This window comes from Saccopteryx bilineata, chromosome 5, assembly GCF_036850765.1.
Source record: "Saccopteryx bilineata isolate mSacBil1 chromosome 5, mSacBil1_pri_phased_curated, whole genome shotgun sequence".
In the NCBI taxonomy this organism is placed as follows: domain Eukaryota; kingdom Metazoa; phylum Chordata; class Mammalia; order Chiroptera; family Emballonuridae; genus Saccopteryx; species Saccopteryx bilineata.
In genome coordinates this window covers 46,506,904-46,578,992 of record NC_089494.1, presented here as the reverse complement: position 1 = coordinate 46,578,992, position 72,089 = coordinate 46,506,904, and the positions used below count along the sequence as shown (strand labels likewise).

Here is a 72,089-nt window from a genome sequence, read left to right as displayed (position 1 = left end):
ATATTGTTAGACTTTATTCTAAGAGCTAAATTCAAAGAACAGAGGGCATCAGAAAAGATGGTTAATATTATTTCTGAAAATGGAGATAACTTGGCTTGGGGATAGTTTTTTTGTATAACCTGAGAGGACTTCTCCCTAACATCGTGTCACCTTTGCCACTATTGGCCTTCCTCATTAAATCTCCTTGGCAACCATGTCTAGCTCTCTGTTCTTTATTTTTATTCTGCCTTATTCTTATTCTTTACCATTTTCAGTGTATCCCACTTCTCTTTCCAGCTACTAAATGTAGAGTTGCTGTGCAAATTCTACTCCAATACTGTCCTCTTAAATTGCTCTATCCTTGTGACTGTTTACTCCTTGGCTCTCATAGTCACTTTTAGCCACCTGATTTCTCTACCTTGCTACAGACTCATGTTTCCAGTTGTTTGCACCTAAAACTCAGTGTAAAGCCAGGAGGCAGGGCCAGGGCCACTATCACAGCAGCCTTCTGGTCCATGCAGGTTCGCATTGGATTCGGACAGTCGGCAAAGAAACAGCGGAGCCAAAAACTGGTGGGCCATAGTCTTTAATTCTAGCTTTGCACCCGGCGGGCAAGTAAAAATACACACTGGGCTCCAAAACCCAGTCACATTCAGTGCTCACAAAGCTACTGACTTATCCGAGTTTCCTAGAATCAAAGGTTTCTAGCTCACCAGACTTATTCACCTCTGTTCCCCATCTCCTTTCCTTATCCCAGATACAAACTCTACACAAACTGGCATCTCACTCAGCACTCCGCCATCTTGGCTGCTTCTCCTGGCCTCCTCCACGTGGCCTTTCTCTGCTCTCCTCTGCTCTCTCTTCTAATGATAATCTCAGGAACCAAGAGCCAAACTCTCATTCCGTCCCCATTTTATAGTGTAGAAATCCAAACCCTTAATCCAATATACAAAACAGGGAAGTCTCTAATACAAAGTCACTTCTCTGAGGCATGATTGGATTGTACCACCCCACATCAAAAAGGGTGGGAAAGGCTTAATCCCAAAACCAAGCCCCAGGCTACAAGGATTCTCAACACACATTAATATCACCTGGGCAATGGCCTCTTTAACAAAGTGAGCATAATACATTTTATCTGCCCAACACTCAGTAAAGCTAAAATGGGAAGCATCTTATCATCTTCCTCCCTGAGTCATCTTCTATTGTATTGTTTCTGTTAATTTATTTCTGTTTCATTCAACCAGGCTTTAGATCATCATACATGTCTTGTTTGTTCTCTATATCCAGTCTTCCTAGAAATCCTGTTGTTATCTATCCCTCTGATATGTAAATGACCTTTCTCTGATTTGTACTGGTCCAAAGTCCTCATTATTTTTTACCCCAGTGGTTTAAATTGCTTCCTGTTATTTCAACCTATTTCTAATCTGTTCCAAATTATACCCTGCTTCTTCCACTTCCAAAAGGTCATATGAGAAACATAATCAATTATCCCATTCTCTTTAAATTTTAAACCAAGACATAAATAATAAACTGGTATTTGTGACTTCCATGCTATGGACGTACTTTTCCGGTTTCCTGTCACTCTAGTTCTTTGGCCAAACTAGACTACTTACTTTCTTAAAAAATGATTTTGACAGAAATGGATTCTGTCAAAAATGATTTGACAGAAATGGATTCTTCCAAACCATGAATTCTCTATGACCAAAGACTTATTTATTTCATGTTCTCCACGAAGTCATTTTCTGATACACCAACAAAATCTCTAATGCTTAGCATTTTATTTGAAATCTCTATTGTTCCAAGTCCTAATGGAGTGATGGGCTCACAGTACAGGCTCAACAAATGTCTTAACTGACTGCTTTTCCCAGTATGCCTTGCACTGGAGTTATCAGCATGCTTGCCTTAGCCTTGTCTACTAGATTTCAAGTTCCTATAAAGAGAGGATTCTATTTTATGCCCCTCTCTCTGTGACATATACCCTACCAATGGTTTGTTCTGACCTTGAAAGACAAACAATTTGAGCCCATTTTTTAAACTAAAAATGATACTAGAAAATCAACTTGCCACACCAAGAAACTGTATTATACACTTCCCAGCCAAGACAGGAGCAGAAGGTTGAAATTACTATTTGTCCTAAATATCTACTTTTTAAAATTTACAACAATAACTAGATTATGTAGCTTTAACTTTGAAACATCATAGCAACTCTCTTTTGACTGTTCCATGGGCTACTATTGGCTGAGGACCTGGAGTAAAGGGATTGTGAATAGTAGAAGGACACTTAATGCATTCATAAATCCTGTTGAAAGTGAGATGGAAGAAAGAACCTCAATCTTAATCTTAAGAATGTTCCAATTTCAACATTTTTATAAGTAGCCAGCCATTCTTATTGCTCATTAGCACAAGATTTCCTGTAAGAGCCAAAGGCCTGGTTTTATCTCTAAAATACTTAAATTGAACATTCAATAATAGTAAGTTATTCTTTCTCATATGTCCTCACAAACTAACAGTAAAACCCAAGTCTATATTTTAGTTATTTTGGAGGCTGAGCTCATATACAGAGGAATACAATTATGTTTTCTCCTCTAACATGATAACCTTAGTTTTTTTTCCCCTGAGCTAGTAAGATACACATTCATAGATTAATTGTGGTGCAGTTTCTAAAAATGCAGAGAAACTTGACACCATGGCAGTTTTCAGAGTACCTTGCTTGAAACAAATATGGGTTTACATATGGAAAATATTCACCACTTTTGTTTATTTATATAAGAGGCATAGGTATCCCTTTCATAGCAAGCTATTCTAGCCCTGGGTATCTGAGAGGCTTTTTTTTTTTTTTTTTTTTTTTTGAGAGAGAGAGATAGAGACAGACAGACAGGAAGGGAGAGAGATGAGAAGCATTAACTCATAGTTGTGGCACTTTAGTTGTTTATTGATTGCTTTCTCATATGTGCCTTGACCCTAAGGGAGGGGTACAGATGAGCCAGTGACCCCTTCCTCAAGCCAGCAACCTTTGGGCTCAAGCCAGTGACCCTGGGGTCTTGTCTATGATCCCACACTGCCCATGCTCAAGCCAGCAACCTTGCGGTTTTGAACCTGGGTCCTCAGCATCCCAGGTTGATACTCTCTCCACTGTACCACCACCTGGTCAGGCTGAGAGACATTTTTTTCCTCATAAAATGTCTATTACATTAAGTAAAGATCATTGAAATTTATTATATGTACACAAATGTTTTATATATCCTATTGCAAAAAAATAAAAAATCAAGCCACAAGCAGAACTAGTTAGATAAAAGAAATTGTTTAGATCTTCTGGAAATGATACTAACTAGTATTCAGGATAATTACCGTTTACAGCAAGGGGCAGTTCATCAAGCCAGCCCTAGGTGCTTGGATTAACTCAGTGTTTCAGAACTGAGCTCTGGAGACAGACACCTAGGCTCAAATAGCAACTTCATCTCTACTAACTGCATAGCTTTAACCAAGGTATTTAACGTGCTTGAGCACAAATGCTCATGTTTGAAATAGAATGTTAATAGTGTTTCCTGCCTCATAAGTTTGTTGTGAACATTAAATGAGACTTAAATTGCCCACTCCAAAGAAGATAGTCCAGTGACTTTAGCTATTACTATTTATGGTAGTCAGTTATTTGGTCCAATTAAGGTAACTAATATCCTTTTTTTGTCTTATTGTCTTTTTGGCAGTCAATTACCTAGATTTGTATAGCTTTTTAAGAACAGCTTTATTGAAACAGAATTTACATACCATATATTTCACCTATTTAAAGTGTATAATAATATGGTTTTTAGTATACCCATAGAATTGTGCAACCATCATCACAATTCAACTTTAGAATATTTTTTATCTATGGTTTTGCATAACAAATTAGTTAACTTAAAAAGTTATTGTACTCTATATGGTTTTTACAGTTCTACAATTCCTGTTGGCTGTGCTGAATAGTGGAAGAAACCACTTTATTTCAGAACTTCCAGTATTTTTTAAGTTGGAGAGGTGTACAAATTTTAATTGTGAGGACAATACTGGATGAACCCTTCCCGGCTGTCTCATAGGAGGTCAAAGATTAATTATGCTGGTAATACAGAGAAAAGTAATTGCCTAATTATTGTTTTTTTTAAAATAACTGGGTTGTAAGTTGGCATGTTGGTCGGACCCATGCCCTTGACTCATGCCCTTATCCAAATATGCATGATATTTTTGAAGGGCTTGCTAAAGGGGGAGAATACAACCCAATTTTCCTAGGTGATGTAGAGACTAATAATAAATGTCACGTGATGAGCAATCATAAATCTTTTTGAAATTCTGAGATCTGATGGACAACTCTGGATAAAAAGTGCTTTGAGGTACATTCTGTAGGAGGAAATAAACATATTGTTGTTTATTTCTTCACTTGGCTAGGCACAGATTGACCAAAACCAGCTGGTTATGACTAGACATTTGAGGGAGAGGGTTCTGTTTGCTGTTAGCCTGAACAGCACACAGAATGTGAGTACCTGGGCAAGAAATGGAACCCTAGAGATGGTATTCCAGGGTCATGGTTCTGAAGTTGAGGTGGGATGGGTTGAAAATAAGATCGAATGACAAATGAAGGAAAACTGCCACCACTTCACACACCTGCCTAGGTCCTGCTCTCTTCAAAACACCCATCAACAGACATCGATCCATATTCAAAATCCTTGATTCATACAAGCATATTGGACTTTGATATTTCTTAAACAAGTCAGTAGTTTAAAAAAAGCTGAACATGTATATTGCTGCCAGTCCACAGAAGTTTGTTGAACTAGTTCAGGCAACAGCTGCATAAATATTTCTTAACATTGGCTGTCTGCCCCATTCCACTTCTTTGCAGGAAAGATCACATTTTTTTTTTTGCCCAGTTCAGTTTACTGCTTGTACCTCCTGTGTCTTAACTGAAGAACATGATTTCTAGGAGTGTTCTGAGAATAACTATGACTTCTGGCAGCTAAGAAGACATTACCAAACATTTTTTCTCCTTCTTTGTTTGGCTCACTCCTGTTTATCCTTTAAGATTTAGCTCAGAATATTCAGTGTCAAAAATGAGAAGGACCTGTGTGAATAAAACCATAATCCTTTATTAAGTAACACAAAGAAATACTGCAATGGGAGCGCATACCTATTTAATGAAAAGGAAATTAAAAATTATGAAGAAATCAATTTTTTCTTAGAAAATAAAAAAATAACCCTAAAACTTATCTAGAAAAAGAAAAATACTAGAAGATTTAGCAAAAAAATTGAAAAGTATAAGAGAATCTGTCCACATATGATATAAAGCTAGAATTAGTACTGGTCTATAAATTTCTAGTCATCACTGAGTGTAACAAAATAGTCTAGAAATAATATCACATAAAATGTGAATTTGATATCCATAATATCTACTATTTAGTGAGCTCTTACTATATACCATTCATTTTACTAAGCCCTTTACAAATACTAACATATGTAGTTCTACCAACTCCAAGAGATAGGTCCTATTATTATCCCTTTTATATAGAATAAATCAGGTTCACCCAGTAAGCAAGCAATGGAGCCAGAATTTGGATTGAAGCAGCCTAATTTCAAGGCCTACTCTCTTCATCACTATTTTATTATGCAGTATTTTATCAACATAGATGACTAACAGAAACTTTATCTGACATTTTAAATCACAGCTGATTCTAGATGACTTATACTATTGAACTATAAAAACAAAACTCTAGAAGTAATAGAAGAAAATATGGGTTTTTATAAATCTTGATGTGGAGAGGCCTTTTGACAGCCCCATACAAAGTCAAAATCAAAATAGAAAAGACCGTCTGACTAGGTAGTCATGTAGTGGATAGAGTGGTGTGAGATGCTGAGGACCCAGGTATGAAACTCTGAGGTCACTAGCTAGAGTGTGGGATCATAAACATGACCCCATGGTCACTGGCTTGAGCCCAAGATCACTGGCTTGAATCCCAAAGTTGCTGGCTTGAGCAAGGGGTCACTGGCTCAGTTGGAGCCCCCTGGTCAAGGCATGTATGGAAAAGCAATCAATGAACAACTAAGGTGCTGTAACTATGAGTTGATGCTTCTCATCTTTCTCCCTTCCTGTTTGTCCCTCTCTCCCTATCTCTCTCTAAAAAAGAAGAAGAAAAGAAAGTGACTGATAGACCTGACTCAAATATTTTCAAGCCATAATTAAAGCCAAACAAAAAAGTGAAATAATTATAATATGTATGATAGACAAACATTGACATCCCTAGCACAGAAATGTTTTTTACGAATCAATCAAATGGTGATAAACATGCCAATAAAAAACATATACATGTAATTCACAAAAACAAGCTAAACAGGCAAAAAAAATGTAAAAAGATATTTAAACTTACTAATGATTAATTAAATGCACATTCAAATAAGACCACTTTTTGTTTATCAGCTTGGCAAGGACATAATATTTAGTGTTGACAAAGGTGTAAGAAACTATGAAATTTGCATTGGTAAACTTTTCTGCAGAGCAGTTTGGCATTTGTAAATCAAAATTTCAAATGTGTGGGACAAGACCTAGCAATTCTTTCAGAGAAGTATCTGTGAAAATAATTCCCAAGTATCAAAAGATATAGGTGGATATAAAATGATATTAAATTACCATTACTCAAAATACAAAAAAAATTAAACAATTGTACTTTAATAAAGGACTAACTAAACAAATTGAGGCACAAAATATAATAGAATACTATATAGCTATAAAAAAGTGATGTAATTCTAAATTCATTCATCTGGAAAGATGTCTAGGACATATTGTTGAATAAAAAACAAATCAACAAACTAATACATGAAATATGGTCATATATACATATATTGATATAAAATTGTCACACACACACATAAAAATACCCAGAAGGGTACCTACAAAAATGTCAATTGTGATTATCTCAGAGTCAAGATATTTGGGGTGAGTTTTACTTTATTTATATTTTTATGTATTATTCAGAAGTTTTAAATGAGTAAGTAAATACCACTAGACAAAGAAACAGAAGAGACATAAATGAAATATTGCCTTTTCCAGGAAGGCTTTCCCGTAACTCCAGGTTGCTGTAAGTGTTGCCCCTGATCTCCCAAAGCACACCTCAACCACAACAAATCTATATTACAGTGCAAGATATTTATTAGTATATGCTTCTTTTTCCCACTAAATCACCAGTTTTCAAATATCCCTGATATCTTTCCCCCACTACTTGCCAAACTCAGAAGCTGGCACATAGCAAGCACCCAATGACTGAAAGTATTTGGTAACTCAAACAAACATCCTGTAGCCTGACTGGTGGTGGAGCAGTGGATTGAGTGTCAGCCTGAGATGCTGAGGACCCTGGTTAGAAACTCAAGGTCTCTGGCTGGAGCACGGGCTCATGGGTTTGAGTGTGGGGTTGCCAGCTTGAGCAAGAGATCATTGACATAATCCCAAGGTCTTTGGCTTGAGCCCAAAGGTTGCTGGCTTGAAGCCCAAGGTGACTGGCTCAGCCCAAGGTTGCTGGCTTGAGCAAGGGTTCACTAGCTTGACTTGAGCCATGCCCCAACCCCACTTCCCTACAGCCCGTCAAGGTACATATGAGAAGCAATAAAAAACAACTAAAATGAAGCAACTATGAGTTGATGCTTCTCATGTCTCTCCTCCTTCATCCCCTAGTTCCTGTGGTTTTCTTAAAAAAAAAAAAATATATATATATATGGGTCCTGTAAAGAGATATATTGTATGGGACAGTAGGTGTCAGTTTTATGAGATGAAGATAGTTATTTTCAATGCTTTTAATGAGATAAGTTGTATAGAAATGCAAAATAATGGCCTGCTTTTTTATTTTTATTTATTTATTTTAACAGAGACAGAGAGAGGGACAAATAAAGACAGACATACAGGAAGGGAAAGAGATGAAAAGCATCAATTCTTCTTTGCGGCACCTCAGTTCTTCATTGATTGCTTTCTCATATGTGCCTTGACTGGGGAGCTACAGCAGAGTGGGTGACCCCTGCTCAAGTTAGCGACCTATGGGGTCATGTCTATGATCCCACACTCAAGCCAGAGACCCCACACTTAAGCTGGTCTATGAGCCTGCACTCAAGCCAAATGAGCCTGTGCTCAAGCTGGCAACCTCGGGGTTTCGAAACGGGATCCCCTGTGTCCCAGTCAGTCCAATGCTCTATCCACTGCACCCTCACCTGGTTAGGCTGACCTGCTTTTTTTTTTGCTTTTTTTTTTTTTTACAAGGACAGAGAGAGAGTCAGAGAGAGGAATAGACAGGGACAGACAGACAGGAAGAGAGAGAGATGAGAAGCAATCAGTCATCAGTTTTTCATTGAGACACCTTAGTTGTTCATTGATTGCTTTCTCATAGGTGCCTTGACCGCGGGGCTTCAGCCAATCCAGCAACCCCTTGCTCGAACCAGCAACCTTGAGTCCAAGCTGGTGAGCTTTTTGCTCAAGCTAGATGAGCCCGTGCTCAAGCTGGCGACCTCGGGATCTCGAACCAGGGTCCTCTGCATCCCAGTCTGACGCTCTATCCACTGCGCCACCACCTGGTCAGGCTGGACTGCTTTTTTAATGGATCTATCTACCTTCAAGCAAGATACAATATCTCAATAAATTAACTAATATCCTTCAGAATCCTTCTTGTGAGGACTGCTGTGTAAGTCTTTACAGTGACCTACACTGATTTGTTATTAAAAACATGTTTAGTTTTCTGAAACTCTCACTTTCTGCATCCGCAAAATGAAAATGAGAGTAATTCACCAAGCAACAAGCTTGGTGACTGTTGTGATGAGGAAAAGTTAACTGTATTTGCTCTGGGTGTCTGCTGTAGGCATGTTTTATTTCAACTCCACAATTTCCTGTGAACTCTGTCTCTATTTTGACAGTGAAAAACAATGCATTAAGTAGCATTTAAAAATGTTTCACAATAGCTCCTCTTATTAGTTTGTTGACTTCATTATGTGAGTTTTTCCTTTAGCCAAATTACATATCATATTCTAGGATTAATACTTTTGAACTATAGTAATAGATGTGAATTTCAGGTAGAAAGTGGTCTCTAATTAGATACTATTATTAGATATTCACATAAAATATAAAATACAGAAAAATGGGAGTAGATAACATATCAGATACCACAAAAGTAAAAAGGAGTCCTCTAACTGAAATTAGTTAAAAACTGAAAGACCTAAACTCCATACCCAAACTATTAATGTATTCATAAACATATTATAGAAGACAGTGTTGGTTTTGTGGTATTGATGGTGCTTATAGGATTTCAAACAGAACAAAATGCTAGCAAATAAAAAATTACACTTATACCCATTGTTACACCAACTAGAGCTAATCACTTCACATTATTCTTGGTTCTTTAGACACTAACCTCACCCTTGGGCTCTTTCCCTCTGTTTGAACGGATGTGATTTTTACACTCTCCTCCAGCCAATGAAAACACGAGCTTTTCATAATCACGTGAAATCTGGGACTGTTTTCTAAATATTGATACTGAAAGGTCCCTGGGACTCTTGTTTTCTAAATATTGATACTGAAAGGTCAGTCGATATCTTCCAGAGTGTTTATTTACCTAATCTTCTGGAAAGTAAGCTTAGAATTTCTACAACGTGTCACATTAAGCACGTGTCATCATTTTGAACTTAACATAGAACAGTTTTTAAGACCTGTATGTATTTACTTAAAATCAACAGTCTAACAGTTTTAAAGAAATGTAAAACATTGGGAATATAAATAAAATACTGCCAGGAAAACAAGAGTGAAAATTAAAGAAAGAATGATTAAAAATTGGAAGAGTAAAAGAGAAGTATCAGATACCAATAACCTACAAACTACAGGCAACAAAATTGCATGTGATGAAAATAATATAACATAATTTAGAACACATTACGATATATATTTACATTATAAATACTGCTATTAACTTAAAGTTCCAAGATTACTCAGTCTTTTTTTCTTCCACTTCACACAAATACACTTTTACTTTCAAAAGAAGGTAATCTGCTACATATTTAGTCAAGTTAAAGCCCATTAATATATAATAAAGTCTGCTCCTGCCTTCCTAAACTTGTATTTCCAGATGAACAGTGTAAGATGTTATTTCAAATCATTGGGCTCATTAGGAATTGTATTTGAGAAGAGTGAACTTGTTAATATAATGTATAGATAAAAAACTTAGGTAATTATTAGGATCTGCTAGAGTGGTTGATGTTAAGCTGGTTACATCTAATTGTCAATACTACTGATGGCTCTCTGTGTGTTGATTTAGCAACCTAACAATAACTCTCAATGACCCACTGTGACAAATAAGTAACACATTTCACACTACTTGCTGCTTTTTTCCTCAGCCTTCTCCCAGGTTTTGTTGGTCACTCTATACTTTTTGGTTCTCTTATTGGTTACATAATTCATATCATATAAACTACTTCATAGTTTCATATTTTTTAAATAATATAGCATATAATTTCAAATAGTATGCTTAAATTCCCTTAATTTTTGTTTCATAATTTTTGGATAGTATCTTAATTCTTTCTATAAAAAAAAGAAATAAGAACATTACACTATTCTTCACCTCTTTTGACCAGCAACTCCCAGCTCTTGTTAACTACACCAGGATTTTTCAATTATCAGAATTTATAGCATTTGCATTTATAGCACCCCGTCCTTGTCTTAAAACTTTATTAAAAAGAATTCTAAGCTTTGTTTAGAAGTTAATTCTAAAAAGTAAAAGCAAATAGCACATAGAACAGTATTATTAGTTTATATTATTCATTGTAGAATCAAGCATTATGATTGGATCTTAGGAGAAAGAAATATAATCCTCCATATGAAAAACTTAGCCTCTCAAATAAAATAAAGTAAGCATCAAGTAAAATTAATATCCTTTTCTTTTACTCCAACAAGTCTTCAGAATCATGCCACAATTTGCTTAGTTTTATATACAGAAGTAACTTTCTGGGACAAGTTTCTCAACTAGAAACTAAAGTTTTTATTGCCCTTTTTTCTATTGGATGAGAAACATCTACCAGGGAGAGTCAATCTTTTTATACCTACCGCCCACTTTTGTATCTCTGTTAGTAGTAACATTTTCTAACTGCCCACTGGTTCCACAGTAATGGTGATTTATAAAGTAGGAAAGTAACTTTACTTTATAAAATTTATAAAGCAGAGTTACTGCAAGTTAAAGCATATAATAATAATTACTTACCGAGTACTTTATGTCGGATTTTCGCTAAGTTTGGCAGAATAAATCTTTTTCTTTTTTTTTTTTTTTTTGCATTTTTCTGAAGCTGGAAACAGGGAGAGACAGTCAGACAGACTCCCGCATGCGCCCCACCGGGATCCACCCGGCACACCCACCATGGGGAGATGCTCTGCCCACCAGGGGACGATGCTCTGCCCATCCTGGGTGTCACCATGTTGCGACCAGAGCCACTCTAGCGCCTGAGGCAGAGGCCACAGAGCCATCCCCAGCGCCCGGGCCATCTTTGCTCCAATGGAGCCTTGGCTGCGGGAGGGGAAGAGAGAGACAGAGAGGAAGGTGCGGCGGAGGGGTGGAGAAGCAAATGGGTACTTCTCCTGTGTGCCCTGGCTGGGAATCGAACCGGTCCTCCGCACGCTAGGCCGACGCTCTACCGCTGAGCCAACCGGCCAGGGCTGGCAGAATAAATCTTTATAAAACAACTTACTACAGTTAAATCTATCTTTTTTTTTTTTTGTATTTTTCTGAAGCTGGAAATGGGGAGAGACAGTCAGACAGACTCCCACATGCGCCCGACAGGGATCCACCCAGCACGCCCACCAGGGGTTGAAGCTCCGCCCACCAGGGGGCGATGCTCTGCCCCTCCAGGGCATCGCTCTACAGCAACCAGAGCCACTCTAGCGCCTGGGGCAGAGGCCAAGGAGCCATCCCCAGCGCCCGGGCCATCTTTGCTCCAATGGAGCCTTGGCTGCGGGAGGGGAAGAGAGAGACAGAGAGGAAGGAGGGGGGGTGGAGAAGCAAATGGGCGCTTCTCCTATGTGCCCTGGCCGGGAATCGAACCCGGGTCCCCTGCACACCAGGCCGACGCTCTACCGCTGAGCCAACTGGCCAGGGCCAAATCTATCTTTTTATTTATACTTTGGTTGCTCCACTACCACCCACCATGAAAACTGGAATGCCCACTAGTGGGCGGTAGCGACCAGGTTGACTACCACTGAATTCTAAACTCTTTTTTATATCATTCTGTAAGCTTCTCCTCCTTCTTCCTTCTTCCCTCCCATTCATCTCCATTTTTCTACTATCTCTTAATTGATTTCTCCATAGAAAGATATTTGACATTCTTGATTAACCTTTAAGGTCACTTATTTTTCTCTTTTGCTTTTATTTTTATCTCTTTGTTCTTCTTTTAAATCCATCTTTTTATTGAATTTTGTGGGGCAACCATATTTTTAATCCAGTAAGTTCCTCATGTTCCCTTTTTACACAAAACCTTGTACATACTTTATGGAATCTCTCTGAGGATATAGACTAGAATTGAAAGAAAGTTGTTTCTTACTTGAATTATCTGGGTTCTTTTTGATCCATCACTTAAGTTACTTATCTTAGTCCATCACTTTAAATATATTATTTGGTGCTGTTGTTTTTCCCCCAGTATCTGGACATCATTAGTTTTCTATTCATATTTATGGAAGAAAGAGTATCCTGATGAATTCAAGTAGCTTATGTGAGTTTTCTCTATGGTTGAGTAGGTTATTCTTTTCTCAAAAGATATCACTTTGGTAGAATTTCTGAGTAAGTGGGCAAGTCATGTCATTAGGTGGTCATCTTTAAGATCCATGGGTGAAGAAAAGACAAACTAATGAGAATTTCACCCAATACCAAAAAACAAGAGCTTTTTTTTCTGGAGCCTACACCTTCATTTGAAGTATTGGCCTTTTGCAGGGCTAACTGCATACATGCTCTGCATGGGTGAGAAGGAGCAGCTGTTTTACATGCCAAGCTTCCACCCACTTCTCTCACTGGTTCTCAACCCAAGCTATTCCAGGAAAGGTAGCTCACACCTGTGCATCATTAGCCTTTGTGCTAGAGCTTATATGTAAATATGTTCCATTCGCTTTCCGTATGCCAGAAATTTACCTTTGATCTGTGTCAGTGATTCTATCCCAGCCTGTTCTCAAAGAAACGAGCTGCAGGGTTTTGGTACTCTTTTACTGTCATTTCAGTGGCATTTGAAGAGGAAGAATAGATAAATATATTTATGTGCTCCATTGATTGTCCATGACTACACATTGTGTTGTGGATTTCCTCTCTATTCTCCCCAATACCCTTCCTTCCTCTTCCCCATCTCTCTCTCCATCTTTCTACCCCTCTCATCCTCTTTCCTCCTTTTTTTGATAAAGACCTAGAGGTCTAGGAAATAATATTAGAATTAAAAACAATGATGAAATGTTTTCTCTTTTTCTTTTCATAGAGGTTCTTTATAATGTCCACACTGGAAATCTCAGCTATTTGTTTTCCAAAGTACTGAAACTAAACTTAATTCAATGTCTTTTTTTTTTAGATAGTTCTTTGTTGACTTCCACTATCAAAGTTAATATGCCATGTTTGAAAAAAATTTAATTGGTAAATTTAAATGACTAGTTCATTCAACATAACATTTACATAAGAATAACTTAGGTAACAATAAATTAGGTTGAAACAAATAATTTTCCTCATATGAATTTAAGAAATACTTTTTAGGAGACTACATGCTAGATACCAGGCTATGACTGCTAATATGTTATGAGATAGGTATTAATATTCAGTAAAACTAAATAATTTGCCCAGGAGCACAAAACTAGTAACAGACAAGACAAACACTTGGAACTAGGTTTCTCTTCCACTTCTAACCATTTCCCTATTCCACCTTATAGAGGCATTAGGGAAACCCCATAAGTACTGCACAAGGACCAACTGAAACATTTAAAATTTGTGATGTCTACAAATATTGGAAAAAACTTTAGCTTCTTGAAAACACAATTAGAAATCCTCATGTTCAATGAATCAATTAATAGAGTTATTCCAATTTTACTGTGTAATTTGAAATGTTTGCCATGAACAAAACAGACCAACCTAAGGACATTAGTATTTTCTGAAACTACACATTAGAAAAAGCTCATACTAGGGTTGTGTGGTATGGAAGAAAGAAGACAGTCTTTGGAGAGAGACAGAAATGGTTTTTAGAATCTGTCTACCACTTAACAGCTGTGTAAGCACATGATACTTATTATAAAATACAATTTTCTCATCAATAAAGCTCATATAACATCTTTTTCAGTGCTTTATGGTGAGAATTAAATGAATAAAGTGCTGAGAAATAAAAGATGTTTAAATGTTAGTTCCTTCCCTGTAATATATTTTACTTAAAAACCTTAAAGTAGATAAGAAGATATGTATCTGTTTGGTCAATACATTGTACTAAATAAAAATTAAATCTGACATTAGGCCACCATTCTTTCTAGAATATGTATACATCAAGTTCAAATATTACTTTTGGTATGATTTACTATGTGGCTATGTTCTACTTATCAGGAATTATGTATTGTAAGGTCTTTGAAAATTAGTTTTTCAAAATATATATTTCTTAGCCCTGGCTGGTTGGCTCAGTGGTAGAACATCAGCCAGGCATGTGAAAGTCCCAGGTTCAATTCCAGGTCAGGGTACACAGTAGAAGTGACCATCTGCTTCTCCACCCCTCCCCCTTCTCTCTCTCTCTTATCCTCCTGCAGCTATGGTTTGAATGGTTTGAGCAACTTGGCCCCAGGTGCTGAGTATGGCTCCATGGCCTTGCCTCAGGTGCTAAAAACAGCTCAGTTGTCAAGCAAAGGAGCAGTGGCTCCAGATTGGCAAAGCATCGCCCTGTAGGGAGCTGGCCATGTAGATACTGGTTGGAACACATGCAAGAGCCTGTCTGTCTGCCTCCCTACTTCTCACTTAATTATATTTAAAAATTATATAAATATCTCCTGAGGTGTTTTAGTTACTATAGAACCGATTTATCTACTTATATATTCAATATTTAATTAGTTTAACTTTTGTACTATCATCACTGCCACTGCACACATGAGTTAAGGTCAACCACTCTTGAAGACAGTTTTGAACATAACTATTTCAGGAACTTTGCAGTGCACTTTTCTCCCAGTAAAACACAATAAGGAAAATGTTCAAATAGAAAAATATATACTAGCTCACCTAGAGACCAGGATGAAGAACAAGAGAAAAAAAGTACTTACCTGCACTTTGAACTCTTTTTTGTTCATTCTTTAGATAAAATATTTGCTCCCTTTTGGACTTGGAAAAATGTAAACAAGTTTCCATATAAGGAAAAAAAGTCACTTAACTTTTAAAGTATGACTAAATGTAGCCAGGTCAGACTAGTTTGTGATAAATGCAGGTGTTGTCACAAGGTTCTCCCAACATTTCGACTCTACTCTTGAATTGCTATTATATAAAACAAAAAATGTGCTGATAGCAAAGATTTTTCTGAAATGTGGCTCAAAAGATAAAAAGAGACATTATGCAGATGGTGTTATATTGAGTTATACACTTGAAAACTGTATTGTTTTCCTAACCAAGGTCATCCCAATAAATTCAAATTTAAAAATAAATAAAGAAAAAGAAGCAGTATTCAACTGAATAAAGGGTGTTAAGTAAGTGTATTTTGGGAGAAAAATAGGCAAAACTCAGTCATCTTTAGTATTAGCCGAAAGGAATCTCAGACTAAATGTATTTCTCAATCATAATGAATACATTAGATTAGGTAATTTGTATATCTACTTCTATGTTTTTAAAGTTTTTATATTTTAAAAAAATTTTAATTACTATATCAAGAGTCAATGCAAACATGACTTTCATCTTCAGAATTCTGGAGAGGAAAGGTACATTGATCAGTCAACATCTATAGATAAGTGTCAATATACAGTAATCTCAGTAAACAAGTCACATAAGAATATAGTTATTTTTTAAAACTTAATTTAAAAGAAATTATTTATAAAGGATACATTAAATGTTCACAGTTAATACTTCTGAGAATTCAGGGAGTGGGAGAGGAAGAGGGGACCTCGACAATTTAAAATTCTCTGCTTTCTTTGTTAAAAGAGGAGCACTCTATGGTTATAATTCAGATGAACTTTAAAGATTTTTAAAAAATTAATCATTATCCTTTAATCCATCAGTGCAAACAACACACAGAATATGGTACTATGGGGAAGAACCCTCACTGACATCAATGTGGCAGGTAATAAAGACATAGATTATTTGATTTTTAAATGCCTAATAGTTGAACATTTTTCACCACAAATATGTATTTGCCCAGTGGGTTTCTTGTTTTCTGTATGCCACAGTTTTTCTACATAGATCTCCTCTCCTCTTATACTTTAGTCAAATACCATTCTCTGTTCACAAATCACCCTCTTAAAGCTAAAAAAAAAGAAAAAGAAAAAAAAATGGCAGCCCACGGGTGACTCATAGGTAGCCCCCAGATGTACTTTTATTTGAGTAGTAAAGCATTTTCAAATTACCGTATTTTCCGATGTGTAATATGTACCCTTTCTCAAAAAATGTGAGGTCTAAAAACTGGGTGCATCTTATACAGTGGTTGTAGACTTTTTTTTTAACTTGCATTTCCCAATTTTTCACACTTGTTTTGGTGTTCATTGTTATAGATGTTTTACTTGCACTTCCCTTTTTTCACGTTTGTTGTCATTTTTTCAAGTTTGGGGCCCCAAAATTAAGGCGCATCGGATACCTGGGAGCATCTTATACATGGGGAAATATGGTAGTTTCCAATATTTAAAAATTTGGAGATTTAACACCAAACTCCAGATTCCCAGCTTCCTTTGAAAAATCAAAAGATACGAGGATATGGGGCCCACAATCCTGCCTGGCAAAGGGGACTGGGGACTGCTGACAGTGGTCCCAGTTGCCTGGTGCCCTCTCCCGTGCACGGTACCTCTGACCACACTGCTGCCTCCCAGCAGCAGCACTTCCAGGGCCATGCCCCATTCAGCACCCCTTGGCATTGCTTGATGTCTTATGGTAAATAGAAAAGTAATTTTTTTTACACATTTATCTTTCTTTTTTTAAAAAAGGGATCAGTACCAAAAGGATAAAGTACCAGATGTTTCAAGAGAATAAATGGGTCTAGGCATATCTCTTTCTTTTTTTTTTGTGACAGAGAGAGACAGAGAGAGGGACAAACAGGAGAGAGACGAGAGGCATCAATTCTTTGTTGTGGCACCTTAGTTGTTCGTTGATTGCGTTCTCATATGTGCTTTGACCGGGAAGAAGGGGCTACAGTGGAGCATGTAACCCCTTGCTCAAGCCAGGGACCTTTGGGCTCAAGCCAGCGACCATGGGGTCATGTCTATGATCCCACGCTCAAGCCAGTGACCTCTTGCTCAAGCTGGTGAGCCTGTGCTCAAGCCGGATGAGCCTGTGCTCAAGCTGGATGAGCCCGCACTCAAGCCGCAATCTTGGGGTTCAAACCTGGGTCCTCTGTATCCTAGTCCAACATTCTATCCACTGCGCCATTGCCTGGTCAGGCTAGGCATATTTCTTTATGGAAATGAATAAAGCTAGCATTCCTGTGTTTAATAGGCAAACAAGAAATGTCCATGTTGAAAATCTTAATAACCAAAGTAAGAATCCTGCATGGAATACCAAAAAGCATGAAAAGAAAATGTGAGGAATTTGTTTTGTTTTGTTTTTTATGAATTTGTTTTTAAGTGGAAACATATTCAATGTGATCCTTTTGTGCAATGCAATTACGTGTTAAATGAAAGACTGTTTTCCTAGGTATAACCTACATCGCTCATTTGCATTACTTCACTGACCTTCTGGTATCCAAGTTTGTCCTTCCATTTAGAAACATGCCCAGATGCAGAGAGATGCCTACCTCATCATCTACCCCATCCCACTCTTATGCCTTCAGACAGTAAACAGCAAAGGCTGTCCAGCCCAGCAAATTTTCTTCCACTTCCCTTCTCTTCCTGCTCTGAACAGTACTCTGAAAGTTAAGGGAAACAGCTGTAAAAATTACTATTAGCTCTGTAACTTCATGTGATTTCCTCCTACACAAGGACTCTTGCACTCAGCCCACAGTCTGGCAAAAGGCCCATATTAAGAGCTGAGAACTTCCTTTGCTAATATGGTTCTATTCATTTTATAAGGTCACAGGCCCTCAGTAACAGCTGCAGATACTCAGGGCAGATCTCCAACCACAAGCTCAATCTTTGTGGGAGAGAGCAAATGACCTGCTAGCAGCCAAACCTAACAGAGGCATCTGCAGTCTGTTCAAAAGTCATGAGCATATCAGTAGCTACAGGGCAATGCCAAAAATTCTCAAGCTCCCAATTTTAGGGGAAAGAAAAGGAGCCTCTGATCAACCATGTGTGAGCCACATCTGCATCCCAGGACCAACAAATTTGGAGTATACATCAGTAAACGTTTGTTGAATATAGAATGTAGTTCTATTCTCTCTCTACTATTAGCAGTGATCTATTTGAACTATCATTAATTAAGTTCAACTTCTAGTAATGTAATAGCACCCTGTCTTCCAGTCCACAAAGTGCTTCCACGTGACTTGACTCAACGAAGAAAGTTGTGATGTGGTAGGGTTGGTTTTATACTATTTCTTTCCTATTTACAGAGGAGAAAATAGAACTCAGAGAGCTTAATGTGATTCTTCAAGGTCAAAGAAAGAGTACTGGACGGACCTCATGTTTACTACAGTTTTACCCAAGCCACCAGAAACTGGAGGTAACACTAAAAATGATGAGTCATCATGAAACTGTAGCCCTTTGTACAGAGAAACACACATTATTCAAAATAGATGATCTGTAACAAAAGCAATTTTAAATAATAAAGAACACAACTCAGGAAAAAAGAAATCAAGATTTAAAAAATATTTTTATATAGAAATATCTTACAAAGATTTTACAATGTAGCAAATCATTATGTCATACCATAAAAAGAAGAAAAACATTAAACCTCAAGGATAAAGAAAGTGCTCATAGTATTGCAGTCTCCATGAAAGTGCATCAACAGTTAAGGCAAAGCACCATGTTGGTACTGGCATGTTGCAAAATAGACTCGTAAAAGTTTTTAATAATATATATGCAAAAGTTTTTTCCCTCCATTCTTTTCAGACATTTAAAAGGAATACATTGATGAACAGTTTTGCTCTACAACTAGGTAAAAATAACTCCTGGGTATACAAAACAGTAAAAGTAAAAATGCTCTACCCCAGCATGTTCATAATAAGTCAAATGATGGACAAAACCAAATCTTTCCAAGTGCAGACTTGCTTCTTACATTTAACCGGCCAGGCAGAAAGCTGACTCCCTCATATTCCAAAACAGAGATTATTAATGAGAGTGGCGGGAACTGAATTGAGATCTTTGCCCTTCTGGGCAACTTTCTGCTTCTAGTTTCTATGACCAAACTATTGGCATATTTGAAGCCATTATGCATTTACTGTGTTATAAATCTACTTTACAGCTTTTGTTTCTACCCGCAGCTTATATGACAGCCACATATGCTAATACAATATTTTGCCTTATCTAACAATAAAAATGCCAAGGTGCTCTCTAAAGTTAAACCATAACCCTGTTAGAGAATTCTAGTGAAATACTTTGTTTTTCCACATATACGTAAATCTCTTAAGATCAATGGGATCAATAAGTATCATACTAGTTATGAAACTTTAATCTTCATACTTGGAGCAGAATTTGTTTTTATAATATAAGAGAATAAAATACCAAAAAAAATTAAATTTGTCAGACTTGCACAAGAGTGAGTTTTAGGGAAAACTGTCATATCTCAATTCTAGCACAGATAATAAATATCTGTCAAAGAATAACTTACTTCACATGACTAGTCACTCTTTTATGAAAAATTTGATCTACTCATGAGAAATAGGGAAAACCAGAGTTGCCATTTTAGTCGCCATATTTAAACATTTTTCTTTTCCTGTTTTTACTTTTCCATCCTCAAACATAAGGGAAATTAACCAGTTCCTTCAGCTGACTTAGGTTTCCTAAGTAGCTTTTAGCCATCAAGATACAACTGTGGTAGAACCAAAGAGAGACACCCAGACATTTTTTGGAATTCTGAAGTACAAAATAAGCACATATGCTCTATATAATCTAGTAACAGTTATAAAGATCAGTTAAACTGTCTTACACAACAGATGTATTAGCTTGATTTTCATTTGTAACTTCTTTTTCTTCAGGACCACAGAGAAAAAGCTTGTTGCCCAGAGTTTTCTGGGCAAATCGAAAATACATGATATGGCCCATTGCTACGAAGGACACTGAAATCAATACAAGCAAGCCAAAAGCTTCAGGATTCGGAGCCAGGATGACCATGATGAAATGCAGAAGATCAAGCAGATAGTTCATGGAGTTCTGTACACCATTTATAATGCCTCTTTCAGATTCAATTACATTTTCTTGCAGCAACTGTGTCACAGTTAAATCAAAGGACCAAAGACCTATAACAAAAGATATTTTTTAGAGATATTTAATCTCTAAAAGTGATAGCCATATATTTCAGATTTATAGGTTAAAAATATGGTGACATGTGAAAAATATACATTTTAATCCTATTACTTTAAAGCAGGGGTCTCAAACTCGCGGCCCGCGGGCCGCATGCGGCCCGCTGAACAATTTTGTGCGGCCCGCAGACTAATCCACGAAGTTCAAAATATTTTGGATAAAATTAAGTAAGCCTAGGGGCCTACTTGTATTTTTCATTTCTCTAGCATCCTAGCTAGATATTAGCTTAGTTAACAGCAGTTGTGATGCGAACTACAGTTTCTGGTTGTTTTGTGACACTGAGTAAACTGCATGTACGATTGTGCTTGTTGTACTGATATTTTTTTTGTTTTCAACTGCAGTGAGAAAAGTGTTGCGTAACAGTTGCCTTTTGTAGACCTAGTGCGGCCTGCCGAATGGCTGTGATCTTGCTCTGCGGCCCACATGCTGAGTTGAGTTTGAGACCCCTGCTTTAAAGTCACCATATATATGTTTATCATAGCCTTGCAGAGAATTATTTTTCATTAATACATACTGGGTTATTAGTGCCTCTAAGTAATGATATTTACAGCCACCAGACAAAAATAAGTCTAGTCCACAAAATTTTAATCCTGTTTTTCTCTGGTTATTCATACTATGAAAGCAAAACTTTGAAATCAGAGACATAATTCTATTTTAGGTACAGTCATGTGCTGAACAATGATGTTATAGCCAACGACAAATGGTATATATAATGGTGGTCCCATAATTATACTAGAGATGAAAGATTCCATTGCCTAATGACATCATAGCCATGGGAACATGGTAGTGCAATATGTTATATGTTTGTGGTGCTGGTGTAAACACACCTACTGCACTGACAGTTGCAATAAGTATAACATACACAGTTATCCACAGTACATATTATACTTGAGAATGATAATAAGTGACTATGTTACTGGTTTATGTACTTGCTACACTATACTTTTTATCCTTCTTTTAGTGTGTACTCTTTCTACTGATGAAAATAAAAAGGTTGCTGTAAAGCAGTTTGCTGTGTTATGCTGCCAGCAGCCCTATGCATCTCATGTGACCACATCTCTTGATTGCATCATTTTCTTCTGTGCTTGACTTAACCTCAGGTTTTTTGCACAGTAACATGCCAGTAGGCTGGGAGCAATTAGCTACACTACACAGCCCAGGCTACGTTTGTCTAAGTGCACTCTATCATGTTCACACAATAAAATCACCTAAAGATACATTTCTCAGAACGCAGTCCCCTCATTCAGTGGCACATGACTGTACTAGTATTTTTCAAATTTAAAATGAATAGAACTATATGTTGTTATGGTCAAAGTGTAAGGAAACATTAAACCATTACTACATTTACTGCTTGGGTTCTAAAACCCCTACAATAAAGCTGTCTTACTTGAATATTAATGTCTTTGATAAATTAATAAACTGCTTTGTATCACAAGATAAATATGGTTTCATTTCAAGAATGAATTCAGGAGGAGATAATTCATCAGTACTCTATTAATGATTACTTAAATTTAGCTTTGTAAGAAGACTTTATATTATGTTTCATTCCAGAACTATAAAATCCATTTGTTTGGCAAAGTATATTAAATACACATCAGCTACAGAAGATCTTTGAAAGATTTTCTTTTCTAACTACCATGTTTTTTAAAAAATATCACACCAAAAAAAAATCTTTTTCTCTTTGTACCATAGAAATATTCTCTAAATATTAGTCCTTTTGATATAGTTATAGTAATATAAAGACTAAATCATTAAATAGCAATATAATTATTTTAGATAATATCTTTCTAGTGCCTGACCAGGGGTGGCTCAGTGGACAGAACATCTACCTGGGATGCTGAGGTCCTAGGTTTGAAACCCTGAGGTTGCTGGCTTGAGCACAGGCTTATCAGACTTGAGCATAGGCTCACCAGCTTGAGCACGAGGTTGCCAGCTTGAGTGCAAGATGATAGACATGACCCCACCATTGCTGGCTTGAGCCCAAAGGTCGCTGGCTTGAAGCCCAAGGTCGCTGGCTTGAGCAAGGGGTCGCTGGCTTGGCTTCAAGGCATGTATGAGAAGCATTCAATTAACAACTAAAGTGCTGCAACTACAAGTTGATGCTTCTCATCTTTCTCCCTTCCTCTCTCTCTCTCAAAAAAATAAATAAAAATTAAAAATATATATATATTTATCTGTCTATATAGATAGATATCTTATACAAAAGTAATTAATATACTTTTATAAGTATATTATTTATATTATAATATAAATAACATGTAAAGAGTAATACTTAAGATATCCACCTAGAAAAAATTTTCAATCTCTAATCAGGTTTTATAAATGCATATACATTTTTTTTAAACTATAAAATAAAAATTTCATGATAGAAAGCTGGATTATACATAAGGATGAATAATAGACTTTACTTAAATTAGCATTCAGGGAATATTTCAGATAATTCATTGTTGAATTCTCTGAACCCATATTGCCTTGACAATTTAATTCATCATTTAGTTCAATAGACAAAAGGAGATATCTTACCAATTCTAGCAGCAATGACGCCTGCAAAGAGCAGACTGACAGAAATTATGGACTCAGAGTCAGGACTCATCTCTGGGGCAACATTAGTAGAAACAGACCCGTTTGACATGCGCATTTCAGTTGTGAAGATGGTTTCAGGTATTTGTGTAGGTATATTTGTGGACAGTGGCTCTGCTTGAATGAACCTGGAACGGATATCTTTGAAAGGAGAAACAGACAGGTCCAAAGGGCTTCCAGGCATGAACACGGAGATCACACACAAGATCAAACAGGAAAGCTGTGCAAATCCGGAGATCAGACCAGTTCGAACCAGGCCACATTTTCGGCGCAGCCAAGTAAAAGCCACAGTTCCCATTATTCCTGTTATGGCTGATGCTCCCATCAAAATACTGAGAACGGACCCACTCAGCCCCTGAGTATAGGCATACCCTGTGGTGATGCAGTCAAAGCCCAGGACAGTCATATAGAGAAAAGCAAGACCCATGCCCGCCAGAAACACCTGCTGGTTGTAATAGGAGACCCATCCGTCTCGGAAGGTGCGGAAGGGCTCGGCCATCTGGGAGGCACAGTTGGGCTCTTGCTCATGTTCGAGCTCATGGACGTTAGGGTCTTTGTCACCCATTAGATGAGTTGCCTCCAGGAATTTTGGCTCAGTTTCTGTTAATAAAACACATCGTTATTTAAGGGAGACGGCATGGGGAGAAAGCCAATTATTTTACTCAGTATTTATTCTTATCCTCTTTTCCTCTCCCATGGGTACCCTTGGCTACTATAATATAATATGTATTGTCTTTTACTAATTTAAGAATTACAGCCAAGGAACAATCTCCAAGTAACAATTATGTTAAATAAACAAAATATCATTGATCTCAATTGCTCATTTGCTTTGATATTATCTTCCCGCCAAAGTAAATCTCAACAGATAAAAATGTAATAATTGTCTAGGGGGGAAAGCATCTTATTTGCTAGAGCTGTGTTAAGATTCCAGTTGTCCAAAAGCCCATCTTCCTCTTTTTGGGAAATATCCACCTTCACGTCCTCACTCTCCTACAAATCACCTACACATGGTATGTAACTCCCTTCTTCATAGACTCTTAGGAATTCTGTTCTCATTTTTTCTTCCCATCCCTATGGCTCCACTTTTGCCCAGCCACCTCTCAGTTAATTGTCCCTCTGTGTCTACTGCTGACTACATTAAAGGAAAAGGGTCAGGGGTCCCATTCCAATCCCGTAAGGTTCGCCCAGAGTCCTTCCTCAGACCCTCAAAAGCAGCGGTTCTCAGCCTGTGGGTCGCGACCCCGGCAGGGGGCGAACGACCAAAACACGGGTCGCCTAAAGCCGTCGGAAAATACATATTTATTATACAATACATTTTTAAATAAAATATGTATTTCCGATGGCTTTAGGCAACACCTGTGTTTTGGTCGTTCGACCCCCGCCAGGGTCGCGACCCACAGGTTGAGAACCGCTGCTCAAAAGCCTCGGTTTTGACTAACCTACCAAAGTGATACATTGAGCCTCATGCAGGCCTTCAGTGGTAATAAAATCTGATATAAATTCAAAACAGTTTGGTCTTCAGCAACATTTAAGGTGTGGACATCAGAACAAAAGAACTGATCATTGTGTTGAATTTACCTGTGTGTAAATTCAGCTGTTTCAACTCGGCTTCTTCTACTTTAGCAGTAGCTTTCATAGCTAAAGCAGGGGTTTTCTGGTAAACTTTCCAGAGCAGAAAGTACTCCACACACATGGACACCAAATTCCATCCAGAAATGAAACCACAGCCAATAACTGCAGAGCCAAATGTCATAATCTGGCCAACAGCCATGGGGGCCAAGATGTTGGTTAACTGGTCGATCCTTCGTACTGTGGCATTCATATCTACGGAGGTAGGTGAAAGACGCAGGGAAGTGTGAAAACCGAGAGGAGAGACTGCCCGCTTACATAATACCAATTCAGAGACCACGCATGTAGATTCCTAAAATGTAAATTTCTAAAAGCACTCTATGAGCAAACCATAACCATTTTCTAAGAAAATTATTTGCTGTTTGCATCAAGTCATATTAAATTGGCCTCCAAAGTAATAATTTCCTTGAGAAATTAGTCTAATATCAGCTTTTAAAACAAATACAATTGTGAATCTTATATTCATTTTTTTTCCAACAAACTCTTATGGAATTCCCATTATGAACTAGGCACCATATAGCACTATAAATAAAATGAAGAATATCCTTTTTCCTGTCTTCAAGGAGTTTACATTCCCATGGGGAAAAAAAGACAATAAATTGGCAGCATATGAAGACAATAAGTTGGCAGCATGTCAGATGGTCATTAAGTATTCTGGTGAAAAATAAAGCAGATGGGGGAATGGAGAGTGCTCGGGGAAAAAGGGACATTTCAGTTTTAAACATGGCAAAGTCAGGGAAGGACTCACTGAAGAAAAGATAGCATCACACCAAACCTGAAGTGGTAGGAAGCAAACGAGTGAGTCATGGGGATATCAATGAACAGAGAATTCCAAACCAAGGGAAAGCAAAAAAGTCCTGGGGCAGGAGGAGAACACCCAGGGTACTAGAGGAACAACAAAGAGGCCAGTAGGACTAGAGCAGAACGAGGAAAGGAAGGGAGAGGAAGAGATGAGGTCAGAGAGAAAGTGCAGGCTAGCCCAGTCATGTAAGGTCTTGTGACATAATATGGACATAACTTTTACACTGAATGAGTCAGGAAACCACTGGAAGCTTCTGATCAGAGAGATAGCACAGTCTGACATATTTATCAAGGTTCATTTTGGCTGCTGTGTTGAGAAAAGATTTTAGAGTGAGAATGAGGGGCGCAGTAGACAAGAATGGAGGCAAGGAGACAAACAGCAGATGGTGGTAGCATGGACCAGGATGTAACAAAGAAAATGGAGAAACAGACACTGGATAGACTTTAAAGGTAAAATCTGGAATACTTGTAAACAGATTAGATATGGTGTATGACAGAAAGAGAGGAATTAGAAATGGCTCTACATCTTTTTCCTGAGCAGTATCTGGAAGGATAGAGTTGCCACTTACTGAGGATGGGGGGAGACTTTAGAAGAATCAGGTTTGGGGCAAAAGAACAAACATTTTGGTTCTAGGGATTCTGATTCTAAAAAGTCCATTGATATTCAAGAGGCCACGTCAGGCAGACAGTTAAATATAAATACGTATATGAGTCTGGATTATAGGAAAGACGTATGCATCAGATTTGGGAGTCATCAGCTGGTTGATTTCCCCCCCCCTTTCCTTTTCTTTCTTTTTTTTTCTTTTTAAGTGAGAGGAAGAGAGATAGAGAGGCAGACTCCCACATGCGACCTGACCAGGATCCACCCAGCAACCTCCATCTGGGGCTGATACTTGTATCAGCTGAGCTACCCTCAGCACCTGAGGCCAATGCTAGGACAAACCAAGCCACTGGCTGTGAGGAGGGAAGAGAAAGAGAAGGGGGAAGAGAAGCAAATGGTCATTTCTCATGTGTGCCCTGACCAGCAATCAAACCTGGAACATCTGCACCCTGGGCCACTGCTCATCTACTGGGCCAACCAGTCAGGACCAGCTGGTTGATTTTTAATGTAAGGAGATGAGATTCGATCATCAAGGGAGTGAGAGTGGATCGAGAAGAGCTAGGTCTGAAAACTGAGTCCTGGGCACGCCGATGTTAAGAGGTCAGGGAGACGAGGAGGAAGTAGCTAAAGAAGAGAAAGACCAGGAGAATATGGTGTCCTAGAAGTTAAGAGGTAACAGTGCTTCAAAGATAAGGAAGTAATCAACTGGAAAGGGCTAATGCTAAGTCAAGAAAATGAGCACTGAGAAGCTTTAGACTGGTCACATGGAGGGTATTGGGGACTTCAGTGAGAGCAGTTCTGGTCGAGCAGAATAAACGAATGCTTGATTGAAGCTGGTTTAAGGGACTGACGCTAACTCCAGGGGACACCATTTATATTATGTTTTAAGTGAGTGGCGTGGCCTGGATTCACAACGTGAACTTTGCTCCCTTAGCATTTTAGACCAAGGCCCTGACCAAGGAAAGGAATTGGGAAGAGTGAGCACAGACATCTCTTTTTGTTAAGTTTCACTGAAAAGAACACAGCAATGGGGTGTAGGAGGGGTAAAGACAAGGATATATATATTTTTTTTTTTCATTTTTCTGAAGCTGGAAACGGGGAGAGACAGTCAGACAGACTCCCGCATGCACCCGACCGGGATCCACCCGGCACGCCCACCATGGGGCGACGCTCTGCCCACCAGGGGGCGATGCTCTGCCCATCCTGGGCATCGCTATGTTGCGACCAGAGCCACTCTAGCGCCTGAGGCAGAGGCCACAGAGCCATCCCCAGCGCCCGGGCCATCTTTGCTCCAATGGAGCCTTGGCTGTGGGAGGGGAAGAGAGAGACAGAGAGGAAAGTGTGGCGGAGGGGTGGAGAAGCAAATGGGCGCTTCTCCTGTGTGCCCTGGCCGGGAATCGAACCCTGGTCCTCCGCACGCTAGGCCGACGCTCTACCGCTGAGCCAACCGGCCAGGGCTGACAAGGATATTTAAGAAGAGAAATATCTGCTCTAACAGGAATGATACAGCAGATGAGAAGTACAGAATGTAAATCCATAGCACAAGTGGATGAGCTGTTCTTCAAGTGTAAAGTCTTAGGAGTACAAACAATTCATCAGTAGCAACAAGAGTACAGGCCACATATATGACTTCAAGCATAAGTAGAAAGAGCAATGTGATGTTGAGGGGACATAGTTCTCTTCTCATTTCTTTCATTTTCCCAGGAAAAAAACAAAGCAAGATTGTCAGTGAAAGTGAGAATGGGAGAAGTGGTATTGAATGTATGTGGACAAAGGAGAAAGTATAAAATAGTCCTTTAGGAAAGGGGGAGAAGGAAAAGAAAAGAGAATCGTTTGATCACCTGGCAGCATGAAAGGGCCAACTTGAACCCAATGGCTATGAACTTTAAGTCTGAACAGTGAGCAAGGTTGTATATTTTTCTCCAACTGTATTCTCCTGTGGAGGGGTGGATTTAACCAGGGTCTTATAAAAGGAAAGTGACAAAAGGAAAGAAGACCAAATGAGCTGACGATCATGTGGTCAGAACCACAGACCTTGGAATTTAAGCTGGGTAAGGAAAGGAGACAAGAGGGGTCATAAAGAGTGAAAAGATAGTGGAATTAATGACTTGTAGGGAACGACTAGGGCAGAGGGTTGTTGGGGCTCAGGTACCAGGAGGAGTGAACTGAAAAACTAGGAGTCGCTAGTTCGAGACATGGCTGCCGAAGATTGAGACTATGGAAGGGTAGGATTTAGTGGTGATGACAAGGTCTAGGGTAGGACTATGGAAATATATAGCTGAGTCAGAGTGGAAGACCAAGATGCATAAAGGAGAGGAGGTCAAGAAAATGACCTACTGTCTCATTCTCTATCGCACCGGGTGAAAATTAATGAGACAAGTCTTATCAATCATGCAGGGCACCCTAAGGAAAAAGCAATAACGTGACTAAATATACATTAATAGAAAATTGCCTTTATTCCTTCTCTAGTTCTTCCTGGTCCTAAATTACCTTCCAATTAGTCCTATGAACGGGTAATAGTTATATGATAACAGGAGAACTTTGACACTTTCACCTTTCACTTGAGAGGCAAAGGCAGTTTTCATTGATCTCATACATGACCATTTTCGCAGAGGCTTCACTAACTTCCATCTGCCCCCCCGTTAACAAATTTCCAACCTGTACACTAACATAGAAATGTAGAACTGATCCAAATAGCTCAATAATTTGAATCCAAATAATCAAATACTAATGAAAATGTACACTTGGATCAAAAAGCCCCAGAACGACAACAAAATTAATCTACAATAGTTGCAATAATTTGTTACTCTTTCACTATCTCAATTTTCAAGTGCTAATGAAGCTTTTTTTTTTTTTTTTTTAATTTTTTTTTTAAATTTATTTATTCATTTTTAGGAAGGAGGGAGAGGGAGAGAGAGAGAGAGAGAGAGAGAGAGGAGAGAGACAGAGAGAGAAGGAGGGAGGAGCAGGAAGCATCAACTCCCATATGTGCCTTGACCAGGCAAAGCCCAGGGTTTTGAACCGGCGACCTCGGCATTTCCAGGTCGACGCTTTACCCACTGCGCCACCACAGGTCAGGCTAATGAAGCTTCTTAATGCCACCAATGTCTATCTCTTACATTACCTGGAACTTAGGTGTAATTTACTGTCAGAAGACAACTTTTCTTTTTCTCAAGCAGAATGAATTTAATAATAACTTTTTTAAAGACCTAATCATTTTGCGGGTAACTGGCTACAGAAGAATCATTCCTCTGAATGGGCAAACATATCCTTTTTACAAATTCTACGCAAATAGACAAATGTGTGCTCATATAAAACCAATTTAGCTATTATCAGCAGCAGCTGTGGCACAGAACATTACATTAAATAACTAGTCATTACAAAGGGTCTATTACATATCATAGAATAATAACTTAAAATAGCAGAGTTGCTGAGCAAATAGCAGCCAGCAGATCTGTAGACCTCAAATTCGAAATCAATTTTTAGAGTTCAAACAAGAAATTTACCTATCATGCCTAGTCGAGCTAACCAGCAGATGTTTCTTTAGAATGCTAGACAAAAACCTCAGAAGCTATTAATAAAGAGTGATTAACAAAGGAAACAGGAAAGGAAATATGAAACAAAAGATGGAGCAAAATGTCTGGGAAAAGGAAGTGAGTTTTAAACAGGTTTGACAGTCTAAGGGTCATGAACAAGAAACTGTTTCAATAAAACACTTAATCAAGTGCCTGGACAAATTAGTTAACAGATTAATTAACAGTATTTATGTGAAAAACAATACTTTTTCTGGAGCTGGCTAAACTAGAGGGTAACAGCCATATTTTAGCCCGATACCACTGAAATTCTAAAACTGCTTAACATTCCACAGTATTTTCTCTTGTCTTTACCCACAGTAATACAGCTTCCAATTTTAAAACCTACCCTGAAATCATAAAACAGTGGGGTAAGGAAAAGGGAGCAATTAGCATCCAACTCACCTTTCTGAATCTCTATGCGTATATCTCTTCCCCTTCACCCCCGCACACGTTCACTCAATGCACACACAGCACCCACAACGCACACAGGCTCAGTCATCCCTGCCCTGCTTGGTTCCTAAGTCTTTGCCAGAAGCCTCAAAAATCATCCTGATTCATAGATTATTCCTGCCTGGAGCAGGGGCCTCTGTGTACAGAGAAGACACAACCTCAGTGGGACCTGGAATCTCCTCCACATCTACTCTTTCCTTCTATTTTTCCTTTATCCTGTTCCTTTTTTATTGCTCACAAACTCTGCCATAAAGCAGATGTCACTGCAAAGCCATCCTTAGAGCCTTGCTGACCTTCTAAAGAAGTTTTTTGTATCCTGTTTTGAAGCACAGTTTCTCATTGACACAAGCACTGGGGTTAATACTTGAGGAAAGACAACATGTAGGTCTGTCCTCCACTAGGCTGCAAACCTGCACTGCAGGAGGAGTGAGCACCACTTCACTGAAAGCTAACTCACAGTGGATAGGAGTTCAACAGGCAGCTTCCTGCCTTACTTAAACTTGAGAAAATTCAGAAGGCTAGAAAATAGACTAGTTGGCCTAGATCAGTGGTAGTCAACCTGGTCCCTACCGCCCACTAGTGGGCGTTCCAGTTTTCATAGTGGGCGGTAGCAGAGCAACCAAAGTACAAATAAAAAGATAGATTTAACTATAGTAAGTTATTTTATAAAGATTTATTCTGCCAAACAGTGAAAATCTGACATAAAGTACTGGGTAAGTAACTATTATTATATGCTTTAACTTGCTGTAACTCTGCTTTATAAATTTTATAAAGTAAAGTTACTTCCCTACTTTATAAATCACCATTACTGTGGAACCGGTGGGCGGTTAGAAAATTTTACTACTAACAGAGATACAAAAGTGGGCAGTAGGTATAAAAAGATTGACTACCCCTAGCCTAGATTATTCCACTCTGGAATAAGTCCTAATATAAAGAAAGATAGTTGAGAAATGGTCAGTCACATATTTATCGTTACTATAGGACATCACTGCATAGGCAGAAAGACCCCACAAAGTTATGTATTATTTATTTATTAAGAAAAAAATTAAATATTCTGAGTAACTTTGTCTTTATACTTGGGACTTTTATTTTTTTAATTTTTTTTTAATTTTTAAAGGTTATTCAGACTACTTCACAGAGTCAAAATTAAAAATTCAGAGAAAAGAAACAAAACCATATAAAAACCAATTTTCCCTTAAATATATTCCAACAGACATATGACCTATTTTCAAAACATATTCTTTTATGCCCTTTGAATTTTAAAACCTGGACATATACCACATATTAAACTAGTATGTTAAAAAAAGGAAAGTAAACAAAAAAACACAAAAAGGACAAAACCGTATCTTTTAGTTCAATGTGACATAAAGAATATGAAATTATTTCCTGTTAGCAAATGATCACAGGAAGAAAAATCACTTTAGCTCCAAAGAGAATTGCATGCCGTACAGAGTCACACGTACTAAATTTATCCTATGTGCACACCATCCTCTAGAACCACTGACATTCCTACCTAAGCATCACTCTGCTATCACAAAGTAATAATTCAGATGAATTCTTTTTCTTCTAGACCTTCCACAGATTTTGTTCCTTCTCTTGCCATTTCTTTTCTATCATTTTTTTTTAAAACCACATGGTTCAGTCAAAGTTGTTTGCTAACCTCAGTAACCTAATCCTGCCTTCTGTATCCTAGGATAAGCTATTTAAGTCATCGGGAATGCTTTTCTCATCTGTCAAGATGGTTGGGAAATGTGTGTGTGATCCCCATTATCTCAATAACCAGCAAAACTGTTTCAGCTGATTTGATCAGTAGATAAGTCTAGCCTTCCTTCTTTACCTTGTGTAATTATCAATCCAGCTGGCGTCTCTGTGCTGTACGGGGCAGGCAGGGAATACTGAGCGAGGTAGGTTATTCTGAGCCCACGTAATATTGATGTAATTGGACATGATGTTTTGTAAGCATTCTTCAGTCTTTCTTTGGCCTCTTGCATATGTTTTCCAGTGAATAACTACGATTATAAGCTTCTCAAAAACTGTACAGCATTCTCTCCTCTATCTCTTTAGTATTTATAATAGCAATTATATTACATCACACATGATGTTATAAGTCAGTAGATTATAACTTTAAAGTAGAAGGAATTAACTTATAGAGTCTCTCCTAGAAGTTGTTTCCATTTGGTTGGGAGAAAAACAGTATCTATAGTATGATTGGTAAGTACTAGTAATAATATCTCTAGTATGACCAATAAAAACTTCATGTGAAATTTTCACTATTAGAAGTATTACATAAACATTTAGAAACAGTTAAACAGTATTTTTAAAAAGAAAAAACTCAGGTTTGTATAGAATAAAAATGTTCACTGTCTTATAAATTAACTTCATACCATTGAGATAAATTTTTGCATTGAGAACAATAAAGTGGTTAGAAAAAGACTATGCTTTCAATTTATTGTCTTTTAAAAATACCCGGAAAAAAGGTTCATAGTCTTATTTATTGCTGATTAAAAGTGAGTTCTATTATAAACCATTTAGTTGAAAGAGAAAACCAAATTACCTGCTAATTTGCTTCTGTCTTCTCCTGCAACAACAACAATCCAGTCCCTTTGGATTGTGATTGTAGTAGCAGTACTGGCCAAATTCGCAATGTTTGCAATAGTGATGATCAAGATATAGCAGGAAGTCTAAGGAATTACAGGGAAGAGTTAAGTTAAAATGTCAGTTTTTACCACAATGGACCTATACCTCAACATGCAATGTATTTTAAAATTGTCTTTAGTGGTGTAATGATTAAACTTTGATTTTAATTTCATTTATAATCAATCATTTTACTTTCTACATAAATCCCAATGGTCAAGTTAAAAACCTAATGTAATCCATATCATCTATAGTACATATAATATAAAAATTATAATAGTCATATGCATATTTATGTGACAGTTACCATAAGCATTAACATAAGGGTAGTTTTTAATATTTCCCCCACAAATATCTCCTTTGGAAAAAACATTAAAAGGAAAGTGAGAAGACCTGTATTTAAGTGAGAGTTCTAACATTTCTTAGTTCCAACAATGGACAATCAGCTAACATCATTTTGTCTTTAGTTTTTTTATCAACAAAATGTAGGAAATAGACTAGAAGAGTTCCGCTGTCATACTGGGCTTTGTAACTCTACAATATCAATCCAAGTATACAGAACAAGATTCAATAGTGACATCAAAGCCATTACTTTCTACCATATCCCATCTCTCTCTTTTCCAAAAATTAGCATAAAATCATAGTTTATGAAGCTATCTAGTCCTGCCCCCCCAATGCCATTTTTTTACAGAAGAACACAATCATAACTGATTAGATAACATTTCTTATGTAGTGTGAACAAATTACAGGTTAATACTAATGAGCTGAAAACTAACAGAAAAATTATATAATAAACTCTTAGAAATGCTATTGAAAACAAATAGGAAAAACAGCCAATAGGACAAACTTTAAATTCAAACAATACTTAATGAATATATGTTATGAGGGAAAAAACCCAAAACAAAACAAAACAAACATTTCAGAAATATGAATGTAGACACAGAGATCAATATGAAAATGTCCCATTAGAAAAAACAAAAACAAAAACCACCTCCCTATCCTCAAAGGGTTTTCATCTTTCACCATTACCAGAAGTTCAGTTTTTTGCCATCAAGAATCTCACTGAGAACTTACAAGAACCCATCCATGGTACATGGTCAGAAGCTCGTTTTTGTGTAAGAAAACCATCATCAGGATAATTCCACACAGGATGACCGACACATTCTGTATCACCAGTGAAGTCTGGGCCACTGTACAGAGGGAGAAACAAAGTGTTGACCACACACTGGACTGAAATGTTTCAATGGGGCTGTTTTTATCCATACATCACTGTTCTATTACATGAACACACATACAAATGATCACAAGAAATTTAAAAATTCATTCCTGAAGTAAATCCTGCCTCAACGATTCCCGAGACAACCCACCAGATCATACCCCATCACTAAAACTTACAGACAGAATAAGGAAGTATCCATCACTTTTTTTTCTTTTTTTAGTTGAAGCCATCCATAATGACCATATTTTCACTTAGTTTATTATCATGAAAGTTTACTATCACAAACAGAACTATATTACATAGACAAGATCTACTTCTCAGCTCTTTGTTGGTTAAGCTAAAATAGGATCATGTAGGTGTAGGTGATGAGGAGGTTAAGGAAATGGTCATGGAATCCATAACCTCCTAACAGCAGGCTGAATCTGATCAGAGTACAGTAGATAGAAAAGCCATGTAAAGATCTGTCAAGGCTGACCAGGTGGTGGCGCAGTGGACAGAGCGTTGGACTGGGATGCGAAGGACCCAGGTTCGAGACCCCAAGGTCTCCAGCTTGAGCACGGGCTCATCTGGTTTGAGCAAAGCTCACCAGCTTGGACCCAAGTTCGCTGGCTCTAGCAAGGGGTTACTCAGTCTGCTGAAGGCCCACAGTCAAGGCACATATAAGAAAGCAATCAATGATCGCTTCTCGGCCTTTTGGCTAAGATCAAGTGTGAAGAAAGCAATCAATGAACAACTAAGGTGTTGCAACGAAAAACTGATAATTGATGCTTCTCATCTCTCTCTGTTCCTGTCTGTCTGTCCCTGTCTGTCTCTTTCTCTGACTCTCTGTCTCTGTAAAAAAAAAAAAAAAAGGATCTGTCAAGAATAAATACTGTGTTTCTTTTGGCATCCTAATACTATTTGTCACTGCTCTGACATGCTAAGCTACACCTGTCCATCACAGAGAATGCCAACTTTCTTACAGTGAGGCACCCATGTAGACAAAGTTCTGGAGTAAGGACAGGTAAGTATACAGGTAAGGGACACTTTGTAGTCTTTCCTCTGCCACTTACTAGGGCAAGATACCTAATGTCTCTTCTGCCTGTGTCTAAAAGGTGAGGATGCCAGTACATACCTGACTTCTTTACTTTACAGTCATTATGCTGCTCAAATAAAATACTTATTAAAGCACTTTGAAAAACAAAGAGTTGTATATGTAAGGTATAATTATAGCTCTTGTCTTTTAAGGACAGTAGAGCTCATGCTGGCTTGGAAGGTCATATCAAAGCCTCAAGTAAAAAAAAACCTCCTTTTTGAAATTAGTTTGAAATAAAATGTCAGTGTATTACTCATTCAGTGATGCATTCACTCACTGCACAGGATAAACTATCAACTGAATGAGGTTCTTAGCTTTCAAGACCCCACAGACCAGAGGAAGGACAGACATTAACAGATAATTATCAGACTATAAGTAGAATAGTAGAGGTATTGGCTAAGCCCAATGGGAGCACAAAGGTAGAAATGCTTAACTTAGCCTAGAGACATGAGAGCTTTTCATGGAGGGTGACATATGAGTTGATTACATAGCACCCAAGTGGGAGGTTGTTAGCCCACCACACTTTCCTCCAATTCGACATTCTTTCTAACCTATAATCTCAGTATTCAACAATCATAATGTTATAGATCTCTAAATATAATATTTTTATGTTCCCATGCATAATGTTGTAAATAACTAGGAACTTTTTCCTAGCATACAAAACTTTTTCTGTATGCATTTTGGTCTATTAATTCTCAAAACAGAAAAAATGTTTATCTTGAGCATTTTACTAATAGCATCAGTTCTAGAATTTGTTAATCCAAGGCTTCTCTATCCAGAAGCAGTCATCTTATACTGAAAGAAACAAATCGTATCTCAATCTTTCCTCAATATCTAAGACAAACATAGCTAGGCGTTATCAACTGAGCAATTCAGAAAAATTTTGCCCTGTTAGTCTGAATAATTGAATTACTCAATCACTTTCTCTTTTTCCTATATAAAACTGAAGATTTCATTACTAGTGCTCTAAAATAAATGTTGGTATTTTATCATTTCTTCTTTTCCCTCAAAAATTTATAATCCAGCTCTCTGTGATTCAGACTCCAATATTCTCTCTTGAATCAATAGTTTTCAATTCCCCTACACACACCTCTATGTGAAATACAGCAACCCAGAGGACACATCTTAAATCTGTCCCAGAAACCTCACACTTTAAAGACTCCAGAATAAGGCCAGAGTTAAGCAAACTTTCAATGTTTAACATGGTTCTCAGAAAAGTTCTACGGTGTTAATCATTAACATCTGGAATTTATGAATAGCCAAAGATACCTAAAAAAAAAACCCCAAAAAACACAAACTCAATATACTGTGATCCTAACCTTGTGCAGGAGCCCTAGAGCCCTCCCTGCAGAGGCGCTGCCTCCTATCTCCCCATCACTCAAGTGCGGCAGGCAGGCCTGCAAGGGGTTAGCCACCGTGGTTTCTCTCTAGCACAGGCACTGGCTCCAGGAACACAAAGGCGGAGCTGTAACAACACTCACCTTTAAGTCTGGCATTCTTATCCACCCAGTCGCCAATGATGGCTCCTAGGACCAGAACAGACCCTGCCACCACCAGCCCATAGACTGCTGTTAAGAGGAGGCTGTTTCCATAGAGCTCCACCAGAAACACAGACACTGCGAAGTGCCACATCCGATCTCCCTTGAATAAGAGAAGAGAAAATGGTTTGCTGAAATAGTTTTCATTTTGAGTAAATTATACTCGGTAGGTTTCTTTCTTATCAAAAGGGCACTTTCTGGCTATCATGAGACTTTCAAGGTTGACTCCTCTACAATCGAATACTGGTCAGGTCTCAAAACCGTTCATCCTGGCAAGATGGAAAATATTCTTGCCCAAGAACAAAGTAAACCTGAAATAGCATGATATTCATGAAATACGCGTAGTCTTTTTCATTTCAGAAAAAAAAAAGTTCCAGAACGAAAAAGCTGTTTTAGACAAAACCTACTCCTTTGTGTGGCAGGTTTCTACCTGAGAGCCTAAAATTTACCTGAAGTAGTTTGCTACTGAATTAGAATGAAACTACAGTATAGTTCACAGACATTAGTAAGCCTTTAATGTAAAAAAAAAAAAAGGCCAGTTTCTAATTTGTAAAATAAGAATGTACTCTGTTATCTCTACATCTTCCTTTACCTCTAATATTATAAATTCCATGCTTTATTTCACAAATAAATAAATTTCAAAGTCATAAAATAGCAGGGCAATCAGAAAGATGAAGTTAATACAGGCAAATTCTGGCATCACATGAAGATATCAGAAATCAATGCATAAGTAGTCATTTTTACATTTTAATACAGATGGGTTTTGAAAGGGGAAAAATACTTATTTCTTTATTCCAAAATATATAGGGAATTTAGGAATTGACTACTGCAAAATGTGAAATGGCAAACTTTTACACGAGTCAGGTAAGTTAATGCCAAAGAAATCTATAATGGACCTTATTATGAGATATTAGGCTCCTTACCAGACGAATTGGTTAACATAAAACAGGACAATGTTCGCTCATAACCTATCCCTGGAAATCAGTACAGGAAACTCCTTATGGATTTGACCCTACATGGAAGTACTGACACTCCTAGTTCTTTCCAAAGTCTGTTAACACCTTTCTGTTAAATTTAATGTTATCATAAGCAAAGTATTTTCCTGGTATGTCAAATGAGTTTAAAATTTTAATAAAGCCAAGACCACAATCTTATGCATTTAGAACTTAAATTGATGCACATGCACTGTAGCAATGGTTCACGATGAATTTCATGCATACCTGTATTTTTCAAGTTAGGGGGCTGGTTTTACCATCCAAGAATCACTTGGCAATGTCTGGCACTGCTTTGGTTTGTCACAACTGGGGTGGGGGGAGCGGACTGTGTTGCTATTGGTATCTACAATGTTCAGGACAGTCCCTCACAACAATGAGTTACTCAGCCCAAGATGGTTAACAGTGCCAAGGTAGAGAAACTTTGGTACAGAGGATTATGTACATAATTTAGAACCACAATTCAAAATTAACATAAGACTAGGGATTTAGAGGACGCCGGACATAGTAAGTAAACATTACACTAGAAGCACCATGTTTAAAAAACTGATTCTCACCTAATGGTCTGAAATGTGAACTCAAGACCTTTCGGTACTCTCAACCCTCAGTACAGTGCATGGCCCTCAGTAGATGCCTAACAAATAACTGTAGAATCAATAAAGGAATGGATATGCAGCAGATGGATCCTAGTTGTGAATGAGTAAATATAGACTACGTGGCGAAAATCTAGACTCATTCATCAACTATACTGTTTTATACATTAGATATGTTCTGCAAACATTCAAGAAATTTGAGATGAATCTGTACCATGATGAATATTTCAGAGAGAGCTATTTTTTAAAGTTGATTTGATAATAAAAAATGTTTCCACTTGAATAAGAATTGAGTTTCAAATACAATTGTACTAAGTTTGAAAATGTATGATATACATACAATTTGTTTGAAACCAATAAAAAAGACAAGTTGATATATTAAGATAAAAATGTCAACAAGGATAACAAATTAAACTTCTTAAAACATCTTTCAGCCTGACCAGGCAGTGGCACAGTGGATAGAATGTCAGACTGGGATGTAGAGGACCCAGGTTCAAGACCCCGAGGTCGCCAGACTGAGCACGGGCTCATCTGGTTTGAGCAAAAAACAAAAAGCTCACCAGCTTGGACCCAGGGTTGCTGCCTCGAGCAAGGAATTTCTCTGTCTGCTGTAGCCTCATGGTCAAGGCACATATGAGAGAGTAATCAATGAACAGCTGAGGTCTCCCACGAAAAACTAATAATTAATGCTTCTCATCTTTCTCCATTCCTGTCTGTCTGTCCCTATTTATCCCTCTCTCTGACTCTCTCTCTGTCTCTGTAAAAAAAAAAAAAAAAAAAAGATTGTTCACATGACAAGCAAATTTCAATTTGATTAGAATAAAAAGAGATGGGGAGATAGGAGGTACTTGATTTGAATCTCCATTCCTCTGAGTAGCTCCCAAGGAAAAAACTAAAACACATAAATGCCCCAAATGACAGGTTGCTTCCATGAATGAATTTCCTGTTTCCTAAACCAAAAAGTAAGAAATACTATTCTACCATTACTGCTTCTTTCTTGTTTTGTTTTTATACTCCTTTTTTCCAAAATAATTTGTTTTAAATTCCTCTAGAGCAGGCATCCCCAAACTGCGGCCCCCGAGGCCATTTATCCGGCTCCCCCCACCGCACTTCTGGAAGGAGCACCTCTTTCATTGGTGGTCAGTGAGAGGAGCACTGTATGTGGCAGCCCTCCAACGGTCTGAGGGACGGTGAACTGGCCCCCTGTGTAAAAAGTTTGGGGACCCCTGTTCTAGAGCATCAAAACAAGTGCTAGTAAATGGACATTTTTCTCTCTTGCTTATCCTTGGATGGCATGCCCTTCCTTGATGTTCTAGTTAACCCAATTTCCAAAGTCTTTCAGCTTTAAGAAGCAAGAGATTCCATGCTCAGAAAGCCCCCAAACTGGGTAAACTCTAAATTAATGACCTAGCGTAACTGCAAGCCTACCCATTCTTTCCTTAGGTCCACTTCCTGCCCTCCCATAAGCTCTCACCATACTTTGATGATTTGCTTACATGTCCATCAACACCCATGAGAATAAGAACTGAAGACCAACTGAATATCTGTGAATTAATACTTACAATCATTAAGCTACTTAATACTTACTGAGCGGCCACATGAAGGCACTAGAAATTCAACATTGCACAAAAATCAAGGTCCAAGCTTTCATGCAGCTTGCCTCCCAGTGGGCAAAGACCAAAAATAAATCTGGAATAGGTCAAGTAATGTAAATGCTATGAGAAAAAATAAAGTAGGATGGGGTTGGAAGGTGGCATTTTGCATGAAGTAGTGACAGAGATCTCTGTGAGCAGGGATCTAAAGGAAGTAAGGGCTGGATCTATGCAGACATCTGGGATATAGCAGAGATAGTTCATAGGATAGTGACATAAGATATAAACAACTGGCCAACCCTTTCATTGCCTTATACTATTAGTTATATTTTTGTTACAGATATGATATATATATGTTATATACATATATTTTAAAGCCTATACTGCACTATATTAAAAGCTCCTTGACAGAACCCACTATTACAATACTTTGTATCCACTAGCACAGGGATCCCCAAACTTTTTACACTGGGGGCCAGTTCACTGTCCCTCAGACAGTTGGAGGGCCGGACTATAAAAAAAACTATGAACAAATCCCTATGCACACTGCACATATCTTATTTTAAAGTAAAAAAACAAAACGGGGACAAATACAATATTTAAAATAAAGAACAAGTAAATTTAAATCAACAAACTGACCAGTATTTCAATGGGAACTATCCTCCTCTCACTGACCACCATGAAAGAGGTGCCCCTTCCAGAAGTGTGGCGGGGGCTGGATAAATGGCCTCAGGGGGCCGCATGCGGCCCGCGGGCCGTAGTTTGGGGACCCCTGCACTAGCAGATAGAAATGTCAGAAATAAAAAGCATTCAACTCTACAAAAGCCTAACATCATAGACCCTACTCTAATGCCTCTGTATTCACTGTATAGGAAACCATAGTTTGGCAGAGTTGGCATAGGAATAGATAGACGTGCATACATATTTTGTTGTAACAAAATCAGGCAGAGTGTCAAATAGGACACAAAACTAGAAAGGTAGAATTATTTAGTTAGAGAACACTCCTCTTTTTCATTCTTTTGCATTAAAAAGAAGTAAAAATTCTCTAAACCTTATATGGTTGTAGTTGCTGTGGTTTTTTGCTTGTTTGTTTAATAACAACTTTCCTATAAGAACCCCTTTTGCTCAACTTACTTGTAAGACTGGGGTAAGGGTCTGTCACTTTACCGCAGGACTTTTCATGAACAACAACAAAATAATTCTTCCAGGAATAACCACAGTTTCATTCTTCTGGCAAATCTGACCTTCCAACCTATTAACAATAGGTCGTATAAACCCTAAATTTATCAGTATTGAGAAGTGAGCCACATTGTTGCCCTAACATATAGGTTCAGTCCTCAAGATAAGAATCTCAGATCCTATCTCCATCGCTTGCTATGGGTTTTTTATTTTTTATTTTTAATACTTAATACTTACTGAGTTAATTTGGAAAAACAAACTACCGATTTAGACTGAGAATAGTTTATATTTCTACTTAGAATCATCAGTTTCATTTGTTAGAAATGAAACAAACTCATACAAATTCTACTTTGTTTACATGAATTTGCAGACATCCCCGTCTAAGCCTCTGAAAAGATAGGAGCCTGCTCTTTCTAAAAAGGCCCTCTGTGAATTGCTATTTCTTAAGGAGCTGATAACCTAACTTAATAATTTCCCAATGGCATGGGGAACAGATTTCCACATAAAATAGTGCACATTCATATCTTAAGGGAGATCCAACAGAAGTTCCCAATTTAAAAAGAGAGCAACATTCACAAAATTTATTTTCAAAATTCTTTATTACTTACGATTCTTTTAAATTAAATATCATATATGAGGCATGAATAGGATATGTTTTAAATAATAATTGTTTAATTTACATAATCTAATTATCATTAACTAAATACACATCCAACATCCTTTGGGGGTTATTCTTTTTTGTGGGTGGAGAGGGGATTGATGAAAGAATTCAGGCCCACAGAAACACTGCAGATCTTCCAAGACCACTTAGGAAGTCAGAGGAAGAATTATGGATCAGCTGGTGATTTTCATTGGATGATGGTTTCAAGATAGCCTGAGATGCCCCATGCATATTTACTTACATAAAACATTTCTAAAGGCAGAATTTTCATCACTCAAATATTTGTTTTAGGGGCCAATATTAATTAAACTAATCTCAGAATGCTATTTTTAGCTTAAGTCTGTCACTCCACTATTCTACTGTATTTTCATAGTGCAGTGTGCTGGAACTGATGATTTAACAAAAGAAGAAAATAAAGATCTTACAATGTGAAAGAATAGCAGGTAGTATATGAGACACCCATCCATTCTCAGCAGCAGATACTACCATTTACTAAGCCTATTAATGCAAAATACAATTTTAAAAAACGCAAATACTCCTGTACTGGTTAATGCTGTCTTTGGATAATCGTCAATGTACATAAAGTGTTACAGCCTGATAATTAAATAGCATTTATTAACACCTATGGGAAAATACCCTTGATGAAAAAAAATTCTTTTTTGTTAAAGCGTCTTTGGGATAATTTATTTCTTTAACTGCATGACAAAAATGGAAGATGGCTTAAAATAACTGTGAAAGGAAACAAGCAAGTATGTTGTAAGACTTACTGTATACGCTCACTTACCCAAGTAGATAAAGAATGTCCAAGGTAGAGAAGAAATTTGGCCGAGGTCAGGTAGTTTGTTAAGGATCCTAGAGACACAGGGGTGGAAGATTAAAAGCATATTTTGCCACTGGAGTGAGACTAGGTTGGAACGTGTAGAAATTTAACACGACTGTTAAACACGACTATTAAAAACTATTATGTGCGGCAAACCGTGTACATTTTATCCAGTCAACACTCGCTTAAATTTAGCATGTCCTGTTGGCCAACAACTACTGCCTAACTTCACATACGGTGAAGAAACCTCTGTGGCAACATTCTTTTAACTCCCATTTTCTAAACAAGGCAATCCAAACTCACAGCCTACTCCGTCCTTGCTTACGTGTAAGCACCCTCTTCCCACACCTTGAAATTCATTTCTTCCGGAACCCCCATCAAATATCAGTCACACGAGCTACGAAGCACTCTGGTTACCAGCTCAGTCACATTTCTCCTAAACCTGCGTGAAGCCGCCGGGCTCCTGCACGCACCCTGCGTTGCCACCACCTGCATTCGGTGCACTCACCGCAGCATCCTCCCTGGCGGTTCTGCTCTTTTGCCCTGGTCATGACACCGGACGCCCCCCGCTTGTCCCTCTGCTACTGCTGTCGCCGCTCTGGCCGAGGTGCTGGTCCACAGGAGTGCACGGAACTGAAGAGAGCACCGCTAAAAACACATCAGGCGTGAGCATAAAGACCCCAACAATTACTATGGCAAACAACAAAAGGAAAAGGGTCCCGGGGTCTTCTGTAGTTCTTCTTTCCAAACTTAGCTAACACTGTAGCTGAAGTTGGAAAGGCAAAGCCTTATGGAGGCGGGTGGGAGGCTCAACAGGCCGTGCAAGCCGAGCGGAGCCGAGCCGAGCCGAGCCGCTGTCCCTGCGCCACCGCCGCCGCCGCGGCCGCCGCGGGCCCAGCCCAGCACTTATACCCGCGGGGGCGGAGCTCCCTCCCTCCGCGCCCGGGGCCGCCCCGCCCTCGCGGGCCTCCCGCGGCGCGAGGCCGGGCGCCCGGCGACCCCGGAGCGGGGCTGCTCCACGCCCTGCTCCCGGGACCTGGGCTGCCCGCGGTGCCGGCGGCCCCCTGGCTACACACAGCGTGCGGGCCCGCGGGGACCGACACCGGCTCACGGCGCTCGCCGCGTCTTCCTGCGCTCCGGACGCCGCGAGAGGGGCTCGGGAAGGCGGGGGAGCGCGGAGGGGCAGCCCGTGCAGCAGCCGGCGGGCGGCGGGCGCAGGTCGGGCGCAGAGCCCCGCCGGGCACTGGAGGGAAACGCTTCGCACCCGCCACCTGGCCGTTCGGGAGAGAGGGCCTCCGGACGCCCATTGTGCACAGCCTCAGCCTGGGCTTGGGCGGGGGTGGGGGGTGTCTTTTTCTTTTTTAAACGACAATCATTTTTAATATAGGTATCTAAATACAATCCGTGTCACACAGGCCGCTTTCCTGGCCTTCCGATTCCGGCACGCCTGCGGAGAAGGTATTTTCTTCCCAGGGCTGCATAGCAGGGCTTCCCTCAAAGAAACAGAATCAAAGAGCAGGAAGGGGCGCAAAGATCAGAGTCCAGCCTTTTTCAGAGGAGTAAATGTTGGCTTGGGAAAGTCAAGTCCAGCAGTGAGTTAGAGAGCCCACCCCACCCCAGAACTCGGCTCTCCAAACGCTTCCAGAGGATGCAGCAAGGAGGAAGCAGCCCAAGCCTTCCCCCTTCACCATCCTTCCTTCTCCCTCTCCACCCCCTCGCCCCCGCCCCCACCTGCGCGTCCCTTCCCCACCCCTCCTCTAAATGCCCCAGTATCTGACGGGCAGTCACCAGGAATACCGGTTATCCCAGTTGTTTTCCTGGGTCTGTCCCCGTCCAGATAAAGCCATTCAGTGGCCTCCTGAAGAGGCAGTTGAATGTTTGCAAAGAACCCTAAACTTAAACCTTCCGTGACTTTTTTATCCTCCACCCAAACCCCCCCGCTGTGTCACAACCCTTGGGTCTTACCAGCCCCTATTGCTAGGCTCTATTACTTTACCTTTCTCAAAGTCGCCAAAACCCGGGGAGTGGATCCTGCACATTGAAACTGCAACCAGGTTCCACCCTGTGAGCACAGGCCAGACTGCCACCCAGTAGTAAGGGAGACAGGCATAGAATATATGCCCTGTATCTGAACTCTCAATCAGGAGCCCACAGGTCGACGGGCGGGGTGCAGCTGGATTCGGTTGGGATGTGGTCTGGAGGACAGAGATAGGGGATTCACAGTTTAGCTACTGTTGTTAACTGCTTATTCCTTTTCAAACCCTCTTTCCCTCTGTTTCCCACAGCACTTTCAAGTTCTTTCTGTTCTCCCTAGAGAGATTTTGGTGTGTCTTCTGCAACTGGGAGAATAAGGTTATGGTATCCACACACCCTTGAGAAGTTAACCAGGGTACTTCATATGAGGGACCTGCATTGGGAGGAAACTGACAGACTCCGCCACACCCTGGGGATCTCTTACTGGAGATGAGTTTTGTTGATAGGTTCTCAAGCGAAGCACAAAGGATAATGATATTTGCACATTTGCCACGTGTCTCTCAGCAACAAGGACCTCCAAGAGCTTTGCATTAATTTTTCCATGCCACCAGAGGAGTGTGGTGCTGTTACCAATTTCAATGTGCCTTAAAGGAGGTTCAGTTGGTTTTTAAAAAAAATTTACTTCTGGTCAACACTGCCTGAAAAGTGTTTGTGGGAATAGTAGCTAAGTCAATGTACACCTCAAAATGTGATGTAGAAATTGTTTTCTACTGTCATCAAGAAGTCCCCAGAAGCCAAAACTAAAAAAAAAAAGAAAAAAAATGGTGAAAATAATAGCTAGGAGACCACCGTGAAACATGTAGAAAAGATACTAGATACTTTGGGAAGAAAACAAGCAAGATCCATAGCATCAAGACCAGTGAGGTGTTTGAGCTTTAGCAGAAGAATTCTAAATAGTTATGAATGGGAAAAGTCAAGATATATTAGTTGGGACTCATGAAACAGAAAGGATCTGAAAACAAAAATGTAATATAAATCCTCAAAATATGTGCAGAATGCAAAATGACAGTGATCTCCTGACCTTGACATTCACAACTACATAGCACCGTTTAAATAACAAGACTCGATCGACCCTAGCCAGGGAAGGCAGAGAGCATCGTGGTGGTATGCCGAGGTTGCTGGTTGGATTGGTCAGGGCACATACGAGAATCAAACAATTAATGAATAAATAAGTGGAACAACAAATCAATGTTTCTCTTTCTGCCCCTCTATCTCTTCCATCTCTCTTTAAAATCAATCAATAATATATATATAGATATTATTACATATATATATATATATATATCACATGACCCTTCTGGCTATCCCTCCTTCTAGGAATCATTTGACTAGTTGAAAATTAGTATTTCTTTCAAAAATTTTATGTGTTTTATCCAGAAGTCAGAAACACACAACTTCCCTGTCCAGGTAACCATAACTAAGAAAGTCATGCAAGTTTTAAGTCAGTTTACAAAAAATAGATACCTTTCCTGACCAGGCAGTGGCTCAGTGGATAGAGTGTCTGCCTGGGATGCAGAGGACACAGGTTTGAAACTCCAAGGTTGCTGGCTTGAGCATGGGATCATAGACATGATCCCAAGGTCACTGGCTTGAGCACAACGGTCACTGGCTTGAAGCCCAAGTTCACTAGCTTGAGCCCATGGTCGCTGGCTCAGCTGGAGCCCACCAGTCAAGGCACATATGAGAAAGCAATAGATGAACAACTAAGGTGCCACAATGAAGAACTGATGTTTCTTATCTCTCTCCCTTCCTGTCTGTCTCTGTCTCTCTTTCACTATATAAAAAAAGTAGATATCCTAAAAAAAAAAATTAGAGTTTATTTTCAAAGTTTTTAAGTTTGTAGATAAATTAACTAACTATTAAAAATTATAGCCAGAATAAAATGTACTTTCTAACTTAAAATTGAAAAATATTTAGGCTTAGCAAATAAAAGGGATTTTATTATTTAATTTTTAAGTTGCTTTTTCACTTACCAGTCAGGTATCCTGAGTTTCCTCTGCTTTAGCTGAGGTGCTTACCAGAACAAACACAGAATACAGAATGGTCACCACTACACTGCTCTAAGCAAAAGTTATGGGGTTATCATCAACTATTACAGAAAGAGCTCTGATCCGGGACAGAACTTCTGTTGGATGTGAAAATTTTGGGCTTGACTTAGGAGCTAAAAAGCCACGCTGACATTCAAAAGCCTTTCTCAATGTTACAGGCATATCTCAAGAATTCTTTGACTTTTTTTATACGCTATGACTGGCTGGACCCTGGAGAAATTGAAGTTCATATACCTGATTTAAATTATAGACATCTAATTGAAAAATAAGTATTCTCCCAAGTTTCTACTATTTTGTTTGAATATTTTAAATAGACTTGACATGAAGTTTTTCATGTATGCTGACTCTGGTTCCTTGGTCTCTGTCTCTCTGTCTCTCTCTCATATACACACATATACAAAGACAAACCCAGGAGTCTGGTTTCTAGTTGGGAAATTAAATGCAGAATTTAGAAGATTCCTAAAGAAATATATTTTTACAGGAAATCCATAGAGACAGAAAGTATATTATAGTTGTCAGGGGCTGGAGTGACTGTTTAAGGGTACAAGGTTTCCTTTTGGGATAGTAAATAGGTTCTGGAACTAGATAGTGTGGACATTGCACAACTTTGTAAATGTACTAGAAGTCACTGAAATATATACTGTAAAATAGTTTAAGTGGTGAATTTTATGTTATGTGAAGTTTACTTCAATTTAAAAATATATTCCTATATGCAAAGTTTGCCATTCTTTGTAATAGTGTGCACCGGCATAAATGTAGTCCAGAGGAGATTTTAATCAAAAAGAAAGAATTTAGAAAGAGGAAAAGAGATATGTTGCCCATCAGACTCAATGGAAACTAAAAAGGCATGAAACTAAATCAACTGTTTAGTTTTCTCCACGTGTACAGCCAGTAAATACATACAGATTTCATTTAATAAATGTTTCCATATCTTAATGTTTGCCATAGGTAGTACTGTCTAACCTAATTCTTTCATGTTATAACATAAAGTTCATTCTCTTATATTCTGTCTTCGATAACTTACAGATAGATGCTTAGCATCACCGCAATATCCTCTCCACATTTTCAAGACCTTGCTTGGCCTTCCCCAGGCTATATAAACAGGGATAGATTTCCCAGGCATTTGGTTATTTTCATTGTTCTTTTTGGAACCCTTTTCAATTGCACCACTTGTGTGCAAGCCCCTCAGAGAAGACAGCAGAGAGGGTTTCACTCACCTGAGCAAAAGGATCCTGAGTTATATGCTCTTACATCCTCAGTCTTCTGGCTCAGCCACTGCACACTACATACCTAAACAGCACCTTGAAGCTGATTCCCACTAAGCTGGCCATGCACCTAAAATTTACATTTTAGGCTCTCAGCACATAGTCCGTATGTGCAGTTGCAGGAGTCCCCGTTTTCCAGCTCTCTTCCAACCCCAGCTTCTTAGTGGTGTGCACACTGTACCTGCTCTTCTATTTTGTTTGTTGTTTTTGATATGAGTAGAAACTACTTCCATACCGCTGATTTGTTCCTTTCAGACTCGTAAAATGCATGTCAATTATGAAGGCAGCATAGTAAAAGATAATGGTGTCTCACATCCACAAAATCCTGATTAGATGATACGCCTCATCTTCAGTTCTTGAATTTTTGGTCACACAGACCCTAAAACAATAAAGAAGAGCCTTATCACATATACTGGCCACAGCTCTCTTCTCTAATGCAATTATAAATATTGACTAGCAGGCGCCCCCAAACTATGGCCTGGCCCCGCATGCGGCCCCCTGAGGCCATTTATCCCGCCCCTGCCGCACTTCCGGAAGGGGCACCTCTTTCATTGGTGGTCAGTGAGAGGAGCACTGTATGTGGCGACCCTCCAATGGTCTGAGGGACACTGAGCTGGCCCCCTGTGTAAAAAGTTTGGGGACCCGTGGAGAGTGATGATTTTAACACTGAAGAATATTTGAAAATACAATACGAAGGCCCCTCCCAAGGATGTCTGTCAGAAAAATTCTACTGTGTTGTTATCTGCATTGAGCTACAGCTATAACAAACACCCCATCTATGTGGAGTGCCAGACAAATGGCAGCTACTAGGCTAGGCGCTTATCAGATATTATCCCATTTTATCTTTACAACTCCCCTATGAAGTAATGCTGTTATTACCCCAATTGTACACATAAAGAAACTGAGACTCGGAGCGGTTAAATTACTCACCCAAGGTCACTCGCCCGGAGAAGGGTCGAACTGAGATTCAAGTCTAGATTTGTCTGACATCAAAGTCCTTCTCTTTTTGATTTTTTAATCTGCCTCTCACCACCTAATAAGCTGAGGACAACACATTTGCTACAAATAAGCATAAATAGGGCTTTTTCTTTCTCTTGGCTACCTAATAGATGACTTGGGCACAAGTAGGGGATTTAGAATTAAGTGTTGATGGTGGAGGCCCCCACATAAAACTGGGGCAAGGGCGGAAACGGCAGCACTGCCACCCTCTTAGTGTGGTGGGAACCACCTCCTATCAGAAGCGGTGGGAGGGCTTCCACGTGGTGCCTGCTGCCCGAGTCCAACTAATAGTGCACACCTCTTTCAGCACCGTAGAGCTTTAAAACAGATAAAATAACATTAAGTAGGTTGGTGAAAGCTCAATTAAAAATTTTTAGTTATGGAAAGGGGGAACTAGATCGAAATAAAATATTTGGGATTTTTATTTTTAGACTGTCTACTACTGAATTTTTAAATCAGTATTAAAAATTGGGGCTTTATAAAAATGTTTTGTTATCTCAAAAATAGTCTAGCCTGGCCTGTGGTGGCACAGTGGGTAAAGCGTCGACCTGAAATGCTAAGGTTGCCAGTTCAAAACCCTGGGCTTACCTGGTCAAGGCACATACGGGAGTTGATGTTTCTTGCTCTCCCCCTTCTCTCTGTCTGTCTCTCTGTTTCTCTCTCTCTCCCTTCTTTCCAAAATGAATAAATAAAAATATTGAAAAAAAACTTTAAAAAAAATAGTCAAAAGAAATTTCTTGGCACTGTAAAGGGAAATAAGATAATTTTAAAAGGAGGCATAATAAATGTAGATTTTACATGATTAAGGAGATTATTTTTAAGCTATTTATGAAGCAACATTGATACATAGTTATTATTAGGTATAGAAGATTGAGGTTTCTCTTTGGTGCTAGAAGAAATGTATTTTTGAGAATACTTTTTCATATTTGAAAATGTTCTACCTAGAAGAGTAATATTTGCATAGTTCTTAATCTACAGTGTCTTTTGATGTTTTCATATGACTCTAGTAACTATAGTATGCAAAAATTTTTATCATACAGCAAAAATTTTCGATCAAACATTGTATATCAAGTCAATCCCAGAGGTTCACTGCCCACTGTGCTGTCTTTCTCTCTCTCTCTCTCTCTCTCTCTCTCTCTCTCTCTCTTTCACACACACACACACACACACACAGTGTTTATGTGTGTGGGGGGGTGACCCCTAGAAGTATGAAAGGTTTTGAGTGATGGGAGTTGGAGATGAATAACATTATGGGTTTGGGAAGGAACTGGATTAAGGAGAACTTAGGGGCTAAAGACAAAAGTGAATGAAAGAGCAGGGACAGAGACTGATCAGCAAGGTACATCAGAAACAAGCTTTGGATTCAAAATCGGGGATAAAGTACCATCCTTGCTAATAAGCAGCTTTGTGTTGCCAGGCAACTTACTCTACCTCTCGCTGAGGTCTGTTCCCTCATTGATAAATGATGGGTTTAGTTGATCTCTGAGATCAATTCATCAAAATTTCTGTGATTCAAATAATGGTAGTTAGCTTTAGTGATTTTCTATTTTCCTCTTAATAGTTTTCTACATAATGATCATGTATTTCTTATATACCCAGAAACAAAAATTTGAACTTTCTGTACTTTTAATATATTCAACCACAAAAAGCCTTTCTTCTATCAATCAGTTCATGCCCACTACAACCTTTGAGCAAGGCTAACTCCAAATTCTCTTCAAGGACACTCATCCATAAAATACTAATTAAACTCTAAGAAATCTGAATTGCAATAAAGGTTTTAAAGAAATCTCAATATATCTTTCTACTGTATACAGTGGTACCTTGAGATACGAACAGACCAACATACTAATTTTTTTAGATACAAACTGTGACTCGGTCTGTATTTTTGTTCGAGATCCGAGTGAAATTTCGAGATACGAGTCATGATTCGGGAAGCTGCCGCTAGTTGGCATGTTGGCGCATGGGTCCAGTATGGGCAGTTTGATATACGAGTTGACTGACTTACGAGCTTGGTTACAGAACGAAATAAATTCATATCTCAAGGTACCACTATATTTTCTTTAAGATAAAAATGGGTAATGGTTTTCTCTCTTTGATTTTGCACTTGAATTGATTCCATTATTTTACCTCTGGGGAATGAATTCTGAGGTATTTATTAACGCAACATACGAGCAAATAATAAGGCAACATATGATCCCTGTTTATTTTAAGACTATTTTATTTATCTACTGTATCCAAATATTCATAATCTGGAAAATAAAATCACCAAGAAGCCTTGATTTGGTAACTATTTTGGTATTTCTGCACTTAATAGCTTTTTGAATTATTTAGTCAATCTATTCGGAAATGTAACAATGTATATTTGAAGTTTTACTTCCCGAAGAATATCTAATTTACATGTGAAGATTGATTTTCAATATATACTTATAAAGATGCCAAAAATATATAAAATATGCTGCCAGAACTGATTGGCAATAGTATTGGCAAGGCTATCAATTTCAAAAAATGTGTCCTTGAACTTTTAGATTTCGTTTGACTTTGAAAGTCCAGCTTAAGCCGGCTTCAGCTTGTTCAAGGATTGTTTTCTTGGGTTTACCTGACCATCCATTTGACTGTCAGTCTTCATTCTTTTTTCCATCCCCGCCCTCTCCTTCTGACAGTAATGGCCAATTACTGTGCTGTAGCAAGCTCAATATCCCATTTCTTGTGGTCATGAGGTATGTACTTTTTGTATAATCTGCTTTGTGTTTTCCTCAGCAATAAGATGACCCATCCTTTGAAATAAACAATAATGCATCCCTAGGAAGTCACATTAGAAAACATTAATGTTTTGACTAATTAAAAACTGCAAATGAAAAACACCTAGACTATAATTATCAGTTTATGAGGGAAAAGGGTATCATTAAATGAGTTTACTTGTTCCTTCTTAGTACCAATTATTTTACACATGCCTAATTTGTTTTTCCTTTGCGTGTGCAATCTATTGCCCTTTAAGGTAAATGTGGACTGATGTAGAATGATTAATTGTGTGTCAGCTTTTCATAGGGCGGACCATCTAAGCTAAATATGAACACTAAGGATAAAATGGTTTAGGAAAGGTTCATATTTGTGTCATAGGCGTCGGTTTATTCTACTAAAAACAAGAGGTCTCATTTGCTAAGCAGTTGACAAGCTCAAACAGTCTGTAATCATAACAAATTAAGTGTATTCATCTGCCTATTGAGAGCTTAAACTGCACTGGTGATTATTTAGGAAATAATTTCTCACTAAAACCTCACGAATTATATTAAATTGGTATTTTTATTTGATTGTACTTCCTGGCCCTGGGGAAATCTGGCACATTTTCTCTTTCAAACTGTTGACATTTTTTAGAATAAAAGTATATGACAACTCTTCTGATTTCTCCTGTTCACATAGTTCACAGACTGATTGGTTCATCAATGCCACTTATTCTAAACCACTTTGCAAACCATAACAGTATATAAAGGCTCCATGGTAAAGTAAATAAATATTCCAGAAGTGCCCTAACCATGCATTTGGTCAATAACTAGCTATTGTCTTTATACAGAAAAAGCTGAAAATAACTTTCAGTTGCTTTGATAGTTCCAGTTCAAAATACTTTCAGTTCTTTGCACAAAATATCTGTAAAAAGACAATTCAGCTTATACACTTAAACCTAAAAGTCTGGTCATATACAGTGTGTTTGTAAAGTCATGGTGCACTTTTGACCAGTCACAGGAAAGCAACAAAAGATGATAGAAATATGAAATCTGCACCAAATAAAAGGAAAACCCTCCCAGTTTCTGTAGGATGATGTGGCAGCATGTGCACATTTGCAGATGATGACATAACACCGTGTATACAGCGGAGCAGCCCATGGCGATGCCAGTCGAGATGTGAACGGTACAGAGGAAAGTACACTGTGTTCTGTGGCTCGCTAAATTCAAATCCGTGACCAAAGTGCAATGTGAATATCAGTGCATTTATAACAAAGCGCCACCACATAGGAATAGCATTATTTGGTGGGATAAGCAGTTGAAGGAAACCAGCAGTTTGGTGGAGAAACCCCGTTCTGGTAGGCCATCAGTCAGTGACAAGTCTATAGAGGCTATACGGGATAGCTACCTAAGGAACCCTAAAAAATCTGTGTGTGAGCCCACATCAAACTGCACTGAATAGGTATGAAACTGGGAGAGTTTTCCTTTTATTTGGTGCAGACTTCACATTTCTATCGTCTTTTATTGCTTTCCTGTGACCGGTCAAAAGTGCACCATGACTTTACGGACACACTGTATATCAACTTTTGGCTCAACCAACATGGGAGTGAATAATCATTATAAACCAGGGGTATTTATAAAGATTACTGAACAACATATTTCTCTGATAAAGTTCCAGGTTACCTCTGGGTGAAAACTGTTCATATTATCTTTGAATAACTACAACCCCCACAAGGGAAAAACAAACAAACAAACTTCTCTACTGGAATCCATTTGTTTTTAAATTAAAAGGGAGAGAAAGATCCCTCGGACATTTAGTCTAAATTCTTTGAACTTAAATTTGATTTGCTGATTCTGCTGTTGAAAAGTTAGATACTATTTTTAAAACTATTCCCAAGAACAAGAGTATAAATGTCAGCTGGAATTAACTGAACCGAATCTTGTATTATGGATACAAGATTCAGACCCTGACTTAAGGACAAAAAAATAATTTGTAGGAGATGATAGTGGTTTGCCTCTTTGTTTTTAAGGAAGTGGTATTAGGAATGTGAGATCCGACACTAGACAAACCTGAGTTCAATCAAGACTTTCCTTATTAACTATGTGACGAGATCATTTAACTCTCTGAACTTCAACATACTCTTTGGTAAAATAGAGACAGAAACATCTTCTTGCATAGTTAATGTAGGGCCACAGATATAGTATCTGGTACTTGGTGAGTCTCAAATGTTATTTTACATCATCACAACTTAGAGAAGACACCTTAGAAACCAGCTAGAGAGCTATCTCTTCACTGATCTCTAGATTTCCTGAATCTGTGTTTCGGTTTTGTAACATGAACCTATTATCATTCCCTATCTAAAAAAAAAAAACCATCCAGTTGTTTACACTTAGTATTTTATTTGCCTTAAAAATTCATTTTCATTTTCAAGCTTTCAGAAAAGAACTCTAATTTAAAGTTAAGTTCATGCTCACTTGATCTTCATCTTTTATTATTTCATTGTCTTCAATCATTCATCCTTTAAATCTTCATGTTTATAAATAAATATTTATAAATAAAAAGTTTAAACATTTTTTAGTTTAAAAGTTTAAAGGTTAACAATCTTTGAAAAATTATGGACCAGTATTCTTTCTGATATTTTAAGGAGGTAAGTTATAATGACTGGTCAAATCCCCTGCATAATTTCACAAACAGAAAGTGGGGTGGCAAATGCCTACAAAACCACCTTCCCTAGAAGGAGGGGTACAGAAGGGGGTTATAAGTTAGCCACTGAATTGAATAACTCAGGCTGATTCACCCAAACTGTCTTGGTTAACATTGTTTTGGTGTCTAGCATAGTGCTTGTCACATAGTAGTTGCTTAAGAAATGTTTATTGACTAACTAAATGAATTAGCAAATACATGCCATTAAAAATCAACCCATTTGTACTCCTTGGTAATGTACTATCCACTACAAATGCCTGGTTATATCAGTAGGAGTGCTTTCTGTTGCAAGGTAGAATACTTAACCCAATAGTGACTTAAACAAATGAGGTTCATTGCTCCTGACAATTTGGAGGATTGAAGTTGCAGGTGTACTGGCTGAGTGGCCCTAGCATCAGGTTTAGAGTCTCTTGGACTTTTCTGATTTGCAAGAGTGTTGCAGAAGTTCCAAGCATCGTATCCTTCCAATAATCATGGTCAAAGACAGAGTAGCGAGTAGTATATGGAAGAGGGCTTCTTTTAGAAACTTATCTCTTATTAGAGAGGAAAATATTCCCAGGAGACCACAAGGGGATTTCTCCTTTTACTTCATTAGATAGAAATGGGTCACATGCTTATTTCTAGGTCAAAAACTAGAACCATTTTCCCTGAGATCATAGGATATTCAACTAATATCAGGATATTCAACTAATATCTAAATAGGGATTCGATTATCAAGGAAGAAGGAAGAGGATGAAAAGAGCTTTTGCTATCCTCAGTTATTGTGATATCAGAATCACCAGTAGGGCTTGTTAAAATTCATTGTTTTGTTGATATCCCTTGGCTATAACTAGACATAGAATTGGTGCTTTTAGTTATTAGTGCTAGTGTTGAATGCAGAACTAAGGAACCATTGTTTAGTTAAAATGCCATGTGTAATTCAAGGAAAAGGACTAAAGAGTCTTCTGCATTTTCATTGGTATCTGTGATTTTCTCAGCATTTCTGAAGAAGTGTATTTGAATGACTTTTTGTCTTCATAAAGGGAATAAAATCTATTCCAAAAAATAGAAATAAATTAAAATCTGTACTGATTTTAAAAACTCATCTTCTGTGGTGAACATAAGAATATCTTGAGTTTGTGTTTGACCTACCAAACAAAGGACAAAATCATGAATCAGAAGGTGAAAAATTTGAATAGTTTTCTAGTATCACAGAAGCCATAGATACTCTATCTAGAATATGGTATCATAGAAGCCTTAAAAAATGGAATCTAATATTTTGGAATTTAATTTAGTTAAACTTGTTTATACAAGCTTTGTTTCAAAATACTATGTTTAATTAACCAAGAAGTACAGGGTTTTAGGGATTAATACTCTGTGTATTATCTATTACTTAATGGAGCTGTACTGCTCTATGAGATTTTCCATACTGTTATTAGTAGTACAAATAATGTCACATAGTTTTCAGATATACTCTTTTAGGTGATAAAATCAAAATAAAAAATACTAAAAATTTCCCTGGTTAGATAGCTTGGTTGGTTAGAACATCATCCCAAAGCACAGAGGTTGCTGGTTCAATTCCCGGTCAGGGCACCTACAAGAACAGCTTGATGTTCCTGTATCTCTCTATCTCTCCTTCTTCTCTCGTTGAAATCAATAAATAAAATTTAAAAAAAAAACTAAATTATTTTTAAAAATACTAAAGATTGCCTCAGAGTAAAACGTCTCCTCCAAATAATAAAGCATCTACTTCCAGTAATTATTTTATTTTATTTTATTTTTATTTCAGAGACAGAGAGAGAGAGGGAGAGAGAGAGAGAGAAAGAGATAGAGACATCAATTTATTGTTCCACTTACATTTACATTCATTGGTTGATTCTTGTATATGCCCTGACCAGGGATTGAACCGACAACCTTGGCATATTGAGACAATGCTCAACCAACTGAGCTACCTGACCAAGGCTCCAGTAATTTTTAAATGAGTATTAGAGATTATAATTTGGATAAAAAAAGAAAGATCATTATTTTTCCATTTCCCATTAACTACGCCTCCAAATATATCTGTATTTACATTTTATTAAAGACAGACATATATCAGTATAAACCTGGCTATCAAATCAAAACACTCATCTCATCTCTACCTTTAAAAAAAATAGACAATACTTTAAAATTGAAGGTCATTTACTTTGAGAAGTTATATGCTATAAAAGGAAATGACTAAAAATACCATCAGTTATTCATGGGTAAGTTTTTCATACTTTTTAGAGTATATACCAGGCAAAAATGAGGTAATAATATACTGAGTTATCATCACCAATAAATTGTTGTAAAGAGTGGTAAACTCTGGGAAATAGTAAGCATTCATTCAGATATAAAAGTGAAGTTTACAGGATGTAAGATTTTCCTGGAAAGATTGGAACAATTCCACAGAATGCAGGATGGGAGGCACCCTTACGGTTTCCTAGTAAGCAGATTGTATTAAATCTGAAGTCTTTAAAATTTTATTTTTTTATCTTTTATCTATTTACTTACCTTTTTTTTTTAGAACTTACGTTCCTCACTACAATTTATTGAGTGTTAGGATCCTTATAAATATATAAGAGAATATCAATTCAGAATCTGTGCTTATGAAATGAAGCCTATCTTGATCAACTGGTTAATTGAGAATTAAAATCCCTGACTGGAAGTGTATTGTTTACTTGGCCAGTGGGTTCATTTGTTTATTTTAGGTTGCTGTTTTTTTCTTTATATATTTTTTAAGTAAGACACAAACCAAAGGGACAAATCCCATTGCTCATGAACATTTAGAAGTAGAATTTGAAATTATAATTGTTATGGGTTGAATTGTGACCCCAAAATTCATATTTTGAAGCCCTAGTACCTCAAAGTGTGACCTTATTTGGAATAGAGTCATTGCATATGTATTTAGTTAAGATCATACTTGAGTATGAGGTCATATTGGAATAGAGGGGGTCCTTAATCCAATATGACTGGAATCCTTATAAAAATGGTCAATTTGGACATAGACAGAAACACAAGAACACCACATAAAGATGAAGGCAGGGGTCTGCAAGCCAAAGAACACCAAATATTGCTCACAAACCACCAGAAGCTGAGAGAGAGGAATGAACAGAGTCTCCCTCACAGCCCTCAGAACAAACCAACACAGCCAATACTTGCTTTTGGATTTCTAGCCTCCAGAACTGAGACAATAAATTCTGTTTTTCTGACACACCCAATTAGTGATAGTTTGCTATAGTAGCCCTAATAAACTAATACAATAGTTAACTGAGTTTCTTTCATGAGAAAGAAATAACATTTGAATTCCCCCAAGAATTGATGTTTTTCAGGAACAAATAATCCTAGTGATTGTGATTGCTGAAGGAAACCACTCGTCTCATTTCTGCCACTCTCTTTATGGGCAATACTTATGAAATTGAAAACTGATTAAATTTTGCTTATCAGTTATGTATACTTAATGTCACATATGGCAGAAATACCATTATGTGACATTGATATAAAGGGTACATAATATATAACTAATTAAGGAGAAAGTTATAACATTCAATAATAATTGAAATAAATTTCAGCCTTTTAACTGGAGGTTTAACCTTTACATATGCAACCTTTTCATTTGTAAAAAAAAAAAAAGGCACTTTGAAGCCCTTATATCCAAGATAAAAGTGGCATGATTTATCTTCAATAATTAAAAAGATAGAAGTGGTTGAAGAGTAATTATTTTAAGGATTCTTTTCTTTCTCTCTTGATAAAGTCAATAAAGGGCAAATTTCACAGTTTTTATTTTCTTCTGCCCTTTGGGTTAGAAATTTGGCTATACCATAGAAGAATGTGTGGTCATTTGTCAAGGGCTAGGATGGCTCCAAAGTAATGATATTTAAAAATCTAGAGCCAAAGTCAATAAGTATCTGAGGCTGTCTCAGGACATAGGAAAGCTCTCTAAGATTAGAGAAAGGGTTGTTCCCTACTGAGAAGAGTGAATGGGGGGTGGGGGGATGTCAGAAAAGAGAACTACCTAACAGGTAGCCCTAGAGAGATCACAATAGTAGATGTAAGAATTATTTGGCTTTGCTACACTTACTTGAAAAGTCTTTTAAAGCCATCCAATTCACTGTAATTTTATTTAATTCTCAGCAAGTAATCTGTTATTTATTAATTTAGTATCACAAATCACATGGTACTGGACAGAGGGAATATTATGGAGTATGCTTTTCCCTGGAAAGGAATATCTCTCTGCAAATTAAAAAAAAATCATATAAACCAGTATTCCTTGAGTTTAGCAAATATGATCTAATTATAATAATTAAAAAAATAATAACACAGAACACTTACTATGTGCCTGACAGCTCTAAATACTTTACATACAACAATTCATTTAATTCTCACAGTAAACCCCGTGAAGTAAGCATGATTACTATGCTCATTTTATAAACAAGGAAATTGAGGTTTAGATCTCTAGGGGATCATTTTAATGATTTTTCTATACTTGAGAGCTAAGAAACTAAACCCTTGACCAGTAATAATCTTCTAATACATGGCTTGAAATAGCCTCACAAATCATATTACCATATGACATAGAACCTGCATTACCTCAGCAACTCTGTTCTCTCTTGAGAATCAAGGTAGCAGTAAAGAATTGCAAGCAAGATCTATTCTATCTGCTCAGATCAATTATGGGTAAGTGATTCTCCAAGTTATCACCTGCCTAGCATCCAAGAGTATAGATAGTATGAAATAGCTTAGATATTTAGTGTGTACAGATTATATAGAATTTTGTGCTTATACTATCAAACTAATTTCTTACTGATTCAGGTCAGTTGACCCTTGAACCATGCAGATTTGAACTGAGCAGATCTACTTATGTGCAGATTTTTTTCAATAAATACTGTAACTGTCTTTTTCTTATAATTTTCTTAATAATATTTTCTTTTCTCTAGTCTACCTTATTGTAAGAATGCAGTGTATAATACATATAACATATAAAATATGTGTTAAGCAAATAATAATGTTATTGGTAAGGCTTCTAGTCAATAGTAGGCTATTAGTAATTAAGTTTTTGTGGAGTCAAAAGTTATACATGAATTTTCAACTGCACCAGGGGTCAGCACCTCTAACCCCTATGTTGCTCAAGGGTCAACTATAGTACTGTATATCCAAGGTAGTACTACATGATCAGATTGCAGGTAATTAAACCTTACCCCACAGTGCACTAAGAGCCAGGAGCAGGGGTCCCCAAACTACGGCCTGCAGGCTGCATGCGGCCCCCTGAGGCCATTTATCCAGCCCCGCCGCACTTCGGAAGGGGCACCTCTTTCATTTGTGGTCAGTGAGAGGAGCATAGTTCTCACTGAAATACTGGTCAGTTTGTTTATTTAAATTTACTTGTTCTTTATTTTAAATATTGTATTTGTTCCCATTTTGTTTTTTTACTTTAAAATAAGATATGTGCAGTGTGCATAGGGATTTATTCATAGTTTTTTTTATAGCCCAGCCTTCCAATGGTCTGAGGGACAGTGAACTGGCCCCCTGTGTAAAAAGTTTGGGGACCCCTGGCCAAGAGCCTTCATGCATTCCTTAGAACCACTGTAATTTCTCAAAATGCATGATTAAAAGTTAATTATGAGATACCTTCTTTCTTTTATAATTCTCCAGATCTTTAATAGAGAAACTGAAAATAAATAGCAACAAAGTAGGCATGAAACAGGTCCTTACAATCAACTTTCACCTTTGACCAACAAGATTTACTTAAATTTTGTTACTCTGGTCAGAATAAGAGTTTTTAGGAGTTAATATGGAATTTGGTCTCAAGTATTCTGTTATTTATGTTAAGAAATATAGATAAATCAAAAATAGCAATGAAACAAGAGATATAAACTGAAAGGAAAGATGAAGCATGGCTTACCAATTTCTGTGTAAAGAGTGATTTTTACCCCATAAAGCTTGAGACAACCAAAGAGGTTTGAAGACGAGGGAGGACTGGTGCTTACACTGAGGTGGGGAGGGAGGAGAGGGTTGCTTTCCACAAGCTCTGAGCAAAGCTAAGAAGGCACATCTTTTTTTTTTTTAATTTATTTATTCATTTTTAGATAGGAGAGAGAGAGGGAGAGAGAGAAACAGAGAGAGAGAGAGAGAGCAGAGAGAGACAGAGAGAGAGAAGGGGGGAGGAGCTGGAAGCATCAACTCCCATATGAGAAGGCACATCTTTATTGCCCATCAACACTCATTTATGCAGTTCCTACTAGGTGGCAGGCACTATCCAAGGTGCGAAAACACAGAAGTAAACAGAACAGATAAAATTCTGACCCCTGGAAGTCTCATCCACCATGACAAACTCATGGTTCAGGGTATAAATCCTCTACACTATCAGAGAAGAAAAGTTGTGGGTAGGCAGATTTCCCCTCAGACTTTCTTGAACCCAACTGACTTGTGGTTCTAACAAACAAGAAAGACATTGAGAGCTACTCAAAAACCACAATCTTCTCCCTGCTTTGGATCCTCAATAAATATAACTACAATATGGACTATAATCAGTGGGTTTATAAAAATAACATTTACAGAACTACAATCTTCAAATCTGGGCACATGGAAGACATTCCATAAATATTTTTAGAATAAATGCCTAACTAAAAAATGTGTTAACACTGTTAAAAATCAGCTTCATTATTTAATATTTATTGTATGACATAAAGTTATTTGAAATTGTGTAGTTTTTATCTTTCCCTCTTAAATAAAACCATACTTGGATATTGCATAAATAAAGAAAATACTTAGAAATTTAAAGTAGAATGAGGGGCTATTTTAGGCAGGCACACCAGTTTCTTCAATCTATGAAAATTCTTTATCAACAAACAAAAAAAATTGAAATGATGAGAGGTCCTTTCCCTAAGCAGCACCATAGCATCACAGCATAGATTCCAGGGGTGGCTGCTTAACCCTTATCTTCAAAATGAATGATGTTGACAATCAAAGAAATAAACAATGGGGATTGTTGTCCTTTCTGAACTCAAAGGACACACTCTCTGAGGTGCAAAAGTAAAAAATTCAGTTTGCTTGGTGAAAACAAAAGAAATTATTCCCTGATTTGCCTTCTAACTGGAATAAGTAAGCCATGTCCAGACAGGCAGAGAATAGAGAAAAGTTTGTTAATTGGCTAAATAATTTCATTGGAAGAAACTCAATATTGAGGGGGAAAAAATATAGTTGCATAATTTTTTTTTCCTTTTTTTGTGACAGAGACAGAGAGAAGGACAGACGGACAGGAAGGGAGAGAGATGAGAAGCATCAATTCTTCGTTGCAGTACCTTAGTTGTTCATTGACTGCTTTCTCATATGTGCCTTGACCAGGGAGCTAGAGCAGACCGAGTGACCCCTTGCTCAAGCCAGTGACCTTGGGCTCAAGCTGGTGAGCCTTGCTCAAACCAATGAGCCCACACTCAAGCTGGCAATCTCACAGTTTCGAACCTGGGTCCTCCGCGTCCCAGTTCGATGTTCTATCCACTGCGCAACTGCCCGGTCAAGCTAGTTGCATAATTTTCTACCAAACATAAAGAATATTCAAATATAGGAAATGCTTGATTAAAGAATAGGAATAAATGTTAACCACTACTATTATTGATAGCAGTACAAATTTTTCTCCACATCCTCATGATATCATTCCTGCTTAACTGCTTACTCAAGTCTATTTATAGCTTAGCACAAACTAAGGGAAAAAAACTTTAATCACTACTATTTAAAGTAAAAGTTTTAATTAACCTTTCTAACAAGCTTGGGAGGGAGGTTAAAACCAATAGCAAGTGGGAGTGGAGGAAATGATCTCTGCTTATGCTATTTCTTTAGACCAAGTGAAGATGCTGTCATCCTCAATATGAGGGAGAAAGCATGGAGGACATAAGCAAAAGCCCAGGAGATTTAAAAAAAAGGGGGGGGGGGAGCTTCTGTATTCTGTGAGTCTGAGCTTCATAGTACAGCTTCAGAATTTTATTTGAATTATTATAAACCCACATTAAATTTGTAAGTTCAGAACACATTCCAGGACATGTGTAACCATGCAATCATCACTTAATTTTCTCTGCTATAAGAGAACAGTGGTAAAGATAACCCAAATAATTTTGTTTTTTGGGTTGTTTTTTTGTTTTGGACACTACTTTTCTCTGAATTTAATGATTTTTATTGAGATATGATTAACATACAGCATTATATTAGTTCCAGTTGTACAACAAAATGATTTAATATTTGTATGATATAAATTGTGAAATTATTACCACCATGTCTCGTTGACATTCATCACTATACACCATTACAGAATTTTTTGTTCTTGTGATAAAAACTTAATATTTACTCTCCTAGCAACTTTCAAATATGCAACACAGTACTAACTATAGTCACCATGCTGTACATTACATTGCATGACTTATTTATTTTAAAGTCTATATCTTTTGACTTCCTTTACCCATTTTTCCCACCATGCCCCTTGTGCTCTGGAAATCACCAACTATTCCAAATATCTTTGAAAAAAAAAATTTTTATTAGGCTATGGACATGGTATGGTATCAATATATGATATGAAAAATTGATGATCAATAAGAATTACTTTACTCTCTTGAGGTTGTTGTTGGTAGACGTTTGCCTCATTCTAACAAGTGTATAGATGGAAACTTAAAAGACTTAGTTCATCCCTAGGGATAAATTAGGGCTTGAGGGAATATGACAGTTGAGAATCCATTTCTAAGTCTCTTCCAGTTTAAAATTTAGGAATCTGCATCTGGAAAACAAGGAAGTTAAAGGCAATCACAGAGAAGGCTAAAAGGAGTTTTTTAAGAACCTTTGATCTTCAAAGTCAAAAACATACACAAAATAAATTTATGAGAGGAAGGCAACGTGCAGAGCATACCAGGTGGCAAGAATCAGCTGGCTTAGAACCAACTGGCTCAAGAGCAAAGAAATATCTATTATTTCAATGAAAATAAGAAAAAACTTAAAAGAGGTACTAGCATATTTCACTTGAAAATAATTTAACATTTCAAAACTTCCGAAAGGGCATTTCTACACATTCACATCAAAAAGGTCATTCATGGTCCCACCAAATGTCCATGCACACTTGTATTTTCAGTGTATGATAAACAAATAGCATAAGCAAGTCTAGTTCTAAAACATATTTCTCCCGATATATTTCATGACAAATTCCCAGGCTGAAGCCAGGGTATAACCCAAGAGACTACTGACCCTTCCAGAATAACCAAGTAGGCAGCTGAAGGATAATTAGGTGAACATAAAATGGCTAAGATCCTCTGTCAGCAGAACAAGGTATTATTCATTTCGGAAACCCATGACCTATTAAAGTGCTTGGTACATAGTCATTATTCAAAAAATGTTAATTAACTAATAAGCGTGTGCCTATATAGTTATATAGGTGTATAACTATATGTAGCTACCTGGATTGAGAATAAATCACAGATTGAAATTCAAATTATGCTGCTAAATCATTCTGTGGACTTTATAAGTCCCTGTTCATTTGGTCATCTAGGATAGAGGCTACTTGTTGGGATGGTTAAAGTATCTAATGTGCATTGAAGTCCTCATATTAAAGTGCCAAATTATATACTATTATTACTAACTAAATAATTTATTTTTTATATTTACCAAAGTGCCTTTTATCCAAATACTTAAAAGCATTTCCAATTATAGCAAACTCCTCATACCTTTCTAAAACCTTAAACATATTTTAAGAACTAAAAATATATCTATAGCTCTTATTTATAATTATTATTTTTACCTAGTCCCAGATGGATTCACTGTAATGAAAAATTTTAAAGCCTTTCTCTGGTCATTTACCTTTTTCAGAGTTGATGAAATATTTACATAGAAAGAGCTATGGTAAAATGTAATAATGTAGAAAGTCTTTAGATTCACTAGTAAACTCAAGGGCAATAGGGCTTTAACTCAGTTCATTGTAGCCAGATTCAGATAAACCTGAAGAAATCATTTGCCATTATCCAGAGACTCACAATCTCTGGACCATCTTTAGCCCTAAGTACATAAGTCAATTCTAGCATTTAGGTGGCTCGGAATCACCCAGAGACACCCACACTCAAGAAAAGAAACTGAAAACTTCTGGGATTACCGAAATTCATTCAGTTCTTCTAGCACCTGAAAAACCCGGGGGCCACTCACTCAAGGACCCCTTTCAGCTCTGTTGTTTGAACCCAAGACAGTGAGGGCTACTGGTACCTTAGCCATTCTCAGACATCCCTCTAAGGACCATTTGTTACTACAGCACACAGGGCCAGTTTCACAATCACTGCAAACCCATCTTCACTGCTGAAGAGAGGGGATACGTGAAGAGAAACCCAAAGAAGGCAGGAGCCAATAACACATTCAAGGAATGGGTATGTCTAACAAGACCCTTTACATAGAAGTGAATTAGTATTATTTTTCCATGTCTGTATTTAACAGAAAACTGAAAAACTAGAAGGAATTCTTGTTGAAAATTTTGAGGACTAAATATAAATCTTTATTTCACAACAGTTATAAAAAGAAGAGAAAATTGCAGAGTTGACAAAATTTAAAACCAACCTTTCTCTTTTGCTTCTTTCTCTACCTCGTCTTTTACATCAAAATTAAATGCTCCCCAAAGTATAAATTACCCCAAAATACAGACCATCTGTAGTTTTTATTTATAAATAAAATGTGTATTTTTATGTTGCTCAATTATTCACTTATTAAAATGTACTATGATGAATAAAAACATTTTTATTTTGTTATAAATTCAGAGGGAAAAAATCGATGCTTTATTCCCTCTAACGGTTGCTTCTTTTTTTCCCTGGTTTTCTAAAGGAAGAAAACATAGAGGATGAAACTTACCAAAATTAAATGGAAAAATGTCCTGTACTTTATCAAAATAAACATAGATATCACATTTTGCTTACAGTTTTACTTAAGGCTAGTATTTTATTTCTATAGGTCATGCTATCAAATATTAATACATTCTCAATAATACCTACAATATCACAAAAATAACTGATTTATTTTTCTATTTTGGGAAAAATCCCCCCCCAAAGTATAAATAATGAAGCATTTTTCAATTTTTAACTCCACACAAAATTATATTTTAAATGCTATTTGAGTCACTTGTATTTATTTATTTGTTTGTTTGTTTTGTTTTAGTTTTCTTTGCATGTGGGTGCAATATGTACCCCATTATACTCCCTTTCCGCCCTTCCCTCTGGGATTTGTTGTCCTGTTATCTGTATCTATGTGTTATGTATATATAATTTCACTAATCCCTTCACCTTCTCTGATCTCATCATCTCATCCCCATTCCCTCTGACAGCTGTCCCTCTGCTCCCTGTGACCCCAACTCTGCCTCTATTCCATTCCTCAGTTCACTTTGTTCATTAGATTCCACATATAAATGAGATCATATGATATTTGTCTTTCTCTGCCTGGTTTATTTTGTAACTTGTATTTATTAATTTATTTTAGGTTTATTATGTTGTTATTTCTTTACTGTGTTTTTTAACTATGGTAACAAACACATCCTAACCACATTTAATCATGATAAATTATTATTTGTTAAAAAATTAAACTATCAGTAACCAATGATTCATTGCACCCTTCACAAACCTGATTATTATATATTTATATGTTCTAAAAATAAATACAATAATAAACTTCTTGCTTCTGCAGAGGTATGGACATAATAATTATAAGATTATAGTCTTAAGGTCAAAGTAGTAGGTCAGAACTCTGATCCTAATCACACCAGGATGAAGCTAATGATTAAAAACTAAAACTAAATAACAATAACAAAAATCCTATCCAGTTCAGGAGAATGCATTTAAACCAATTGTTTATTAGAAACAAATACCTTTGTTCAGCTGGGCAAATTCATTAAAAGATGCTAATAAAAGCCAGATTCTTTTGTAAACCTGAAAGTTCAAGGGTGAGGATGATCAATTTAATTATTTATTTAGAGTGTAAGAACACTGAACAATTGGTGTTAGAAGAAAAGATTGATTTTTTTCTTTTTTGTATTTTTCTGAAGCTGGAAACGGGAGAGACAGTCAGACAGACTCCCGCATGTGCCCGACCGGGATCCACTCGGCACGCCCACCAGGGGCGAAGCTCTGCCCACCAGGGGGCGATGCTCTGCCACTCTAGCGCCTGGGGCAGAGGCCAAGGAGCCATCCCCAGCGCCCGGGCCATCTTTGCTCCAATGGAGCCTTGGCTGCGGGAGGGGAAGAGAGAGACAGAGAGGAAGGAGGGGGGGGGGTAGAGAAGCAAATGGGCGCTTCTCCTATGTGCCCTGGCCGGGAATTGAACCCAGGTCCCCCGTACACCAGGCCAACGCTCTACCGCTGAGCCAACCGGCCAGGACCAAGATTGATTTTTATTCTCTGAAACAATCTTTAAATAGATAATTTTTAATTTCCTCAATTTGTACACTATCAGATTTCTGAAAGTATGCTTAACTATATACAATAGTAATAATTATGTATACTTTGTGCCAAGGAATCAAGACCAAAAATCTATTGTGTGTTTTCCCAAGCAAATTAATCTTTCTTTTTAGAGAGAGAGAGACACACAGAGGGACAAACAGGAACAGACAGGAAGGGAGAGAGATGAGAAGCATCAACTTGTAGTTGTGGCACCTTAGTTGTTCATTGGTTGTTTTCTCATATGTGCCTTGACCAAGGGCTCCAACTGAGCCAGTGACTCCTTACTCACACTAGCGACCTTGGGCTTCAAGCCAGTGACCTTTAAACTCAAGCCAGCGACCATTGGGCCATGCTTCTACGCTCAAGCCGGCAACCCTGTGCTCAAGCCAGATGAGCCCACGCTCAAGCCAGCAACCTGGGGGCTTCAAACCTGAGTCCTCTGCATCCTAGGCCAACACTCTATCTATCCACTGTGCCACAGCCTGGTCAGGCAGCAAATTAGTTTTAATAAGTTATTTTTGTATGGATTATATATTAAGGTAATTTAATAAGAAAACTAAAGTGATGCATAATGGCCTCTAATACAATTATACAGTTTTAATATTTTAAATAGTTCAAAACAGAGATAACAGATTAATTATGCTACCATAAAGTCCTTGTGCAGAGTAGAGCTACAAAATGATATCTGAAATTATTTTTAATTAATAAAACTATGTTTCTAAAAGAATTCTTGCTGGAAAGATGACCAATTTTATTTTGTTAACTAATAGAAATCTAAAACAAATAAACAATAAAATAACTATGCATTTTATTTTGTTATTTTAATTAGTATTCATTAAATTCTTAACCTACAGAATATGTGGAGAGAGTATATAAATGAATGAATGGATTATATTTTTCCTTCATAGTTTAAGGAACTGCTCTATTTTTGGCTAACCCACATTAGTCTAGGGGTTCATTTGTATTTCTGACTTTCAATAGTATCCTCAGGTCAAAAACTAACATTCTAATTTTAAAATATTTTTAAGCTTCTAAAGATTATCTGTATTTGCTTGAGTCTGTTATATATCGAATCCTAATCAGCAAACACTGTACAACCTTAAAGCAAAGGTCTGTCTCACACATGCATCATAATTAAAACTCCCTGATTCCTAAATTTAACTACTACCACATACACTTTAATGAAACCAAGGAATCATAGCTTGTTTCTTTTAAAATTTCTTGTGTGTGTGTGTGTGTGTGTGTGTGTGTGTGTGTGTGACAGAGAGAGAGAGAGACAGAGAGAGAGACAGAGACAGAGAAAGGAACAGATGGGGACATACAGACTAAAAGGGAGAGAGATGAGAAGCATTAATTCTACATTACAGCACCTTAGTTTCTCATTGATTGCTTTCTCATATGTGCCTTGACTGGGGGGCTACAGCAGACCGAGTGACCCCTTGCTCAAGCCTGCAACCTTGGGCTCAAGCTGGTGAGGCTTGCTCAAACCAGATGAGCCGCGTTCAAATCAGCAACCTGGGGGTTTTGACCCTGGGTTCTTCATGTCCCAGTTCGTCGCTCTATCTACTGCGCCACCACCTGGTCAGGCTCTTTCAAAATTTCTTTACAAGAATTAACATCATTAAAATGTTCATACTACCTAAAGCAACCTACAGATTCAATGCAATTCTTATTAAAATACCAATTGCATATCTCATAGAACTAGAACAAATGTTTCAAAAATTTATATGAAACCACAGAAGACCCTGAATAGCCTCAGCAATCTTGAGAATGAAGAACAAAGTTGAAGGTATCACATTATCTGATATCAAACTATATACTACAAGGCCATAGTAATCAAAACATCACAGTATTGGCATAAAAACACACATATAGATCAATGGAACAGAATAGAAAACCTAAAAATAAACCCACTTCTTTATGGTCAATTACTATTTGACAAACCAAGCAAGAACATAAAATGGAGAAAACAAAGCCTCTTCAATAAATGGTGGTGGGAAAATTGGACAGATACATGCAAAAAAAAAATGACACTAGACCACCTTCTTATACCATGTACAATGATAAACTCAAAATAGGTTAATACTTAAATTTAAATTAAGACTCAATACCTAAAAATTCTAGAAGAAAACATAGGCAGCAAAATCTCAGACACTGCTATTAATATTATATTATATTATATTAATATAAATATTATATTAATAATATTTTTATGATACATTTCCTTGGGCAAGGGAAACAAAAGAAGAAATAAACAAATGAAACTACATCAAACTAAAAAGTGTTTGCATAGCAAAGAGAATAATCAACAAAACAAAAAGACAACCCACAGAATAAAAGACCATATTCACCAATGAAATGTCTGATAAGGGGTTCATTTCCAAAATTTATAAAGAATTTATACAAGTCAACACCAAAACAAACAATCCAATTTAAAAATGGGCAAAGGATATGAATGGACACCTCTTCAAAGAGGACATACAAGTGGCCAATAGACATATAAAAGAAATGCTCGCCTTGGCCGGTTGGCTCAGCGGTAGAGCGTCCGCCTGGCGTGCGGGGGGACCCGAGTTCGATTCCCGGCCAGGGCACATAGGAGAAGCGCCCATTTGCTTCTCCATCCCCCCCCCCCCACTCTTTCCTCTCTGTCTCTCTCTTCCCCTCCCGCAGCCAAGGCTCCATTGGAGCAAAGATGGCCCGGGCACTGGGGATGGCTCCTTGGCCTCTGCCCCAGGTGCTGGAGTGGCTCTGGTCGGGGTGGAGCGACGCCCCGGAGGGGCAGAGCATCGCCCCCTGGTGGGCAGAGCATAGCCCCTGGTGGGCGTGCTGGGTGGATCCCGGTCGGGCGCATGCGGGAGTCTGTCTGACTGTTTCTCCCCGTTTCCAGCTTCAGAAAAATACAAAAAAAAAAAAAAAAAATGTTCAACATCACTAATCATTAGAGAAATGCAAATTAAAACCACAGTGAGATATCACCTCATGCCTGCCAGAATAGCTATAATCAATAAATCAACACACAAAAAGTGTTGGCAAGAGAACCTTTGTGCACTATTAGTGGGAATGCAGATTGGCACAGACACTTGGAAAACATTATGCAATTTCCTCAAATAATTAAAAAAAGAAATGCCATATGACCCAGAAATTCCACTTCTGGGACTATATCCGAAAAAAATCCAAAACACTAATTCAAAAGAATATATGCATCCTTATGTTTATTGCAGTATTACTTACAATAGCCAAGACTTGGAAGCACCACAAGTGCCCATCAGTAAATGAATGGACAAAGAAGCCACGGTAGGCCCTGGCCGGTTGGCTCAGTGGTAGAGTGTCGGCCTGGCGTGCAGGCATCCCGGGTTCAATTCCCAGCCAGGGCACACAGGAGAAGCACCCATCTGCTTCTCCACCACTCCCCCTCTCCTTCCTCTCTGTCTCTCTCTTCCCCTCCCACAGCCAAGGCTCCATTGGAGCAAAGTTTGCCTGGGCGCTGAGGATGGCTCTGTGGCCTCTGCCTCAGGCACTAGAATGGCTCTGATTGCGGCAGAGCGACGCCCCAGCTGGGCAGAGCATCGCCCCCTGGTGGGCATGCCAGGTGGATCCCGGTCGGGCGCATACGGGAGTCTGCCTGACTGCCTCCCTGTTTCCAACCTCAGAAAAATTAAAAAAAAAGAAGAAGAAGCAGCCATGGTACATTTACGCAAAGGAATACTACTCAGCAGTAAAAAGGAGGAAATTTTACCTTCCGTGACAGCATGGGTGGACCTAGAGAGTATAACGCTAAGTGAAATAAGCCAGCTAGAGAAAGACAAGTACCATATAATTGTGGAATCTAATAAACAAAAGAGAAACAGACTCATAGATACAGAGAACAGGCTGACAGCGGTCAAAGGGGGTGGGGGTTGGTTTTAAAAGGTGAAAGAATTAAGAAAAAAAACCCAAACACTTACGGTAAAGGTAAGAGGGGTGGGAGGAGGTGGAAGGAGACAAAGGAGGGTTAAATGGTGGCAGAAAGAGACTTGATTTTGGGATGAGCACAAGATGCAGTAGGCATACGATGTGTCATAGAGTTGTACATTTGAAACCCGTGTGGTTTTATTAACCAATGTCACAGTAATAAATATAGTAAATTTTTAAAAGTAGCTCATGTTCTGGAGTGAGGCTGGCAAGCCTCTTAAAAAGATAGCCAGTGGCAAGGAGGGTCTTCTGCCTATTCCTGGCTGACAGGTATGGGGGAGGCCAGGTAGAAGCAGCCAAGAGTTGGTGCTAAACATGTGTGTATGTGCGTACACATGCACATATGCATCTCTCTCTTCTCTTTCTCTCTCTAAACCCCTCCTCTGGCTTTAATAATATGGTCTATAAAGTAAAACTGATTTCAATATAAATGCTAGAAAAACTCATAAATTAATAATAAACTGCAGAGTTAATAAACTGCAGAGTTTAGCTAACTATATCTAAATTCTTCTTGATCAATTGCAATCATAACTTTTTTCTGTTTTATTTCAACTTAATGAGATATTAATTTTTCAGACACTATCATTTGAGAAAAGTCCACACTTTTAAATCCAGGTTTCTTTTCTCTTTTTTTTTAAAAAAAATAGACTTTACTTTTTAGAGCAGTTTTTGATTCACAGCAAAATTGAGCAGAAGGTACAGAAATTTCCCATATACTCTTTGTTTTTATAAACACATACTCTCCCTCATTACCAATATACACCACCAAATGGGTACAATTGAACCTACATTAGCACATCATTATAACCCACAGTCTATAGTTTATATTAGTGTTTACTCTTGATTTTATACATTCTACTATATGTATGAACAAATGTATAATGACATCTTGACTCTCATCACTGTACAAGTTATTTTCCATCAGAGCAAATTTTTAATAAAATTTTTAATAAAATTCTTAAAGTCAATTTAACAATAAAGTTCCTTCAACTTCTAGTAGATTCCCCAGAATTCACATTGATATTGCCAATAATCTATCTGCTTTCCAATGCCTCAACTCTTTTGACAGAGTTAACTGGTAGACGTAGCATTTGGGATTTTGTTTTTGTTTTGGTTAATTTTGTTTATACTTGTCTTTAAGAAACAATGAAAACACACAAGTTCAAATGGCATTTTACTAAATTAACCATTGTTTGATTGAACTAGTTGATCATTTCAGTCATGAATGTTATCAAATACAGTATAAAATACCCAAACTGAAAATTGATTTTCCTCAGAAATATAGAAATTCAGAAAATGTAACTACATTTATACATTGTCTATATATAGCAAAATATACATATCACCAGTAATATACCTTCATCAGACAAGAAGGTGGTACCTACCGTAGGACATATTTAAGTAACCTAAA

General features: G+C 37.8%; 1 protein-coding gene across 1 annotated transcript; it reads right to left on the bottom strand.

Moving 5' to 3' along the window:
- Positions 1 to 18,919: 18,919 nt before the first annotated feature.
- Positions 18,920 to 43,416, bottom strand: SLC40A1 (solute carrier family 40 member 1). The gene is made up of 8 exons (XM_066279962.1): positions 43,035 to 43,416; positions 42,491 to 42,558; positions 36,633 to 36,792; positions 33,932 to 34,047; positions 32,778 to 32,904; positions 24,746 to 24,991; positions 23,111 to 23,767; positions 18,920 to 20,523 (listed from the first exon to the last, which is right to left on the bottom strand). Exons 1-8 carry the CDS (start codon positions 43,075 to 43,077, stop codon positions 20,210 to 20,212), a joined length of 1,731 nt encoding a protein of 576 aa, XP_066136059.1. The 5' UTR covers positions 43,078 to 43,416; the 3' UTR covers positions 18,920 to 20,209.
- Positions 43,417 to 72,089: the final 28,673 nt, after the last annotated feature.

Bases quoted from the DNA above. Each gene is read 5' to 3' on its own strand.
- SLC40A1 (XM_066279962.1), bottom strand. From the start codon at position 43,077: ATGACCAGGGCAAAAGAGCAGAACCGCCAGGGAGGATGCTGCG. The intron at 34,048-36,632 runs GTGAGTGTTGTT...CCCTCTGTACAG, and splicing joins TAAGAATGCCAGACTTAAAG to TGGCCCAGACTTCACTGGTG. The intron at 32,905-33,931 runs GTAAGTTCTCAG...GTAATTCCTTAG, and splicing joins TGTACCATGGATGGGTTCTT to ACTTCCTGCTATATCTTGAT.